Here is a 72,089-nt window from a genome sequence, read left to right as displayed (position 1 = left end):
TCAATTTCTTTCTATCTTATACAGTGACATTAGATATAATTAGAGGAGTGTGGCCATTAACGGTTTTTTTCTCTCTTGGCACACTTCAATGAGAGAACAGGCTCCCCCGATTTCTATTTCATCCTTAATTGCTTCTGAAATTACTTTGATGTGCGTACAACTTTATCTGCTTAGTATGACATGGAATCATATTCTTGCTCAATATATTGCTGCTTATTTTTGGACAAAGAGCACTGAAATTTTGCATACAGAGTTATTCATCTTGGCAAAAGAAGGAAAAAGAGGAGAAGGAAATCTGTAAAAATTCCCAGGGAATACATTTTTGCAGCATATATTTGTATGCAGCAGCATACAGCTGAACTACCATAATGAAACAACAAAATACCATAGTTCTAGTGATGGATATAAGTAGATAATTGAAGATCTGTGCCTCACTGTTCCTCAGAAGACTTCTTTTAAACTAAAAATGATTCATTAGGAATTATTTCAGTTACTGAAGCATGAAGCAGCAAGACCTATTTTGGGATATTAAACAACAGCTTTGATGGCTGTTACAGTGACTTGCAGGAGTCTTGCAGGTCATCGATATGCAGCTACACCTGAGTTTGCAGGTGACGACAAATCCCTGGACACAGTGCCAGGCTTTCAGTATTTTTGGTACAGAGGCTGTATTTGGGGGATTCAGGACTGATCCCAGGCGGGTTCATGGGTTGGACTTCCCTTTTGGCACTGTTACATCCCAATTTGGGAACAGGGAGGCTCATGAGGACCCGGTATCACTGCAGTGCCTGCAGTGCTCCTTTGTTTTGAAGGATTTCTTTCTACACATCTTTCCCGGTGAGTTGCTCTGCCTTAGAAATGCTTATATCTGTGCCAACTGTGTAATGCCCACAGGGGCGAGACCAGCATGGGAGTAATACCTAATTAAAACTGCAGTGAAGTAGGTCAGCTAATATTTCACAAACAGCAGCAAGAGCTCTAATTGTTCATAGTTCAGAGTTCCTGTATTTACTCTCAGCAACAACAAAAAAATGTATATCACCTAGAAATGTGATGAAAGCACAAACAGAAAACACATGCCACAGTGGGTTACAATTATAAATATTCATGGTATTCAGTGAGTGTCATTCTTTAACTCCTGCAGGTACATTCAGCAGTAGATTAACGTTGTTCCTTGCATCTTCTTGTAAGGCTGGGGAGGATTGGCCCAAGAGAGTTAACTATTGCCGAGTGAAAGAAGCAGATGAGAAAGTCCTTTCAGTCACACACAAAAAAAGCATAAGAATAATCTAAAGAAATGTAATCCTGCTCTTAGATGGCATAGTTGTTCATAGTATCATAGGAGTATTTCAAAATTTCTGAATTCAGAGCTTTAGACAAGTCTTCTGGGACTTACTGGTCTGAGAAGCTAGGTGACATGTAATCCTTTTCCCGGAGTTCCATCACCTTTTTTGCTTCCTTCTAGGATTGATGTAGCAAGAAAAGCTTATACTTGTGATGTGACAGAACTTCTAATTTCGGTCGGATCAAAGAAGTGCAGTGATGGACAAAAATTCATAATGAGTGTTAAAATGGTAATGTTTTTAAACTCTCAGAAAGTGTATGTGCTATGTAATTGTTTACTATGACTAACTAAATGAAGAAATGCCTGGAGGTTTTACAGAGCCAGATGACCCCATTATACTGTAGCTTTGGAAGCACTTAGCATCTGACCACGTCTAGCCCTGAGGTCTCACAGCTCAGCCAAAGTGGTAGCTGTGTGAGAAGCAGGATCCCTCAGCCAGAGCTGCTACTGTTAAGTCTCTGCTTCAGATTAGAGACCAAGGATTTTATGTGGGAAAAAGCCCTGAACTTTTGTTTTCATTTGTAAATATATATAAAAAAATCAATCTAGAACAAGACAGCACAAGTCTAGACATCAATTTTTATACAGCTCTATATGTATAAAGACAGAAGTTCAGTACAGTAGAGCAGAAGGTTTTTTCCCAGCAGAGCCTGCAAACAGCAGATGCTCATAACACACCCTCTTACACTGTCCAAACAGCAGTTGCCCAATTTACCAGAAGCACTTCTAGCCACATTGCTGCTTCTCTCCTTAAATATACTTCTTGAGATTGTGGGCCTTTAAACAGAGAGGTAAGCCATGCCAGGTCCCAAGGCAGAAGGTAGGAGGTTTACATCAATCTGGACTAACATCTTCCTTTTTAGCTAGGTAAATAGGTAGTTTTATTTATTATTTATTTTTTCTTTGCTGAGGTGTTGTTGTGATTTAACCCAGCAAGAAAGCCATACTGCCGTTTGCTCACACCCAACAGTGGGACAGAGGAGAGAACTGGAAAAATGGCAAGTCATGGGTTGAGATAGACAGCTTAGTAGAGCAGAAAATGAATGTAATATAACGATGATAAAAGAACATACAAAACAAGTGATGCATATTGAAGTTTCTCACCACCTGCTGACCCATGCCCAGCCTGTCCTGGTAGCGTTTCCTCCCAGCTCTTTGTGCATCCCCAGATCCTTGCTGGCAGGGCTATAGGAGAAGCTGGGAAGTCCCAGTGTAAGCACTATTACTGTAAGTAATAGTGTAAGTACTGTTCAGTAACAACTAAAACATCGTTGTGCTATCAAAACAACAGCACCATGCCAGCTACTTGGAAAGTAAGTTAACTCTCTCCCAGCTAAAACCAGGAGAGTTACTGCTTCATGTAATAGTTTCTTCTAGTATTTTAAAGGGTCTTCTCATGCATTTTCCTTGTAGGAGGTTTTTAAGACTCTTCAAATCAGATACTTTGTAGCATAATGATCTGTTGACTCCATTGAGTAATGTTTGGTGGCTGGCCTTAGATGTACTTCTAGAAACAGAAGAAGAGTTGCCTATGATAAATACAAGAAGACCAAGGTTTGATTCTTTTTCTACTTAGCAGTTTATTACTTGGCTTAAATAAAGCTGATAGACATAGAAAAATGTGTGACTCAAACCTCAGAACCATTATGTGTTGGAGTTTGCTGCATGCTCCAGGTGAAGGAGGTTTGCATTGTGCTACACTACACCTGACCCTATATTTGTTCTATTGATAGGGAAAGCCACACAGTGGAGATTGAAATTGCAAATAGGTGGTAGGAGGATGTGCTTTAAGTTAAAAGCACTCAAAACAGCCTGTGCTGGGTGTCAGTGGGAGAGCAGGTGGCAGGTAGGTGTAGTGTTCCTGTCTCCCTGCATAGGCTGTCTCTGTGGGATGCAGGTTATTGCACTGCTGATCTGGTGGTCTCGTCTCAGTGTCTGGTGGTGTCAGTGCTATTTTGTTAAATTAGGTGATGTAATGAAAACAAGTACAGTTTAGATCATCCATATGGTTATGTATGCAGGGGAGGAAGGCTTTAAAGTTAAATACTTGAAGGAAAAGGGATATGAGGAATGCAGGTGATTCCTTGTATTGCTTTTGTTTATGCAGAGCTCTGCATTGAAAGCTTCCCCAAGGAAAGAGTGGTTTTGCTAGAAACTTTGTAAGTCCCTTTTTGTGTCCCAGAGCAAGTCACAGCTTCAGTCCCTCTCTACTTGCCTAACATTTACTCTACAAAAATAAGGGTTCCTTAATAAAGGAGAGGGAAGCAGTGAACGTAGAAGCAGGCTGGACTACCTAGTGAAGCCGAGGCTAAAGCCTGTCGAGGCAACAAGTGATTGAGTTGCATTTGCTGTCAGAAAGCACAGACTGTTCCTTTGGGACCTGGTTTTATTGGCAGCAGTCCTCTACTAGTGAGGTACTGGCCTTCGCCCTTCTGCACATGTGGCAGGAAAGCATGGTTTCAATACCACAGAGAGCTTGCCAAAAAATGTGAATTAAGGAGCCTCAGTCAACTTGTCTTTCCTTAGAAGATCAAGCCTTTCAATGGACTTAACTTCAATTCCCTTGGACTTTGAGCATTTATCTTCACAATGATGGCTGCAATAAGCCTTCTACCGTGGCAGCAATGGGGTCTGAGCAGGTGTTAGCTCAGAGCACCCCCAACATGTTGGAACTTTAAATTGTTTGTATAAATACAGGAACAGTTCTTACAGGGTCTTGAGGCTGAAGTATTTATATTTAGATAAAGTGACCCACATGTAAAGTGAACAAGATTGAGCTATTTACCCACTAATGAGAAGAAATTGCCTCAGCCAATCAAGGTGTACTGGATATTGTGCACGTTTTGTAAATGAGATTAATGATTCAATTTGCAGTATAATGCTTCAGCAAGGAGAAAGTTATTTTGCTATACTAATTGTCACATGTGCCTTAAAACACCAACTGTGCAAAACTGAATTTCCCTGTGGTGCGCAACATGGCTGGCCCTTGTGTTTTTATTAATGCCATTGCTCCAGTTTCTTTGCTGCAGCTGTTCAGTTTAATCTTTGTGTTTAATGCTGTGGCAGAAAAAGTGGTGTTGGTTAAAAATCATTGTGTAATTTAATTGTCTCCCTTAGTGGAAGGACAAAAGTTTTGCTCTAACTTAAGCTGTCCAATCCTATTTTCCCACTGTATGAATAAATTTCTGACATTGTTTCTTTAGGCACGCAATTAACTTTTAATTATATTGAAATGATTAATCACTGCCCAAGCCCTTAATTTACTCAATAGTCCCTGTGCTTTTAATGGAACTTCAAAAAAAAAAAAAAAAAAAAAAAAAAAGTTATGTTGTTCCTAGCAGGTATGTTACTGTAAATGTGAGAAAATATTGTTAACAGCAGACCAACATCCATAGTGGATATAAAATAACTAAAGCATGTCAGCATTGCAAGGTTACACTGAAGTTCTGCCTCAACTTGTGTTACTCATTGTGTGATTCTCGCTGTGATGTTGGATGCAGTTGTCCTCATATTTTTCACGCTCTTTATACCATTCTAGCCCTGACGTCAGTGGAATTACTCAGAATTCACAATGGATTTAATAAGAGAATTGTATCTAAAACTACCATGATGGGATTTTCTTCCCAATGACAAATGGGAATTTTTTTTTTCCCCCTTAGACTTCAGTATGCAAATGTATTTGATGAGAAGCGTAATGTAGATTTGAATAGTTTGTTTGACTGTAAAACAATTTTTATAAATCTGCTTCTATGCTTCTTGCTTTGTTAAATGTGCTTCTGGTTTCAGCCAAAACGATTAACGGTTGCTGTATGTTTAGTTTCACCCATCCCATAGAGCTCTACCTGTTTATAGTGAGAAAGAACAGTGTTTTCCTCAGTAAAACACTGGAAGTAGGATACCGGCCCCACTGCCCTGGCGTGTATGCATGTTTCCAAAGTGGTCCATGAAAAATGTAAAGTAGTCACTTTTGCCACTGAAAGCTACAAAGCAACCCGTGGTGCAGAGCAGCCTCTTTGTTGCCCATTCTGAAAAACTCTGAAGTAGCGCTTCAGGTTCCTTACTGCAAGTTAGCATGCTTCTCAGCTTCATCCTCACCTCCCATGCTCAGCTTTGTGATAGCTGTAAAAATGATTAGTTTGTGCTCTGTTATATTTAGGTGACAGTCCTGGACAATAAACAGGGTGTTACTGAGTTCAGGGGCTTTCACCAAGCGTGATGAATAGTGTACAGATGGCCCTGAAGATGGTGCTTGGACAATTCCCATCTGTAGAATGGTTTATGATTGAAACTCAGGTGTAAGGATGTACCTTGCTCTACTCATTGCACCCATGTAAGATACAGATGAGGAGCAATACTTCTAGCCATCGTAGGGAACATGAAATTTGTAGATGCAGCACGGATTGAGGCATCAGCACAGACCAGTGCATGCCCTTCACAACCTCAGCATGATCTTCTGAAGCAAAGAGGTTAGCAGATTTCAGGATCTGATGAGCATTCTGACTATCTTCTTATGGGAAAGATTTCAGGCTGAAAGGTTTTTGCTTGTCAGAGTGTGAATATTTGTATTTTTTTGACCTAACAGCTCTCTGGTGGTGGAGGGAAGCATTTAGAATCTGAAAGTAATTATAGAAAACATAGTGAACACTGGCTATTTTGCATCATGTTCTGAAATCTGATTCAAAGCATTGAATAGGAAAATAGCTGATTTTCAGTCATATAAAAGAGATTAAGGATAGTTATATTAAAGAGATTTGGATAAAGTTCCCTCTAGTATTTTTCTTCACTGGCCACTTTCTCCTGTTTCCACGCCATAGTGTGTGAGGACTTGTATCCACAGATCAGCATCATGGGTTTTCGCTCCAACACCTCAAATTTATGCCTCTATAACAAGGAGATAGAGATAAAATGAGGTTCTTTGCAAAGTAAAAAATGTAGTTTTGGCTCTATCTCCCTATCATGAACGTCACCTGAAATAGCTGATTTTATTATCACATTTGCAGCTTAGAGAAGTCTAAGGGACACCTCATTGAGGTCTTCCAGTACTTAAGAAGAGCTTATAAATAGGAGGAAGATGTAGTTTTTACATGGGCAGATAGTGGTAGAACAAGGGGGAATGGCTTTAAACTGAAAGAAAGGAGATTTAGGTTACATGTTAGGAAGGAAATCTTCACTCAGAGGGTGGTGAGGCCCTGGCACTGCTGCCAACAGCTGTTGGTGCCCCATCCCTGGAGGTGCCCGAGGCCAGGTTGGATGGGCCCTGGGCAGCCTGAGCTGGTGGGGGGCAGCTCTGCCCATGGCAGGGCTTGGGGCTGAGTAGTCTTCAAGGAAGCTTCCAACCCAAGCCATTCTGTGATTCTATGCCTTCAGAAAGTAACCTACCAAAGCTAATCTTGTCTTAGTTTCAGCTGGGACAGAGTTGTTTTCCTTCATAGTGTCCGGTACGAGTCAGTCTTTTGGCTTTAGGAGAAAAACAGATTTTGATAACACACTGATGTTTCTAGTTGTGAAAAGTGTGTGAGTGAGCAGTGCTGTATGGAGCCAAGGATGTTTCAGCTTTCTCAGCTTTTGGTACTGTCCTGACAACAAGGGGACTAGGGGGCACAAGTTGTTGGGAGGGGACAGAACCAGGACAGCTGACCTAAACTGGTGAAAGGGATATTCCATACCATATGACATCACGTGGAGGGAGAAAACAAACAAACAAACAAACAACCTATAAAACTGAGGGGAGTTGGCTAGGGAAGGTAAGCTGCTCAGAGACTGGCTGGGCATTGTTTGGTGGGTTGGTAGGTGGTGAGCAGTTGCTTTGTGCATCACTTTGTGTATATGTTTGTGTATACACATACAGAGAAATAATGCTAATAATATAGATACACACACAAATAGATAACAATTGTATATTTATATCATTATTGTTATTTCTCTCTTCCTTTTCTATTTAGTAAACTGTTATATGTCAGTCCTCAAGTTCTACTTTCTTGTTCTCTCTCCCATCCCACTGGGAGGAGGAGGTCTGTGTGGTGTTTAGCTGCTTGCTGGGTTAAATTACAACAGTCTTGCAGTGCTGATGTGGGACTGAAACTCACAACCCTGGGATTAACACTCACATGCTCTTATATAAGTGCTACTAGAAGGTGCCAGATAATATAAATGATAAAAGCAATATAAGAACTGAGATACTAATTGAAAATTTGTATATTATTATTATTGTATGGGAAATCTCATGTCTCACTTTTTTTTTTTTTTTTTTAAGTGAAGGCTTGGCAACTGATTTTTTTTATTTGCATAGAAATATAGATGCATAACATGAACAAATATACCAGATTTGTGATTCTGCTAAATTCTCTAATCCTTGTATTCTTACTGGAGATTGATTACTAAGTGGGGAGAATAGGATGAATTGACAATCTCTTTGCCCTCCTCTTTGAATAATATTAGTTAAGCATATGTTATTCTTCCTATCAGACTTGCAGCTGTAGCTGTCAGGCATCTTTCTGTTAGTCTCTGCAGTTTGCTTTCTCATTTCCTGTATGTTTCTTAGCTGCTGGGTGGATGCTATTATGGCACATCCAACCTTTGTTATAAATAATTTATTCTGAAGGTTCAGTATGTTATAACGTACGTGAAATATCTTGCATTTATTTTTAATGCTCCTGCTTTGCTGAGAGCTTTCTACAGCCAAAGCTACCATCAGAGAGAACTGGCAGTCTTCACGTAGAGGAGAGAATTTTTAGACCATGTCATTGTATTTTTCTAGCTGTAAATGATACTTTTTTGCTGAAGAATGAAGCAAACAATTATTATTTACCCATTTTGAAGAAGCTGGTTTACATGATCTGAAAATGGCTGTTTGCATTGAATGTGAGGTATCTCTAAGCAACTCCAGTGCTGATAACATGCAACTCAAGTCCTGATCCCTTGTGGGAAATCAATGAGATTGGTGAAGTATCAAAGGGCAGTCACCAACTGTTAGATGCAAGCGGTAAAACTGTAAAAATATGTAGCTAGGAGTAGCAGTAGTAACCAGATGTTCCATCTAGAGCACAACCTGAGTGTAAGTCCAGTCCATGCAATGGAGGATGAGAATTTTTCATCCTATGGGAAAACATTGACCTCAACCACAGCACTGAGAATGGTCATAGTGATCTGCACAATCAAATGACAGATTGCTCCTTTTTTTCCCTTCATTTTTCCTTAAATATTTTAGCCATCACAGTGGACTGTTCTGACCTAAGTCTGAGAAATACGCAGGAATTATATTATAGACTTTCATTACATAATGGAGATAAGAAGAGGTGGGAAGCTGTTCCTTTTCTGAAGGATGGTTTGACAGTATTTGGTAGATCTTAAATTCTGGTTGACATACCATCTTTGAAATTATATTGATTTAGTACAAAAACTACTATAATTAAAAAAAAAAAAAAAAGAAAGAAAGCTTTCCTTCTGAGATTTACTAAACATGCTAATTGAATTAAAATTTACCTTGTCCACAGATAACACAGCAAATGGAGACCTGTGGAAGAGACATGGCCTGCAGTAGCTTTCCTTAGAAACTTGAGCCTGATGCTCTTTTGTGTTTCTGATGACATGCTGGGCAGTGGCATAGTGTTGTGATTTGGAAATTATCTGAAAAGAGGACTGGTAATAGGATAAATAATTTTTAAGAGAAATTGAAACAGGATGTGGAGAGGAATAAATAGAAGGATACAACAAGAATAGGAAGAAATGTTCCTTGCATAGCATTTTAGTATGTAGAAAGACTGAAGTTTTTTTTACCCTTTTAAGAAATTTGTATAATATGAGGCAAAGAAACTGGAACTGAACCACTGGCTGAAGCAGATGGTTTATTACAGACTTTTGAATTATTTGCATGCACAAGTCTCTTCAATGAAAATATTCAAAGGGGACTGCAAATCAGCCCTGTAACATGGGAAGTGATATGACAGCAACTATTACAAGGTGTATCACAGTTCAGTAGCTGGAAGGTGAAGTTGAATAATTCAATTTCTTTATAAGAGGGAGCTTTTCAACCACAGGGATGGAGAAGGAACAAAAGCAAAGGCCCTTAGGAGCAGAATAATTAAATGCTGAGGTAGTTTATGGGATGAGGGGGCTCTAGGAACCTTTCAGATTCATTACACAGTGTATTTCAGTCTATGCTCTCTCTGTGGATGAAAGATAAGGAACAATAAGGGATTTGGTTTTTTATTTTATTTTTTGCTTCAATCTCACCGTATTCACAACACTTTAGTTTTGAATTTGGGCAGTTAGCCCATTCAGTTAGTTACTTTAGTTACTGAATCTTGTGCTTCAGCAAGTTGCCTGCAGGTCTTCAAATTTCTTAACGCTTTTTATTTATTTCACCTCTTCTTTAACCACAAGGAGAGAGATGTAATCAGATCTGTGAGGAGACCAGAGCTCAAGCCTGGGTGGTTGTGAATGGATTTTGCTCTTGGTCCAGTCACTGTTTCATCATTCTTAGCTACTTGGCTGGTAAATACGAATGCTCAGGATCAAATTAATCAAGAGTTTTTTGGTTTCGTGAATGGACAGTGTTGTCCAGCAGATCAGACTGTATAATGTGATTATCTTTCCCATTCTTAGCATTAACAAGTGGTAGTATGGTCCCCTCCAAAGTTTGCTATGCTTGTGCTGTTAAATCATGTTGGCCTAAACTAACGCTTCCTGTGAAAGTGTTTGTACTGAGGAGTTCTATGGATGAATGAAGTTGCACCCAAATTGAAGGTGTTGCACTCGCTTAATTAGTTGAGAATTTGGTCTGCAGCATGACATCTAATGCAATGTTGAAAATGCTAATTTCCCAAAACAGTCAGTACTCTCACATCGTAACTGTATTCCCTTAAGAAGAAAAGTTCAGCTACTGTCATGTTTCCTTAAAAAAAAAAAAAAAAAAAAAAAAGTGAAAATGTTTTTATACATAGAGCATAAAATATATCTTCTATATCTGTTTCTGCCAATACTGTTCTTACTTTGGCTTGATGGATCCAGCAAGTTGAAGCTGGATTTTTTTCTTCTATGTTTCTGTAGATCAGTCTTGTTCATATTTCACTTGCTATAGTTTACTTGTTTCAATATCAACTTCAGTTAACTAACTCTAGGCTTGTGCTGCTGTGAGTGGAAACAGAATCAAGATTGCAGACTTGAGCTATACGTTCACTGATTTTTTTTATTTAAGTATTTGTAGCTGCTTACAAACAATTGAGGAAAAATTAACTGGAGAAGGATGTTTGAAAATATGGAATAACATTATTTTTTTTTTCTTTTTAAGTATTGTTTCTCAGAGATTGATCTTTTAATTTCGTACTTTCTTCCAAGGGCTGGGCATGGGAGACAATAAGTACACCATCACTAGCTGTAGCTTTCTCTGTAGAACATTGATGGTGGGTTTTTTTGTTTGTTTGTTTTTTAAAGTGCTGATTGCATCTATCACTTTTATTTATGGTCTGCGTGCTTCTCTGGAAGTGAATCAGTGCTTTCTAAATATGCTACATGACTGAGTTGCTACTTGGGAAACAATTTCCCTATGCCTACCCCATTTGTAGAAGTTCAGGCAAGCAGCAAATGTAACTAGCAGTGTAAGTCTGAAATGAACTATCCCGCTAGGCCTTTGCTTTCTTTGTATTTGCTATGCTTTACTTGCCCCTGGCAAGTTACAAATGAGAGGGTCTTTTTTGAGGGGAAAATGAGCTGCACACAACCTTATTAAAAAAGAAAAAAGAAAAAAAAAAGAAATGATAAATAATCTGGGTACGTAGTCCTTGCTATGTTGAATTAAATACATCCACAATACTGCATGAGCCATTTCTAGAATAGCCTGCACCTGAATTATTTTTTTTTCCTTTGTGCTGCAGTGACCTCACCGAATTCCAGGCTCCTGATTTCCTAAGACGTAAATTCCCTGCAGCTCTGTGCTACAAGTCATAGAATCATAGAATATACTGATTTGGAAGGGACTCTCAAGGACCATTGAGTCCAGCTCCAGGCACCACCCAAACTCTATATCTGAGAGTGGCGTCCAAACCCTCTTTGATCTCCAGCACTGGGGTTGTGCCCACTGCCTTAGGCAACCTGTTCCATGCCCACCTCTGGGGCAGAGCCTTTCCCTCACCCCCAGACCCTCCCCTGGCACAGCTCCATGCCATTCCCTTGGGCCCTGTTGCTGTCACAGAGCAGAGCTCAGCGCTGCCCTCTGCTCCCTATGAGAAGCTGCAACTGCCATGAGAGCTCCCCTCAGCTCCTCTGCTCTGGGCTGAGCAAACCCAGGGAGATATCTGCTGGCTTTCATTTGGGCACTATGATGTGGGACACCGGATGACATTTAGTACCTGCCAGTGAACAAACATAACCGAAAACTTCTTTGTCGCTGTGCAGTATAAAATTTCTTTAGCACTAATTTCTGGACAGCATAAAGTGGTATTAGCTTCACTGGTGCTGTGACCAATGAATTACCAGGATGACCATGGCAGCATGCAATGATAAATCCAGGTCAGTCCTGCAGGGCTTGCACTTATGGGTATCAAAACAATTATGGGTACCAAAGTGGTTATGTGCCACCCCAGACCATGACACAGCACAGTCCTTCTGGTTAGATGCTAGCTTATGACTGAGCTGCTGCACTTGAGTGAAGAACCTTGTAGGGGACAATCAGTATTCAACAAACGTGCCTGTATAGCAGGTGTTTGAAGTGCAGCAGTTGTGTGCACATCACTTCTCTTCCTGATTGTGCTTGCAAAGTGGGGTTTTTTTTTGTTGGTTTTTTTTTTTGAGTAATCTATGTATCTTGTGAAGGTAAGCCCCCTTGACATGGGAGGATTCTAGAGAAATCCCTGCAGAAGATTGAGTTTAAATTGGTAGAATTTACATGCAGGTAAAAATGGCATAGCCATCTGCACCCTTCTTCTATCAGTATCGCCTGGTCCTTGAAGTTTAGTGCCTGTTGCTGAGCACTGAGTTGCGATTGCTGGATTAATGTAGTTTTGAAACAGGAACTCCTGCACTGTTCCTACAAAGATGTGGTGTTTTTGCTTCCAGTGAGTGCTGTTCTCTGAAGTGGCAATACATGTGTGCTGATTGAACTTTTATTGGTCCTTTGCTCTGTTTGTATATCACCTTATGCTCCTGTGTAGAGTTGTGAAAGCTCAGTGGCACAATGAGGGGCAAAGCTCAGACTGGTACTAGTCCAAGTGTTGGCTTAAGTACGCTCCTGAGGTCCATCCCAGGTGTGTTACCATATGCCATGTGGCTGTATGTGTTTGGCTGTTACATCCTGCCTTGGAAGGTTGCATGCAGCGTCCTGGTAGCACACACAGCCTTTATCCTTAGCTCTGCATGGGGCAGGCACATGGCTCTGTGGTGTTCTAAAGCAGGCAGACCAGCCCTGAAACAGATCTTGGTCAAGGCAGCACACTATGTTTTGTCCCTCAGTTCACCAGCCATGGTATCTGTATCACAACTTGATGAACAGAGGTGCAGAACAACCCCGTGCCTCATTGTGTCCAGCACTGCCAGGCTGGAGAGGACAGAAACCTCAGGACTTTGCTTGTGTCCACTTGTCACATTTAACAGCATGTGGGCCAGGTGGTTTTTCTCCTCTATGGCCTTGTCAGCAAGCCTGTCGCACTGTCCTGAATCTGTTATGGCCTTTTTTTTTTTTTTTTTTTTTTTTTTTTCCTCTGACTGAGCACTCAGGCTGTTGCTGTTGCTATGCCTCTGTAAGAGCCCTGTGCTGATGTTGCAGCCAGTCCCCCTCTGGATGTGGTATCTGCTGCCTTTGTAGGTAGCAAGTTTTAATCATAATAATATCCCTTGTGATTCAAGTATTAAACCTTGGACTTTTCTGCACTACATTGTTAATCTTTTCTACCCTGTGCTGCTACTATGAACTGCTTGCTGTTCCTTGTTCTTCCCTTTCAGCCCTATTCAAGACCTCCTATGTTTTTCTGAAACTTCTCTCGTTGAAATGTTTGAAGTTTCTTCTCACCTAGGGAGACAGAAATGGGAATGGAGGATTTTGTCCCAACTCTTATTTCAGAGGGTCAGTACTGCAATGCTGTTGTACAAAAAATTTCAGATGTGAACCTCTGATTCCTTGTGGACAGAAGATCTCATTTGGGGTTTTCCCATTTCTGGTGAGTGTCTTAATGATCTGGGAGTTTTGATGCAGTGTTTCTTGGTTGTCATTCCTCACTACCACCCCCAGCTTGGTTTAATTTAGCCATGGAGCAAAAATTCTCAAAACTCCTGATGACTCATGAGCACCTGTAGACAGCTAGAAGTGTTGGATGAATTAGCACTGCCATCACTTGCTATTAGGTCCATGACCATCTGTGTGTAACACGCTACACCTGGAAAGAAGCAGAGTGACCTGAAGGGGCAGAGAGTTTAAGGAAGAGGAGCACAATAAACAAGTGATTTATGTCTGTCAGCCTTACGCTTCAGTAGTGCCAATGCCTCCCCAGCCCCTTAGTTACAGCAGGCTGTGCATAGCATCAAGCTTGAGGCAGTTGATGGAGATAGGAATCTTGAAGAGAGAGAGTATTTAACTTGTCTGTCTCAGTTATATCCTGCCCTGGAGTGTGAGGATGGAGGGGACCAACCACCTGACCCAGCTGAGTTCCTTGTGCTGGAAGCAGCGAGGCAGCAAGAGCTACCTACCTTTGCTACTGCTGGCTGGTTTACTCCTAAGGAAGGAATGAGAAACACATTATTTAAATACTCTTACATGGCTTTGTGTGCACTGGCATATATGTGGAGAGGCCAGGCATCCTGAGCTTTGAGGAAGAACGTAATAATCTAACTGAAGTAACTGCATATGTGCCAATAAGATCAGCAAATTGTTCAGTAAAACAAAAGCAAGTGAATGTAGAAGACTCACTGCTTTTATTAAATAATTTTTTTTTAAATGTAGCCCTTAAGCAGCCCATCTCATACATATGTCTCTGAAGCGTAACAGAGATAAGGCAATTCACATCCTGCCCTGGTTCATTGCATTAGGGGACCTTGAGAAGAGGAAATGGCATCTAGAAATGTGGAGCTCTCCAAAAGACAGACTTTCCCATTAATGTCAATGAAACGATTTCCAGTTTCACAATAAATCCCTTTGCATAATTCTTCCACTATTTATACATCTCATAAAGATTCATCCTGCATGGAACAAAAGGCAAAAGGGGGAAGGGGAGGAGGAAGCTCCAGGGAGGAGGGGGAATTAATAAGATTACATGTGGGCTGGGGAACTGACATTGAGTGTACCCTGTCCTAGAAAAGCAGTGGTTGAAGCCGCATCATATTTATTTCAGTAGTGCAGATGAGAGATGGTGCTTTGTATTACATTTCTAGACTTCATATCATGTTTTCTCCCTCTGCTGGCAGCTGGATACAGTGAAGTTGTAACTGACAGAGAACAACAAAACTCTCAAGGCTCAAGCATTTAGGAATCTCAAAACTATGGCATGTGCTAAAAATTAGGTCACATCATACTTTAGTCCAATTAGTCCTGGAAATGGCTGACAAGCATCCCTTGAACAGATCAGACTAATTCTTACAGAGGATTTAAAATACAGCAAAATCCAGACATCTTTTCTTCAGAGAGACGGCGGATTCTCCCTTGTTAGTGTAATAGTAAATAATCCCTATGGAGTCAAACTTGGGAGTTAGTTACCATTTCTAAAATGACTAACCTGAACCTGTTCTTTCAGAAAATGGCATTTCTTGGATTAGTATTACAGTGATTTTCTGTTCTAATAGAGCTTAGTGATTTCTGGAGCTTTCTCCTTGCTTTGTTTTACTCTTTTGAAAAGATTTCTATGATATATTGACTCGAGGAGACCTGACTGCTTAAGAGCAAACAAAAAAGCACTAATAAATAAAGATTATTTTTGTTCCAAGGAAATTTTATAGAACAATGAATTTCTAAATAAAATCATACAAATGTACTAGAAGCAAGCATTCAGTAATGCTACTGTCTGATAGGAAAAATAAACAGTACAGATTAGGTAGGAAAAACTAGCACGCAAAAAAAGATGATCTTAACTAAAGCACAAGTACTCCATTCTGCTCTGTAGGACTAGGATATTAATCTAGCAAATGGTGTTATTCTAATGACCAAAAACCATAAACTATAAATCTTAGGAATATATATTGACTTGGAATGATTACATATTCCCCGTAGGAAGTCAGAATTGGTACTATTGAATTAATAACATTAAGCCTCTTAACTGTTCTTTGAGATACTGTAGTAAATATAACAGCCATTTTATGTTTGAATAAACTGAGGCAGAAAGAAGTTTGTTCAGTGGTCTACGAGTACTGATTTTTAATCCTGCTTTTACTGATAGGTATTTTATTAAAAGCAGGTAGAGATTTTATTTTTTTTTCTTTTGAAGGAATGTATTTAGAGCAGTAGCTGATGAGGCTCAGAGAAGTAAACTGTATTTAGTAGGAATATAGCTGGGGGAAAATGCGGGCAGATGTCTCTGCTTAACTTGAATATTCCTTCACATCTGTGATGAGTAGCAGTGCTGGGAGGACAATTCTGCAGTCGGTTGTAAAATAGAACTGAATTAGCACTGCCACACCAAGCACAGGTGGGGCTCGGATGCCAGGGGGACTCTTTAGCTGTGTCACAACTCATTTTAAGGTGTCAATTAAAAGTACAGAAAGTGCATAAGCAAAGAAAGCTTTAAATTCTAGAAGTATTAGTAGTGCTTGGAATAGGAGCATCCTGGATTTTTTCGGACCTTCCCAATAGGGGTGGGTCATGATTGCTCTTGCCATCGTCTCATCATCTACCCAAACCTGAAATGGCTGAGTCAATGGGAGATGCCTCTTCAGCACAAGCTCATCTCTTTGCCAGTTGCAATTCTTTTGTGATGGTTACTCTTTTGCCCCTGAAGCAATACAATATCTTTTGTTTCTTAACTACCTGTCGTAGTTGGTTCCAGTGCTGTTGGTCCAGCTCCTTCACTTTTATCATCTGCTTTGCACTCAAAAGAGAGTGTCTGTTTTTATACTGCTGAACTGTATGTAAAAATATTCATGCAATAATTGATGGGAAAGGTTTCCATGGTATATTTAACACCTTTGTATTATTATGGCTATAGGTAACAATAATGAATTTCTGTCCACATTTCAATCTCCATCTGAGACCACAACATCCAAAATGGCACAGTTTGGGGAGCTCATAAAGTGCTGTCTTTCCTGTTCATAGTGCTGAAGTGGATATTTTAATTTTCTTTTTCTCTAGATTGTTCTTTTTTTATCTTAGTAATCCTCAATTTAAATGTCCATATAACTTAATTTGTTGAACTCTGCCATTTTTATAGCATGTATTGTCAATTTTCTCTGTCAGGAGAGATGTTTTAACCATATTTACAACAACAAAAAAAAAAAACCCACAGAAATGGGCCTCAGTCAGCTTTGAAATGTACAAAACATTTTGATGCGTGGATAGCAGTGTGAATTTGTAACTCTGACTTCTTCTTTGGGTGAAGATCTTAGCAGTTGCAGATGATGTCTCTGTTGACTTCAGAGATGTTGCTCACCTTTCACAGCAGAAGATAAAACCTCATAATGCAGCAGAGCCAAAGCCTGAGCACAGAATGCTGAATAGAGATCTGAACGTTGACCTCAATAGTACATCCCTGAAGTTGAGTGCTTCCTGAATCCTGTTATTGTCTGGTTCATTCCTGTAGCTCTTGTGGAGCATGTTGTGACAACCTGAATATTTTTCCATCTTTATCAAGCTGCTTGTGGAAAGGGTGCATTGAAGGAGCTCTGACAACAGTCTCTGATTTGAGTTTAGCAGTTAGTAACTGTTGTTACCGCCATCCCCAAATACTACCTTGCTGCTAACTCCTCTGATCTCCTCTGGATTTAGAAACTAAATGCTGAAGCATGTTTGAATAGTTTTTGTAGTGATGGGACTGCTTATGTTGGGTGCTAAAGGCCTCCAGCTTCTGTTGGCCTCTGTGAGATTTAGCATCTCAGCCTTTGTTAGCCTCGGGCCCTTAGAAAATATTTATTTTTCTTTCCATTACATTGTGATAGGGATTTAGATTTCCCTAGGGACTTTCTTTCTTCAGTTTTGTTGTGCTGGGTTGTTTTTTTTTGTTTTTGTTTTGTTTTGTTTTAATGTTTCTTTGTGTTTTTTTGTTTTTTTTTTGTCCCTTCTCTTTCTATTGAACTGTGTTGAAAACATATTGAGACTTCGTTCGTCACAAGGACCACACCCTCATTCCCTGCCCTATGATCAAATGTAATGTCACGTTGGCCAGCTGATTGTAAGAATTTCCTTTACCAAGAGCAAGTCAGCAAGCACAATATGTCCTGCAGCATCCTGTAATTTAGAAGGTGCATAAATGACAACGTATAGAAGATGTGTTAAGTATCGAGTTGCTGGCAGAGTCAAGAAGAAAACAGTCACACCTAATAGATATGTGTGTGTGATTAGTGTAGTCAGTATGTATATACCACTGAAAGTAAATAAACCTGTGCATACTATTGCTGAGCTTCTAACAGTGTTCCTTATTCCTCTCTTTTCCACATGCACGGTGTCATTCTTCTTCCCTTGATATTAATCTCACTGGAGCAAAGAGAACAGAAAATCTCGGTGTATGAAAGATTTGATTGACTGGGACAGGTAAGTACAGATATTTTTTTTTAACTTTTTCTTCCCCTTTTACTTCTGAATAAAATAAATAAGTACCAAAATCCTTATCTCCCTGAAAGTGCATACTAGTCATGTACTCAGACCTTGCACATATGCTCAAGTAGATGTTGTATAAATGAGAACACAATGTTGGCAACTGCCTAAGTGCTTAGTAGTTGGAGGGGTAAAAAAAATGTTGGAAGAAAGGCTGAAAATTATGGTTAAATGTTTCATTTTTGTCTACTTGCATCGCCATACATTTATTATATTCTCTTATGAATTATAGTACAATGCATGTTCATGCTGACCCAGCTATTCAACTATTGTATATGTCTGACAGCCTGGTCCTAATAGCTTTTTGCCCTATTAACATGTCACTGTGTGGAAAGACACATTAATGTGGTTCTAATGTATTCCAAATATATGGTCCTATTGAGAGTATTGGATATTTTAGCTGATGGGTTTCATGCAAACAACAAGTATATTTAACCTATGGAAATAGGAGAAAAAAGCGCCTCACAGGAAATGCTTACTTGCAAAGTAGAACTGTTGCTCTTCTCTATTTGGTGTCCACTGGTTGAGACTTAGAGGAAAGAGATTCCTTCTTTTAGTGTGCAGTAAGCACTGTGGCTTTATTCATGCACGTGGAATACACCTCACAAGTGACCTTGCAAAAAAGAAGGTACAACGAGAGAAAGGCAGCTAGAGAATATGGGAAGGGTGGAAGGAAAACAGCATGAGATTGTTCAAATATCCAACCTATGAGCAAATTGGAAAGTGACAGTAGTGGTCATCGCATGCAATTGCGTCAGCCATGAGGGGCTGCTCTCATGTTTTAACTCACTTGCATACCTCTTTGCTTCTTCTCCTTCCAACTCTAGCCTAGCATAGTTTTGCTTATGGTCCATACTCTACTGTCCGAATGTGTTTGTTATGTTATCAGCCTTCCTGCTGGGACCCTTGTCGGGTACATTTTGCTTGTGTGACACAGGGTGCCTGACTCAGGATGGCGCTTCAGCTCATGTGCAATGAAATCCAGGCAATGCCACGTTTCTTCAATACTGGATTTACTTGCTTTATTGGGAGTCAGGGAGATTTGAGAAATTGAGGTAATATACTACAGAGCATGCATTATTCCGCCAATATTTCTGCTTTTCCTATTTGTGCTTTTTCAGAGATCCATAAAACCTGCCCAATATTTGCAGTGAGCCAATGGGTTATTGATTCAAATTCTTCAACTTATTTTTGCAGAAATTTCTAAGCAACACTGAAGTTTTATCGAGGAAGCTTCTACCAAAAATAGGCTGTGGTTTGCACACTGCTTGTGAACATTTACTGGAAGATTGTATTGCAGCAGGTGGCAAAATACAACATGTGATATGGTTCCTGTCTTCTGTCGGAATGGATTATGAGTAACCAGCAAATTTGGGCATTTGGATTTGAAAAGAAGTTATCTGCTGAAATTCAAAGGTGTAAGTTGGTTAATGGGTTACATATATATATATATATATATATATATATATAGGAATATGAGCATTAACACAATGCTTTTTTCAAGTAGTATTTCCTGAGCAATGGCACAATGAAAATTTAAGTAATAACATTAAATTGAGTAAATGCAATGAGTTGTTTTCCAAGGCTAAACTGCACTTTTTTCTGGTAAGTGAAACAAAAGGAGGAGAAATTGTTTTTTTCAGATATGTGGAAAGAAAGGAAAATGAAATAATCCTATGATTTTTCCAAAATACATGTACATACAGTTTCTTGGAGTACTTGATTTTCAAGGAAAAACAAGGCAATTTGTGTTGCTCTGCCTCTCCAGATTACCATGGTGGAAGAGTAACTCAGGCTTTGCACTGGTTTTTTGCTGTGTTAGATTCAGCAACTTTGTAAAGTAATAACAGTAATAACAGCTTTTCCTGACTTTGTGCTTCTGTCGTATGCTACACATCCAAGCATGTTATATTACTTGTTCTGTCAATCTGCTAAGTCAGTTATTCAAAGATAAACTCATTTCAAAAGAAATCTGGATATTCTTGCCTATTTGGCATCTATGAGAAGCGAGTAAATGCTATGTTCAAATTAGAAGCAATTACGTTCTCTATTTCTGTCTTTACCCTTGATTATAGTCATTGCCAATCTTGGAATTTCAAATATTTTGTTAGGTTGCCTCTACACTGTTTCCACTCTCTCTGTAATATGGCCTTTTTACAAGTTAACATGGGAACAATGAAATTTTGCCTTGCTGCACGAAGGACGCTCCAGTTGCAGGTGTAAACAAGATGCTGTCCTGGGTAAAAGGTTGCTCCCTGTGGCTAGGTCCTCTCTGCCAGCAGAAGACAGAGGTGGGGAAAGACATCCATGGACAAAACCAGCTTCAACTGCCTGCCGCTGCCCATGGCACTGGAGGGAGGGCAAACATACAGATCTGAGAAGAGGAAAAAAATGCAAAATGTTCATGAGAAGGCAGTGTTTTAATGCTCAGAGGTGCTCTTAATGAACAGAAAAAAAGGGAGAGGCATCAAAAAAGGGTGCTGTTCTCACAGTCTCCAAACCACCAAATGTCATAAGCCAAAGCAAGAAAATAACCTATGTTTTATGATTTATAGTTTTTATCATTACTGCATCACCTGCATTCCTGGATTTTGAATTGCCCTGTGGAGCAGGAGGATAACGTCTCTCTCCAGTGACTGCACAAGGCAGCTAGATAGATCAGCCGCTCAAAGAAGGTGTTTTAGAAAGCTTGTCCAAAGCTAAAGGTTATCCTCATCCCCCAGCACACCTTCCTTTTATGCTATTCTCCATTATGACATTTTGGAACAGAAATATTTTGTCTGTTTTTTCCCTTAAGAAAGTTATATTTGCAGACTGCTGAACAGGAGAAAAAAATCTCTGCAAACTGATGCATTCTTTTTACCCTCATTATTTTTTCCTTGCTTTCACTTATTTTTATAGCTCTGCCTTTCTTCCTCCTCACCAGATTGTTTATACTTAAAAAGAAATAAGCCTTCTGCTTGTTGCATAGTCAGTTCTCTTTACATTTTTCTTAAGTTAACGTTGGTTTCTGTTGTCCTTTTCCATGTTTAGACATAACCAGGATAAATTTCAATGACAGCCTTTCCAACTGTTTCTAAATATTTCTCACTCTTCTTGCAGACAAATTTCCATATGCTGCAAAATTGAAATCAAAATTCCATAAGGCACTCACTCCATCCCTCCAGCCATCATCCCAAAAGCAAAGGGGTTCAGTTTGTTCAGGTGGAGCTCGCTTTCTCCGCCCCCAGTGCCAGCAAATCTGTTTGGTGTGGGAGAACGGTGGAGCGTGCCGCCCACAGCCACCTGCTCTGCCGGAGGGCCCGCAGCCTTGCCAGCACTGTGCCAAGGCACCAGCTCGGGGTGGGAGTCAGCAGGAGGCACGCATCAGCTGGGAAATGTGCTGCTCCGCTTCTCCCTTGCTCCTGGGTGACCTTTGCTGATGAAGGCAAAGACCAATTTGAAGGTGGGTTTTTCTTTGTTTTGTTGTTTTGTTTTGTTTTTAAATCACCCTCTTGGAAAATGATATCTTGTCTTTTGACTATTGACTTTTAGTCAAATATAAGCATATAGTCTCAGTTTCCTAGCTGGGCTGGTGATTATATGACTCAGATGGAGCACAACCACTTCCTTGATTAAACCAGTCAGCAGTGTGCACAACCACAATACTGGAATAATAGCATCTGTATTGGAAGTGTGACCATCTGGGAAGGAGCTTTCTTGGCTTCTAGTAAGACATCATTTTTATGCAGACATGGCCCTACATATGGTTTTGGCTGCTGCTTTTTACCCAACACTCTCAACCTGAAAACAAACAAAAAAAAAAACCTTTCAAATCTCACGTACAAAAAATGGAAGCCAGAGGCTCTTTTCTGCCCTGTAGTCACTTATTATTGGTAGATTACATATGGCTGTTCAGCTGTACTGCCTGCAGACACTGCAGCCTGGCTATAGCCTGGACTATGTTCTCTCTACAGGGTCTCTGTGGGAGAATGATGCGGGGGGTTTGAGCATACTGGAATTTGAGCGCTATGGACTGTGTACTAAGCCCCAGTTCTCCTGCAGCTATCTTAAAAAGCCTAGGTGATGCTCTCACCTTGCCTCTTGCACATTGTTCCTTCTTTCTTCCTGTAGACAATCAAAAGAACATCTACTTTCTGCTCTGTGAATTTTTCTACTGTATAGGAGCACAGCTGTACGTCCATGCTCTTTGGGAAAAATTGCATGTCTGGAGATGACTTGACACAGAGTCTTTTGACTTTCAGATTAGCCAGAGGCTTTTGGAACATCAGACAGCACTGGATACTGAGACTGATGATGAAGTCATCATCAGAGGAGCCTGAGGAACTAACTGCTGCTTTGCAAGTTTTTCTGCAGTGTTTCCCTGGTGTCTGAGGAATCCTGGGGTACAAGAAAAGAGGTGGGAGACCATGCAGTTGTCAAGAAACATCACTTTTTCCATGCGTATGTGGAAGTCCTATTCAATGTCTTTTTAATGAATGATCTAGATGCAGAAGTAGGAGTGGGGGAGAAGTAGTCAGTAATAACACTCTTTAGATGTACTTTCCTTGTTTTGTTTTGTTTTTTTTTCCCTACCCGTATTTCTTGGTTAGCTGAAAGAAAAGTGCCATGATTCAAAAATAATTTTGAATATTCCTTAAGACCTCCTTATACATTTATATTTAAAACAATATCAGAAGTAGTGAACAGACTACAGACTTCACCATAAAAGGTGCAGTACTTAAAGAATAACATGAATTTATATGAAGCCATAAAGATAATAACATAGAGGGGTTTGTAATTCCTCAGTCTCCCAATGATTACTAGTAATAATGCAATCATTTTGCAATGCCTTCTATTTTCATTACTTAAGTTGTCACATAAATAAGGTGTCAAAGTTTTAATACTTTGCCAACAGTATTCTCTGAATTACAGTAATGTAGTATACTACTTTGACCTTTTCAATATTGTGCGACGTGGTTGGCTGGTCTTTCTATTTATGGCCATGCTGAGTAGTGCGGTATGAGTGAGTGGATACCAGCTAACGAAAATACAGGATGCTGGGAAAGTCAAATGAAGGTACTATGTAAGAACATAATACAGTATTTCATAAAAAGTATAGCATTAAGTACTGAAATTCTGATAAATCATTCTTGTGACAAAAGGTATAATGAGATTAGAAATTGCAACAAAAAATTAATCCTTTCTAATGACATAGATTGTGCATAGGCGGGGAAATGGTGTGAATTTAACTTGACCTCATTATTACTCCTAAATTTTTAATCTCATTTTCCTCCTTAGATGCTTCACTTAAGAAGTCAGCAGTGTGTACGTGTGTGTGTGTGTGATTGGGGGAGATACACTCTATATTTGGGAAAAGTTACTTAATCTTTCAACTTCAGTGTACCAGGAAGAGTGAGTAATCCTCGGTGCAGAGGGAAACTTCTCCCTAAGATTCGGAAGAGTCTTTTCGTTCTTAATGAAGGTTCTGCAGAAGGAAGCCAAGGTTGACTGGCTCCATAAATCTTCCCCGTTCCAGTGGCCTCAGCCCTTACAAAGTCTGTTCCAGGCTGTGAGGAGAGATGCTTGCAGAATAATTAGAGCACAGAAGTCTACAGCCAGGATATAGATTACAGAGATGAGGTTTTGTTTGTACCAGAGCTATGGTTTGTACCAGAGCGTGCCTGCAGAGGACATAGGAGCTTTTCCTTAGCCAACCATTACCCTCTGGATTGTGACTTTTATATTCCCTTGCTCCATGAAGAGGATGGAATAGGTGGGGGAGATGAAGAAGATTATTATGTTGGAGCAGGTTATGTCTTTTCTTTCCCTATTTGCCATATTTGGTCAGATATGCTGTCTGGGTACTAAACGATTGCACTCAAGGCTCTGACAGTTTTAACTGTGATCATTTTTCCTGAGAGGATATAGGACTTAAGAACCTGCTTATTCCTATGTAACCAGAAACATGAGCACACGCAGAAACATCATTCCCAATGCTCAAATCACAGCTGAAGTAGCAGAGTCCCAACCTAAAAATCTTGTACGCTCTCTTGACACCTCACTAAGAAGGAAAAATAATGTAACAGTCAGGTTTCAAGCTGCCGTTAGGTCTGGATATGCAGTGATTTCTGTCTCATCCCTGTACTGGGAATATGCATGAGCAAGTACTGAGACATTTAGGAGCTCAAATTATCCTCTTCTCTTAGCAACTTCCTTCTTCCCACACCTCAAAACACTCTCACCAGTCTTTCCCTCTTTGTGATCCACCTCCAGTATCTGAGCAGCACTGTAGTTTCCATAATGCAAGTGATTTATTACAAATCTAATGTAGGCATCTGGCTGGAGAGGGAAGATGTTGGGAGAGCTTGCTTTTTTCTCCCATCCTCTGGCCCTAACACAGCCACTGGCATCAGGAGGCAGCCAACACCAAGGAGCTCAGTGCATTGCACAGGAACTCCAGGCTCCTGCCTCCACCACTCATTTGCCTCCAGCTATCAAGCTCGTTCCTGTTTTCAGTCTCTTTCCCGATCTCTGTCTCCCTGATGGCAACTTGTCTCACCCATTATCTTCCACTCTCCTTGATTCTCTCTTTACCCAGCTGTTAATCTCAAATGCTCCCATGTCTTCCGTATCAGTCCTGTCCATCTGTTTTGTTACTGATGACAATTTTCTTCTTCTCCTCCCCATGACACCAGTCCAGACAAAATCTAAGCACAGCACAAGATGAGATCTCCCCTTCCAAGTCACTGTACCCACTGCTGGCCTCGACATACAAAAGATTTAATACGGTTGACCTGGTGCTATTTCTTCCAACAGCAGCAATATTTAACGTAAACACCACCACCTTTTATATTTCAAATCCTTTCATCACAGCCTGACATGAATAACTTGAATGTTTTCGAGGCATCACTTATAATTTCTTCTAATCTGGGCAAAACTCTGTGTGAGCACGGTGTTACATTTGTATTCTATACTCAGCACAGCTAATTAACTTGAGGCAGAAAGTGGCATAGAACAATTCTATCCAAATGATCAAGCTTTGGCAAAGTCATTAGCTGCTGAAAGCATGTTTAAAATGGAAAGTATTGGGCACCCTTACTGTTATGTAGAAATAACAGTAATGCCCATAGAAAACAGTGTGTTGGTATGGCTGGAAACAGCATTTGAGAAGACACATGACTGTTGGACAAGAAAACATGTTGCTCACTGAAAATTACCACCTTTGCACAGTTCTGTGTGTCCTCGAGGATTTCTCTTTCTCTCTAGTTTCTAGAAGCTTCTTTAGTTTCCATTGTGAGAGGTGGAAATTGGTAACAGAAAATATGCTTTTTTCTTTGTTTACAGATATATTTGGATTTTAAAAAATGACTCCACGGTAGCATTATGACTGGTTAAGCATGTGCATTTCTAAATTTATTGTAGCAAAATAGAATTCAGTTAGAAATGAACTAATGTCAATGGGTTAAAAATAATGAAGTTCAGATTTGAACCGTTTGCAAAATCCTTAGAAGATGGAAAGGTCTGTTACTCTGCAGGGCTTCTGAAATACTAAGCAAAATTCAACACTGGCACTGGCATGCAACAATGATCTGGTGGCTTAAAAGCAATGAGCCTGCTATTCTCTGTTCTGAAAAGTCATATAACAGTCAATTTATAAAATCCCTTTAGTTTGTCAGATTTACTGCCTTAATGTGGCTTGACTCTTGACTACAGCATAGAATTGGTACATTAAAAAAAAAAAAAAAAAAAAGTTATTGAAGTGAAGTCCTTGCAGATTTGTCATCATATAGTGTCACATGCCTGCAGAGAGCAGTGGAAATTAATGCAATGACCCAAACTCATTTCATGGCAGTGACATGTCACCTTGAGCAGTTGGAAGAGGTCTGGAAGCATCATCTGACACTCTCATCCCCAACACCTGTGGAAGCTCCTCCAACCTCTCCCATACAACATAAATAAGGCACAACTCAGTTGATATTGCAGAGTCTTCTGCACTCCATCTCAGAGATGCTGATAACCTGGTCACTTACCCAAGTTCACTTAGTGGGTAAGTATTCTGAATTTAAACAGCTTTAGGGAAAACATAAGCTTTGGAAGAGACAGCTCGGCAACTTAAATGTGATTCAGCAATTTGTAAAAGCTCAGTTTTACCAAAGATTACATCCACTGTTAAAAAGTGTTAACTTGAATAGGCAGGGACTGGTGATAAACACATTACCTGCACCCTGGAGGAACAGCATTGTGTTGCCAGGTGGAAATAAGGTCATGCCACATTGTTGAATCTGGATTTGGATCCAAATCCCAACAGATGTTCTGGTGTTTATACTAAATGTTGCAACACTTTCCAAATCACATTTAAAGTGGTCTCTACAAAACGCAGTTTGACAAACTGCCTATCTTCTGGGGTAAGGGTTTGGGACAATTTAAATTAAAAGAAGCAAAACACTGAATGCATCCGAAATTACATTTTGTGCCTTGTAAAACTTGCTGCAGTGAGGCATTCTTCTCAGAAGGCCTTTTTGCACCTATTCTTCGAAGAACACATCTTTCACAATGTGGGTACTGTTATTGATGTAAACCTTTGGGCTGTGAGCCAAATTGGTGTAGTTACCACATGGGTGCTCCTGTTGTCATAATGTACCTTCGTACTCCATCTTCCTACTGGAAGCAGATGCTGTGGGGATGGGTGAGTTTTAGGAAACTGCTGAACCCTAACGAGCTGAATGCAGGGCTGGTCCATGGCAGCTGTTCTGTGTAAAAACTTTTGTGCATCTTTTCCAGGTACTTGTGATGTCTCCTCACCTATGGGGGGGGGGGGTCTCAATGCTACATCAAAGAAGCGATAAGTTACTTCAGCTCTGTAAGACTGTTATGGTGAGAAAATGCATCTTTTGTCCTTGTTCTTATTTTGTTTCTCTTTTAGTTTTGTTTGTTTTTTCTGTTTCTCTAAATCAGCAGGATTAAATAGAACTTGAGCCTGAAAATCAGCCATTTCCATCAAAAAGGTTTCCATAGCACCTCAGAGTTTTGGCTTTTATGTGTGGATGTTCTGTAGGATGGTGTAGACTGGAGCTCCTGCAGAATGGAGCTCGTTTGCTACTAGGCAGTGTTCAGCTGGGAAGCTTACTGTATGCTTGTAGATGGAAAAGGAACACGAGCTATTGGAAATACCATTTGTTGAGGTGTTGCAGTAACTTAAAGCAAAACTCCCTTTTAGGTCATGGCTTATCCTTTTTCATTTCCGTGCTTTTATACTCAGCAGTCACAAAGAAATTGGATCTTTTCCATGAAATGCAAACACTTGATAGAGTAAGAATTAGAACAGAAGTTAATTTACTTCTGAAAAAATTAATTTCTTCTGAAATTTTTCAACTACCCACAGTATTAAAATTTCCAAATAAGTATTTTTTTGCTTTCCTCCTGCTTAAAAACCTGCTTTACCATTTGTAAATGAATAAAAAGGATCAGTGTGGGCAGCAATGTGCTAATAAAATGAAACTAGTTAAACCACCATTCTATTTTTCCATTCTTTCCCTTGTTATGCTGTTTTGTACTCAGGTGATATACTGTTGGAAAAAGTTGAAACAATCTTCAAGTGATTTGAAATTTGCATCTCTCGTGGAAAACAATAGACTGATTATAACATTATTTACAGAAAAGAAATCAGTGCTGAGATTTAAGAAAAGTATACCGAACTTCCCTTACTTGTTTCTCTAGCATTTTTTCCAGCAGTTGTACAATTGCACAAATCTGAAAAGCAAAAAGAAGGAATTGCATCCCTACAGCCAGTGGCATCAGAAGTGAAGCCTCAGCAGAGCAAGTTCTCATGTGAATATTATAAAGGTACCATTTTTGCCCATAGTTTGATCAACCTCAGCCATAGTTTGCAGAGGCACTTCCTGCAGTTGGGGCATGGAGCCCTCACGTCAGAACTTGGTCTCAGTGGGCACAAAGGCTCATTGGAGTAGATGTGTCTTTGAAGTGCATATCCTGTAGTGCCGACTGTCCTACTCTGCAGTCACATTGTCTCTTCTGCTACCAAGAGGTTTTATTTCTTCCACAAATATTTGAGGCTCACTCTAACAAGAAGTCAGCTCAACAGGAGCACATGTTAAATAAAGCAGAAGTGTGAAGAAACCTCATAAAATACTGTGTCTGCTATATATTATGTTCCAAAACATTAAAGACTCCACAGGAATGGGAGTTCACAGCATGCACAGTGGTGTTCTGTGTTTGGGGACTTTTTTGTTGGTCTCGTGTTATTTTTCTGTTGGAAGTTACTCTGAACCTCTGAGTACAATGAATTATTAAGCAAAACCTTGAGCAGAGACACTTATGCACTGAATTTCAAGACTATTTTGATCGTTGCATTTATTTGCATTGCTTATTAATGCAGTTAATAAGCTAACGATAATACAAATAATTCTGATTATGAATTTACATTCAGTAAATGATTTCCTCCCCCACTCTTCTATCAGCAGCTCTGATTTGTTCTTTATCACTGTGCTCTTGTCTGCAGCCAGTGCACAATGAGCTGGATTGAGGGGTTATTGCTGTCTGTTCTTTACCTACCTGCCCTAATACAGGGTCACGCAGGCAGACCACCACTGTGGGCAGCCGGTGCTCACTGGGCAGAAATTAATGTAAAAATGTGCATTATGGCTGAGAAAGGATGCCATGCACACCACACCTTCCCTCAGGACCCTTTCCAGGTATGGGCAACTGCATCTCATAGCATTTCCACGTTCATGCTGTGCTCCCTCTGTGCTAACCAGTGCATGAGGTGTGGAGGGAGTTACGCAATTGCAAGGCAGCAGTGAGGTTCCTGTTTTGTTTTCAGTGGGATGAGCTCCTGTTGTGTCTCTCCAATACTATGTACTTTGTGTTTTTGTTGTTGTTTGTTTGTTTATTGCTAGTTGGAAAGAACCATAACAAAATATAAACTGCAGGAACATCTAGTTCCGAGATTTGTCTTTCTGCCCTAGAGGTCAGTAGTCGGGCGTATGATAGACTCTTAACTGCATGGTTAAAAATGTTCCTTGCTTGACTTCTTTGTGTCAAAATTGTCAGTGGCAGCAGGAATGCGATACGCATCTACAGCTTTCCAATATAAATTGTCTCAACTTCAATTTGAGCTTTTAGTTTGACTTTCTGTGAGCTCCGGTTTGAAGTTAAAATAAAGATTTTTGAAAATCCCCCAGAACACAGATCCTTCGCCTTCCTGGGTGCTTACTCTGCTTGGCCATTTTCACATTGAAGATCTCGATTTAGCTCATAATTTACCCTCTCTGTAACACCATCAGTACCTCTTATTCTTTCACTATGCAACTATGCAATGCTGAGAAGTCTGTCTCTGTCTGTCAACTCTCTTGGTAAGCATTAAAAATGCTTTTTCCTTTCTTCTTCCTTTTTTTTTTTTTTTTTTTTAAACTGGATTTGGTCACTTCCTCAAGCCCTTTCATTCCTGAGGCCAAAGAATAGCCTCACCAAATCCAAATCAAACCTTTCCTCATGCCCTTCTGTGAGTAAGCCTGAATGTTAGCCAGGGGAAAAAACTGAAAGGCCATTTTCTGTGATTTTTTTTCCATGTCCTCCTGCTGTGACTAAGCTCAAAGTGGAGATGGTTAATGAGCAGAAGTCAAAGGCTTTGAGAGCTTTCCAATTCTCCCCTTCTTTCTCACTTTTCTCCAGGCTTTCAAACCAGACTGTTGCTGCTAGCCATACCAAAAGAACTGCTTCCCAGTCAAGAAGAGCTGGAGCTCTGCTAATGCAGCTGTACTTAAGAAGGAGCCCTCATGCCGAGGAGGATGGATGCTCTCCTGGTGAGTCAGACTGATTGCAGTCATCCTATTCTCTTGCTCATGATACATGTTGACCACAGACATGACAAGAGCTGCTGCCAGCTCCTTCTCCTTGCCATGCCAACAAAGTAGAGTTTTACCCTCTCCTGCAGATAATGAATATACTTACATATCTTTTAAACCAGATACCTTGATAGGTACTGTTTATCAGAACTGAAGACTCAGCTTGAGTAATTTGCCCAAATTCCATAGTGTCAGAGTACAGATCCTTGTTTTACTTTCCACGTTACTATTTCCATTCTGTTGGATTTTGATGGCCACCGTGAGTTGTGAACACAGCTGAAGTTCATGGGTGTACTGTCTGTCATTTCATGTGAAAAAGTGAAAAAGAAATGTAATTCAGACTAGGCACTGAGCACACAAAGAGAAGCTGCTGTAGTAGCCGGTAATTAGTTAGCCTGGCAACCTTGAGCAAAAATTGAAACTTTATGGCCCAGTAGTCATACTGTGAGTTAGTACAAACACAAAAGCTAGGGCATAGATTTGATACTGCTGCATGGACTTCACGGGCAGAAAGCAGTCAAGAAAGACGCAACTGACCGAGACAAGGCTAGGAGAAATGAGCTCTGGGAGGATGCAAAGGCAGCATACCTCCAGGCATTAGGCTCACTAGAAGAAATCTGGAGACTGTAGGCAGACAACTTGTTTCTCCTTTTCTTTCTCTCAGGAACACAATTTTGTGTGTGTTCTTTATAAATAAACACAGTTGTACCAAAGGAATGGTAAACTTTCTGAATTTCTTAATGGAGTATTGTGGCAATGCGTGGAATATTTGCTGTATTTTCCAGACTGAATAAAATACATCTGTTTTTCCAGACTGAGTTAAACACACCTGTTTTTATGCAATAATCTTTATCTGTTCAACTTTGAAGTGAGCCAGAACCTCACTCCAAATCTCATCACAGCCTTATAGGATTTTGGGTAACAGAACAGATTGCTTTGCTACTTTATATGGAGAGACTGTTGGCAGTGGGGCCACAAAGGGTTGAACACTACAGTGTGGAGATCCAGCTGGTATCCAGGATAGATAAGCAAGCTTTAAGAGAGAGCACATGCCCTGGTGCTTCATCACCATTCAGTGTGCTGATCTAAGCTGTCAAACACATGTTTCCAGGGCTTGATTTTTGCTCTTAATAAATTTTTGTGGTGAATCTGTACTTGAAGTCTAGCCTTAGTACACTTCCTGAATATACTCAGTATTTGTGCTCTACGGAGTAGATGATTCTCTCCTTAAGGCATGAAATGAGGTATTTTCCCATTTGAATTGGAAAAAAAGGTGCCTATTTCCAGTTTTGTCCATTTTTCAAATCTGTTCGTTTGGCTGTCCTCTTGATCTGGAGTATGCATTGTGCCTCTGTGTACTTCCATGCTTTTCCTGTGCTTGCTCTTTCAAGAATCATTGTGTCTTCTATTGTATTTGCTTCAAAGTCTGCGAACTGTTTCCTCAGTGAGAATTATAGGTCATCGGGACAGCAGTAGCTGGCCTAAGTATATTATTATTTATTATTTATATCTTACACAGTGCCAAAAAGTATATCAGGTACACTGAGTCTGCTCTATGGCACAGTGAAATCAATAGGAAATGATCCTTAATTAATTGGGCTTCTCTTCATAATGTAATTCAGCGTTTCCACAGAGAATTAACTCATCAGCTTCTCTCACTAAGTAAACATCACAATAAATAATATGAACTGTTGCTTTCACAATGTTTTGTTTCCCTGCAACTCAAAAGGAGCTTTTGCTTAAAGTTTAAAACTTTTATGGAGCTATGCCTCTGGGCATTTTAGACATAAGATGAATAAAAAATGATCTAGGGTTTTATTTAGAAAACCATTCCTGTGCATATACTGGCTTGTCATTCTGAAATGAAATTTTCATACAAGCTATCAGCCCAAGGGACCAAGTGGGATCTTCAGATTTAAGAATTAATAAGTATTCTGCCACTCAGCGGATCCCTGAGCGCTATTTCCACACCAAAATCTTTGACTACGGTCCCTGAGTACTTTGATTATTCTTATGCTTACTGTGAGTTAGTGCTATGTGTTTTTAAATATTACCAGTTGCAATATGCAATTAATCCAGTACAATTAGGAAACTTCACGGACCACAGAAAGCTAATTCTAACTTCAAATACCAATAAAGGCACAGATCACAGTGAAGCTTACAGCTTAAGCTGCTGTCCAGCACAAGAAATACAGCTTCCTCAGTGTCAGATCTCTCAACAATGTGCATCCTTCACAAGTCATGTGCTCTTCTCAGGCTGCCAGGTGGGAATACCACCAAACCAGTCCCAGCTTCTTACAGGCATTCAAGCCTTCCAGATCCAGCGTGACCCCACAAGGCTCTCTGTTTACACTGTATCTGAGATGCACAGTTTCCTTTCCTTTGTCTGTCCCCTTTCCCCCAGTCCTGTCTTTCCATCTGCAACAATTAGTTTGGATCATGAAGGATAACAAAGGTGGGGAAGAGACCAGAACAGAATCTCAGAGCAGCCTTTGGACACTGGCTGCCACCCGTGAGCACCATCTAGCTGGCTCCTAGCACAACAGCACGGGAGGCTGAGCAAGTACATCTCCTAAAGCTCAGCAAAGCTTTCCAAGCTACAGCTTGGGGATGTAAGATATATAAGTACTGCAAAGCATCCAGGAGAATTCCTACATGCTATTTGTCACAAAAGCACATCTGGTTGTTTCACTGTGCACTGATGTGGCAAAAAAAAAAAATCTTCCTCAATGGGATTTCTACAAGAACCAAGCGTCCTAGTCTAAGAATCGGGGTTTTTTTTAAGCCTTTGTGCTCTACAGATACCAATAGTATTACATCCTATTTCTTTTCAGCTAATCAATTCTCCGTAAACACAGTGCTGTGCTGAGGGAGAAGCACTGAACTGAAGCGTGAAAACCCCCTTTTTCCTGGATACTCTGTGTGATTCCTCATCTGTGAGACGGGATTGATGACTTATTTATCTCGTTTTTCTTCAAAAGCATTCTGTAAAGATGACTCAGATACTTCTTGTATAGTCATTTGAAATGGAAAATTCTGTTGCATTCAGAATTAGAAAAGGTTTTCACTCCCATCTGAAGAACCACATCTCCCTGGTTTTGTGCATTTCTGTTTTTGTTGTTTTCCACATTTAAAATTTTCCCACCTGGTATAAGAATTCTCACTAAAGAATTTTCCTGAAGTGCTGACAGCCTTGAATTATAGAAGCTCTGCATGCTGTTGGCCTTAGCATTGTACTGATACATAGGAAGGCTGCTTTATGTTGTAGAAAAAGCGATATCAGAGTTCCACTGGACTGAAAGCAAGTGTAAAATGATGAAATTATATCTACAATTTGTCTTCCTGTTTAAGTGGGTATCGGTTTATTCTGTTTGTTTTTTTTTTTTTTAATATCCATGTCTTGTGGTTTCATCTTTTCTCAGGAAAAAGATAAGATACTGGCTTTCCTTGCACGTGTATCACGTGGCTGCATTCAGTGCGAAGGAGCTTTGTGAGGAAACACGCTGCATGGAAACAAAGGGAACCTGGTCAGAAGGTTTACATTTGTTTTGTTTGTTTTTTTTTTATGTATGAAGAACAAATTCCAGTCTAAGTGATACTAAAATGAATTAGAAATTCAGCTCATGAATACTCATATTTCAAATTAACAAAAAGACTGGGTAGCGTAGCGTACATGTCTGCTACTAAATATATATTTATTTATAAAGTATTCTCCTGGTCATGTCTGACAGTGCTGCATAAGGTACTTTGTGCATAGCACTGGCTGTCTCACAAATCACACTCTGGGTGTCACCAGTCTGGTGGCTGGGCACACTGCTGGTGAATTTAGGGCTTGTCTGATGCCTGCAGTCTGCCCTGGGGACTTACCGTATTCTCTGTCCTATTCAAATCCATTTGGCTAGTAGTGCTGTTTCTGGGGGTTGCTTTAGCTGAGGTAGCTGTGGCTCTCTGCCAGTGGTTTGAAATTATTTTTGTGGTTGTCTCCTTGTACTGAACAGTATAGGAAAGCTGTAAGAATTGGGTGTGAGTCACAAGACCCATTCACTTCACTACATTTCTTTACATAGATGTTATTTAATTTAATCCATGTAGAGAGATTCTTCAAAGATAAGAAGCACAAGGGTTGGCAGCATGGGCAGATAGGCATCATTTATTATCTTCTCTCCTCTAACATGTTAGTGAAGCTGGCTTCTCAACAATTGGGTAACTCCTGCCGTTAGCAAGAGTGTGGTTTTCCAGCCTACAGGAGTACTGCAGGGCTGTCAAGGAAAGCTAGAGAGAATTATTCAATTTTTTTTTTAAAGTAAACAAATGACAACTTGTGGATATATTCATTGTGGAATTGATGACTTGTTTCTTTGATAAAAAGTGGATTGTGTTTCTTCCTTCACCATTTTTCCCAAATGCCTAGCTTAAAAATGAATTCTTTCATATCCAGCCATCCCTTAAGTTTCTTTTAAGCAGGACTGGTTTAAGCATAAAGGTTGTGTGAAAGCCTGCGTATGATTCTCATACTGGGAGACTCATGTTTTCTATATTCTGGAATGCATTTCCCAAGCACCTCAACTGCAGTGCTACATTTTTCCGTGCAACGGAAAGAAGCAGTGGTCCTTTATAAAGTGTTCTGCCTTTGATGACTGAGAATAAACCACAAGAAGCTGTTGTAATTCAAGTGTAAGTGTACCTGAAGATATAAACAAATGCCTCCACACTTAAGACAGAAGCTATTCCATATTGATTTTTTCCTGCTTCCCTTGACCAATGTTGAAACTCCAAAGAAGGGCTTGGATTCCATCGGGGGATAGTGCAGGAGAACAGCATTTCTCTCTCTACATTTGGCCCTTGACCAACCTCATGTTTTCTCTTGGTAATGGTGTCTTCTTCTTCTCCCAGCCAGTGGGTGGAGAAATTTATTGATATTGGTTGAGTTAGTTGGGTAAAGATGACTAGGGACATATATATTCCTTGCTCCTCGGGGAACAGTCTGCTAAAGACTTTGTAAAATATGAAACCTATGTGAATTTGTTCCTTTTAATTGTAATCTATATTGTGTTTTTGAGTACCGTCTAGTAAAATGGTGCATAATCTTTAATGAATACAAGACTTGAAGGTCTCCTTTGGATTTAAATTTGGAGTATTTGCATAAATTTAGCTCCATAAAATTATTTTATTGGCAAATCAAAATGCACACACAGATGTACCTTTCAGAGTTTAATTCTGTAAACAAGGCATCATATTCTGCCCTCAGTGAAGCTGGCATAACTCTATGGTAACATCAATAACATCAATAGATTTTCTTGAAATTTATATTTCAGTAACTGAGTGCAGCCTAAAGACTCCAGAGCAAGAAGCATGTAATTATTCATCTGCCCAGCAAGTGCAGTCGACTCAGAAAATTTACAGCTACAGTACAAATTTTGCGCCAATCAATTTTTAGTCTGTTTTAACATTCATGTGGTTTCATCCCTATCTCATTCCTTTGTTAGTTAAATAAGATATTTTTTTTTTCTTGCTTGCACACCAGGGAGCTCACAGAGTCCTGCTTTTTCCAGATATAAAATCTTAGTGTTATTTTTATACTGACAAAGCACCATCAATTTAGTTTAGTAAGAGATTATGTACAGAGTGCAATGGCCTAATCAGAGTCTCAAGGGCTTTGAAATATTAAGCTTCATTTCTGTTGCATGTTATTTCCTGTTATCTACTTTTTCAATGAAAACCTGTTCAGTAAAAGGAACACCTTATAAATGGCTTAACTGCTTTAAGATTACTACAAAAAATGTCAGCTGCTAAATAGTACATTGTGACTGTCAGTCAACGGCGAGTGAACATATACATGTATCCCATGAGGGCCAGTCTGAAAGTAATGCCTCCCATTTTATTATGTCGGCCCATGATGTCAGAGGTGGTGGTGTGGCAGAAGAGGTTGAATCTTTCCACCAGTGTTCCATTACATTTTGTTGCTGTGTGACAGATGGCAGCAGGGGGGCAGTCTGACAGAATGGCGTCTGACACAGAAGCAAGTATGGAGCAAAGGGGTTGAATTGGACTCCTCCACGCAGAAAAGGCATCTGTTGACGTTCATCAACACTTGCTGAATGTCTATGAAGGTGCAGCAGTGGATGTGAGCATAGTGATGTGGTGGGTGATGCTTTTCAGCTGTGGCGACAGTGACAGCATCACTTGCACTCGTGCAGATTTGTGTGAGCATGGCATGCAGGCTCTTGCTTATCACTGATGAAAATGCACAGCTAATGATGGTGACTGTGTTGAAAAATAGTGTTTTGTAGCTGAGAATTTGCTCTATCAAATAGTATTTTTGTGCTCTTCATACGTGTTCTAGTTTTCATGGCGATAAAGAGGAGGCATTACTTTCAGTACATTACCCTAGCCCTAATATTCAGTGAGTAGTTACTGTCCTTTGTGCACTGCAGAGAGTTTTCTGTTGTTTGAGCAGCACATGCCAGAGTCTGGAGCTGAGTTACCTATACCCCTATTCAATCATTTGGGAGCTCTGGCTGTCCAATGTTATCTGACCTTCAATTTTTCTTTCAAACAGCACATGCTGGGACTTATATTTTTAATTTCTTTCTGTCACTGAAACATTTATACTGCTCCAAACTTTAAATTTCAAATAATATATATAGCTAAAAGTAAAATCATAAAATAAAACCACCTTGGAAACTCTAGGATGAAATCCTTAGAGCCTTTTGTTAAAATATATAGTGGCTTCCACCAGCTAATGAAAACATGTTTAAAAAAGCTGCTAAGAATCCTAGCTGGGATAAATATAATGGCCTCATCTTCTGAAATATAATGTTGATACAGAACTATTATATGTACAGTGCATTAGCACATCCAGAACTAATGGTGACCTTTGCTTTAAGCAGCACTTGTGGAATTGGAAATAACATTTCTCTCTGGAAACAGATTGCTTTTAACTAGGGAGGAAGGGTATTTGGGCAGAGGAAGGCAGAGCCAACCTTCACCATGCCAGGGCAGGCCTTAGAATAGGCAACAGATCCAGAATTGTATCCACAATAATTATTCTCCTCATGATTTGCTCGTATTTTTCATCACTTTTTTTTTTTTTTTTTTTTTAAGGATGAAAAGGTATGATCAGACATCCAGAATTTAGAGCTGTCATCTCTGGTGCATCTTTGCATTCCGTGATCCTCTTCCCACTCTTGATTTGAGCTGGCAGAGGGGCCTAAACCTGCCTTCAGAGTCAGTCTCCAGTATTTCCCACCCTGAGCACTGTAGCACTCGCTGGAGAGTAACAGTACTAAAAGCACTTTCTCAGGGGATTTTGCTATTTGTCTTTCACTTTTGGGATAAGACCACAGATTGGACACATCCGACTAGTGCCAGCACAAAGTTCCCAAAGCTCCTCCTTTCCGGCAATATACGATCTGTCCCTACCTGTCCCCATTAAACTAAGGAGAAATGGTTGAGAACAAAGACTTCAGCATGGGAACTGCATTGTCTTAAAGCATGCTTCTCTTGCTGATGTTTCCAGATGCCTTGGGCTGAGGGCTCCTTGCTTGTCTTGTTCCTACTGCTCTTGCTGGGCATCAAAATTGATTTTCAGACAGTTACATTTCTTATTTGGAATAGAACCGTATTTCCCTCCCCTGTGTTAATTAACCTGTGGCATCAGCAGCAGTCAGCAGCAGGGAGTGACTGTGCCAGGAGTGCAAAGACTGTGCCCTGAGAGGAGACACAGTGCTGTGCTGGAGTTATGCTGAGTATCCCAAGGGACAACAAGCTTTGTTGACCATTAGCATCCTGCACACCTTTGGCTTAAAAAAAAATGAATAATGTGGAGGGAAGAAGAGAAAAAGAAATAACATTTCACTGCAGCGTTTCAGCTGTGGTTTGAGGGTGTGCTTTCAATTTCAGAAAGAGAAAATAAAGTGTAAAAATGAACTGGACAAAGCAGGTGTATCGCTTGTTATAGGAATGTGTATACATGCTATTATTTCTCACGGCATGTGTGCTCGCCATTTGAAAAGTTTTAAGGATAATGTAAAAAATGAGATGACAGCTGCTGAAGGCATTTTACGATTAACTAGCGTAATTGCACCTTCACAACGAGGAAAGTTCTGAAACAACTTGATATTTTCTGACCTTAGGGTGGCAAAGGTGATGTGTTCAGTCTCTGAAAGAGGCATTTACTTCTTTGTTCTGTAACTGTACCTTTATTCCTTCTCCACCTGCCAGCTTATTGGCACTGGCAGAGTATCTGGAGGGAGTAGCTGCTCTGCTTTGTGAAGATAAGGTTGCAACGTGGCAGATGAGGAGCAGGGCAAGGGGAATTGAGACAGGAGGGGGAGGCAGTGGGCACAAACAAAGGGAGGAAAGCCCAGTACCTGCTTTTCCAATGTTTCCTCCTGTTTGCAAACTGATTAAAAGCTGAGCTGGTTTCTTTGCTGAGGTGAGGCATGGAGCAAAGGGGGACTCTACTGACTGTGTTAAGAAGCGCCTTGTTAGGCCATAGGAGTTTAGATGTCATTATTCTTCCAGGAGGAGCCTTTTGATCATTGTGAGGAGGTGAAAGCTGATGTTCCCAAATTCCCTTCTGTGTTGCTTGTTTTCTCTTTCAAACAAAAAGCTCTTCATTTCCAAAGAATGCCCATGTGCCCTCTTGACATATAATTATACTTCTTGCTTGCATACAGCAGCAAGGCTTGGGTTTGTGCCACCATGCTTTTCCCTTGGGCTTCAGCAACTTCTGGGTGTTGCATGTAGAGATAAAGCAGCTTTTAGATTGCAGTTACATGGCCATAGATCCTACTGAGGACAATAACTACTCTGCATTGGTAGGTTTTGGAAGGAATATAGTTATGGCAGTCCTGCTTTTGTAGTAACTTTAATCGGTGTACATCAATGCCTCATTTCTCTGCAAATAGAATTAATTAGTATTTAAAGCATTCTGTAATTATTAGACCTGGACTTCTGGTAGCCAGAAAATTTCCATAGAGAGCATGCATAAATGTATCTGGCTTCTAAGTTGTATATGGTTGTCCTCAGAAAGAGCATTGTGGAAATAGCTCTGCTGACAAGAGTTCCTGGTCTGCTCCCTATATGTTCTGGTCAGAAAGGAACGTGTCTCTGGGTGTTCTCAGAAAGTAGAAGATAAATATCCTATTGGACTACAATAATGATGAAACGTTGAACGTTCCTTAGTATAGTACTGGGGAAAAATATCAATTTTAAAGATGAAACCAACTTTCTGTCCTTCCATTTTTTGGAACACTGAAATAGTTTTGTTTTTAAAGTATGGCTATCTGGCTTACTAATAAGTATTAAACAGCACTAAAAGCAAAATTATTTTGGAATAATTCAGAAACTCTTTGAACTTCCTGCAGTCCTTGTAGGATATTAGGCAGTGGAAACTGGGTAGTAGCTGTATAACAGCAGCACGATATGTTTTATCATTATTACATTCTCCTTACTGTTCTGGATAAAGTTCTACAGTCTGTGGATCACTATATGATCATACTTTGTATGAGCATCAACCAGATGCAACCATGTCTTATTCTAATACTTACACAGCTTGAGGACAAGTAACTGAAAAAAGCAATAAGAAGGTATAATTTCGAGCTGATTATTCAGATTGCCCACTAAAGAAAATCCATTTTATTCTAAACTCAAGGTTTGGACTAAAGGATACAGGACTGAAGCTCAAACTACGAAATGTTGATGCAAGGTAAGTAGATTCCAGCATCACTTCTGGCTGCTGTGAAATGAACTGCTCTGAAGGGCTCTGTGTTTGGATAAGGAGTGTAACAATTGGTGATCTGGCAATCCAAAGGATAGTGAATAAAATGTTATACCAACAGAAATGGACAGTCTAAGACAAAGCTTTGCACTTATCTCGTGCTATATCCTGATTTTGGTTTTATGATGTGTATGAGTATCTTTACAGCTATGCTGCAGAGATATTTAATCACAGACAGCAATGTTATTTTCTAAGATTAAAGATGTTTCTAAATCCTTTGTAAAGCACCTTTGAGAAAAGGCATCAATGAATTTTATGAATAGCAAATATGTGAATCTACAATACTTCGCTATAAATTACAATGCCATTATAGTATGGGTGACTTTTAACAAAGCGTAAGAGAAATCTGAAGACTATTTTATTTTTAATCTTCAATTAAAATATTAATGATCGTTTTCATTATTGCAGCTCCTTCCTCATTATGAAAAATGGAAATTATTTCAAATCGTTTCAAGTCAAGTTATTCAAATTTCACATAAAAAGGAAAAAGCATTGACTCCAACTGTGGACTGAATGACCACAGACAATTTTCATACAAGTATAGCCCTAGCCAGGATTCTAAATTTGGCTTCACAGATTTAATTAAAATGTGCAGACTTCCTTTTACAACGAGTTGATGGGGGCCAGAATCCTAGTGTACAGCTCATCATGAAAATGAGGATTGGTATGATAGTGAACACGTTTTATGGAATGCTCATTTATTTTGTTATAATAAGCCCTCCCCAAAATGTGCACTGTATACTTCATCACGTAGATACAAGAAGGGGGATAGGAAAAAAAGCCTGGCTTTTATTCCCTAGGTGTTCTCATTGCTTTCAGAGGAATGCTAGTAAATGATACTCAAGAATCTCATGAATAAATAGGGTGGATAGGACTGGTAAACCATTTTTTGGCTGATTGATACTGCAAATGGTTTCTGCTTTCCATCCTTATGACCATTGCTCACTTGTTTAATTTCAACTTTCATTCTTTCCAGCTCTCTTATACCCAGCCCATCCCTCTGCACCTTTGATGACTCTGCCCCTCCAGGAGTTATCCATCCTAGCATAGTCCTGGTTTCTCTGCCTTCTGAACCACCACTCCTGACTCCACGGATCCACCTCTTCCCATTTGTTGCTCTCAATGTCCCCTCTGTGTTTTTTCTTTGCCCCGCAGAATGTGCAGAATGGTTCCCTGTGCACAGCACAGCTGATCCCTGGAAGGCTGGAGCTGAACCGGCTTGGAGCACACCAGGATGGGGTGATGCAATGAAGTGAGCACTGCCTCCTGTCCTCAGCAGGACAATTTGCCTTGCTCCTCTAGGGAAGAGAAAGCTTGCAGGGGAGTGTCTGCAGGTTTTCTGCTTCTAACACTTCTCTCACCTGGAAGTGGTAAGCAGCACAAAGCACTTAGTAAAAGGGTGGCTGTTTTGTGTGTATTTCTCCCACTTATACTTTCAGGGCACCTGAGTATTTGCTATGCTTAAATTTATTTATTTATTTTTAAATGTATCTTTGTGAAGTCTATTATTTATTTACTGAACAGAAACATTTAGCAGCGGGCAAAAACAGCAACAGACTTCAAGTAACCTGCTCACCAGTAAGGCAAGATTCACAATCTGTTCCTAGCAACCCGCAGTTATGGTAAGTATTGCATTACAGCCCTGTATGACAGCTGTGTATAACTGGCAGTGTCTGCTGCAGGCACCATTGGCAGCATGGAATGAGTCAGAGGAGCACACCGTATACCCTGCAAACCCTTGTGCAAAAATTCCAGCATTACATCTTCCTCTCCTGAGAAGAGAGAGTTTACTGGCTGAAGCTGTGCTGAATTATGGAAGAGAAAATCAAGTGCTATAATTGTGGGTGTTTATCACAGTTACAGATTTTTTTTTTCCTTCTATTCATAGAAATTTGATCTGAACAGGGTAAATCTGTGTCTGCAATACAAATGAGATCATCTGCAAGCCAAGTAAATGGAAGGGACATTTTTTTATTGTTTTGTTTTATAACACTCATTTTGAGGAACTAGTCTTTATTTGATGTTTTTCTCATATGCTTTCATGTTAAAGTAAACAGTGTATAATAATTCTCCAATTAAAGCATGGTTGGGGTTTTTTTTGTTTTGTTTTTGTTTTGAGGAGGAAAATAAGTTAGAAAAGCTTGACTGAACACTAGTTATGGTAGTAGAATTGCAGACAGGGAAAACAGCAAAGGCTGTTGTAACTTCAATTAATGTCGATTATGTCAACAATAACATAAGGAGTCCCTGCAGTTTATTTAATATTTAGTCATGTTAGAGCAAGAAAAGTTATTTCCAGCAAATCCTAATACCTCTGTGTGACTCTTTCAAAGAGCTAGACCTTTCTTATCACTACGTTCTTCAGTGAGGGAAGCTCTTAAAGAGGAAATAGCAGGTACAGGCTGAGATGGCTGTGGATCCATGGGCAAATAAGCAATAAACCAAAACCAAGGATATTTAGGAAAGGACCATGCTGAGGTGTGATGTACCCAGGTGCTCAAGGCCAGGTTGGATGAGCCCTAGGCAGCCTGAGCTGATGGGGGCAGCCCTGCCCACAGCTGGGGTTGGAGCTGGATAGGCTTTTAGGTCCCTTCCAATACAAACTGTTCTATCATTCTAACGACTCTATATTCCACTGACAAATGAGGCAAGAGTCATCTTCCTGGCTCTGCACACATGCACTTAAAGCGTTCCAGGGGAACCTGCTCGTCCCCTACTGCTGCTTTGTTTGGAGAAGGGCATCTGTGTCTTGTAGATGATGTTTCACAGTTCCTAGACCCTTGTATGGGAAATCGCAAGAGGCACTGGTTGCCTGTACATCCAGCTAAACTGGGTCAGTTGTCTCTTAACAAGAATAGTGTTACCATACTGCCTAGGTTCAAAAGTGCCTGTGCTGGTCCTTTTAGCTTTGGGGTTTGCAATGACAGGAGCTTCTTCTAGGAATTGAGAGCTGATGTATATGATGTATATGAACACTATTAGAGCAAAAGCTCAAATGCATGCTCTCTATGGAAATTTTCTGGCTACCAGAAGTCCAGATCCTGGTGGTGCCTAGACATGAGTTTAGCACATAAGAATCACAAAATCACCAAGGTTGGAAAAGACCTACAAGATCATCCAGTCCAACTATCCACCAATCACCAATAGTTCTCGCTAAACCATATCCCTTAACACAACATCCAAACGTTCCTTGAACACCTCCAGGGTCGGTGACTCCACCACCTCCCTGGGCAGCCCATTCCAGCACCTGACCACTCTTTCAGAGAAGTAGTATTTCCTAGCATCCAGCCTGAATCTCCCCTGGTGCAGCTTGAAGACTAGCTTCCCTTTAGTCTTATCACTAGTTACATGAGAGAAGAGGCCGACCCCCAGGACAACAGGACAAGGGTGGTGGAAAGCACATGGGACCATTTCTTCAACTCTCCAAACCGCTTATGCATTCTGCTTTTTCTTCCATATATGAGACTGTAAATAACATCATTTGTAATCATGTAAACTTCATCTTCTGGGAATGGAAAAACAGTTCCCAGCTGGGTATGAACTTGCAAAGCCATCAAGTGGAAACTCAGCATGGGCTCAGCTTCTTAACAAAGCTAGCTTTGTCAATACAGAGAAAATGTACACAGGCAAGAGCTTCTTTAAAAACTCCCTTTGCTGGGTAGTAGCTTAAACCTAAAATGTTGCTGGATAGCCTGAAGCTTACTTGTCTGTCTCCTTCTGGAGCTCACTATCCAGAGTTGGCCTTCTCCATTAAGGAGAAATAGGTGTTTTACTGTCACACCCAAAATAGGTTGCTGGGGACCAGTAGGAAACCAGCAGGGCTTCATTAACGCTGTCAGTGTCTGCAGCATCAGGGAGGTATTCTGTCTAGTCAGGACCCTTGAATCTCCTCCCAGAAAATCAACACTTAGAAAAACATTCTGAAATAGGCAACCCCACGGTACATTTCTCCTCGTGAGACAGCTACCTAGATGAGCTGATGGTGGTAGCAGCCAGGCCATGAACAAGAAAACAATAAAAGTTTAATGGGACCAGAGAGGGATGAAAACAGCATAATTCTAATCACTAGGCAACGCTGTGAGAGGAGAAGGCAGCCCGTGATTTTCTGAACCCTGCTATTTCCATTGCTTGTGCATTTACATTGGTGAACAAAAACAGGCCTCATTCTATCATCTGGGTATATCATGATCTTCACCATGTCCTATAGCTGCAGTGTCAGTGAAGTGCAGGCTACATGCTGCATTTCTTCTTTTCAAATAAACAGTATGTCTGTTTCCTCTGTGTTCACTGCATCATAAATAGTGATGCAGCTGTTTGTGCCTCAGGTTTAGGAGAGCAGTCACAGGAGTGCACATCTGCCCCCTCACTGCCCCTTTGCACCAAAGGAGCTGCTGGCTGCTCTGCTCAGGGCTCAGCCTCTGCTTCTATGGGAAACTCCTGTCTTGGTTATTGAGTTTGTTTCCTTCTTTCACTGACAGTGAATAGCCAAAATGTTTTATTCTGTAATTTCCAAACTGTTTGAATCCTTGTTGTTTTTTTTCTGTTGGTGAATCATATTTTTCTTTTTTCAGCTTTTGTATTAGTGGCTACAATGCCTTGTTCAAAGGATGCTAGAGGAGGAAGTCTAAAGCAGAAATCATACTGAAAACGTGGGGAAAACCTGATACTTCGTCTAGTAGGATGTGAGCCAGAAGCCATTTTCTCTTTAACTTTCAGGAAAAATGCCCTTCATATACATAAGAAAACTTTAACTTATTCAATATTGTTTGCTGCAGAATGCCCCTCATGAATTGATCCATGATGCTGTGCTTTTGTTATAAATCATAGCCAGACTGGGAACATGGAACTGTGATATACAGCGCTATTCAAATCACACTCGCTTTCCTCTAAGGAGCTTGTTTGTTATGGAGACTTGAGAGTTATAAATAGGACCACAGAAAGTGGGCTTCATTGCAAAATATTGCAGAAAATATTTTCTCAGTGGGGAAGAATCTTTCCAAAGAGCCTTTTGATTTTCCTGCTCCGGTACATACTTCTGCTACTCTCTGCCTTCGGTTTGTAAGGCTGAACCAGGGCAGCAAGACTCGGTTCTTTAGAATGTGCTGCTCCTTTCCCCCACTGTGTCACAGACCCTAGTGCGGCATTTCCATTTGTTCATCCACGTAATAACGAATTTCTCTTAACCTAGATTTTAATTTGAGGGCCAGCACAGGACAAGGGCTGCCTCTGACAACGTAAAACAGCTTGGAAAGTGTTTTAAGCTCCATCAGCCCAGAAGCAGAAGAGAAATCTAGTTGTGACTAGTTGGATTCCTCAAAGTGTTTTTCTTTCTTTTTTTCTCCAGGTCCTGTGTTGTGACTATGGAAGGCAAAATCTTCCCCCTGTCTTGCAGTCCCTGTCTTCCCTGCTGCTACTGGAGCCACAGAGAAGGAAGGAAGAAAGGAATATAGTTTCACTGCCCCAGTGAAAATGAGAGAGTTGGCATTGCATGAGTGCATGAAATAATTTAACAGCAAACTCAGATACATGCCAGCTTCCCTGTGTATGTAGCTCACCTGAATTTATTATGATTCGTTTTCTAGGAGTGGGTAAGGAATAGAGAATCAGTTGGCTCCATTCTGGTCCTGACAGTGCCACTAGTTCACTGAGTGACCCTCAGATTATTACTTCATCTCTCAGTGGCAGCATCTTTCTTTTTTGACCATGGTAAATCTCCTCCCCACAGAGTCTCTTGCTTTGCATAAGTATTGGTATATAACGTCTAGAAGGAGAGTCAACCCTCAACAAGGGTAGATAATGGCAGGACAAGGGGAAATGCTTTTGAGGGAGAGAAGATTTAGGTTGAATACTGGGGGAAGTTCTTTACTATGAGAGTGATGAAGTGCTGGAAAAGGCTGCCCAGAGAGGCTGTGGATGTCCCATCCTTGGAGGTGTTCAAGGTCAGATGGATGGGGCTCTGGGCAGCCTGGTCTAGTATTAAATGGGGAGGTTGGTAGCCCTGCACGCAGCAGGGGGTTTGGAGCTTGATAATCCTCGAGGCTCCTTCCAACCCAAGCCATTCTATGATTCTATGATCCTAATTCTAGTATTTCTAGCAGTAAAACTACTATTGAATGCAAATCTTTGTCATTATATTACTACAGATGGATCATTCACACCATTGTCTTGCTGAGATTTCAAAATTTTGTGTGTGAGTCAGTAAATAGGAGCAGTGAGGTACTAGAAGTATTCTAGATCATCTGGAGGGAGATGTGAAGTAAGTAACCATAAATCATGCAACAATAAAATCTTAATTTTTAATGCTTTTCCTTTTCCTGCTTTTGTGATGGATTTTATTCCTTCCCCTTAAAGTTCTAGCGGCAATTTGCTGTTACACACGTCCTCCATCAAGAGAACATACTTTGTTGCTATAGCAATTCTTTCTCACTGATATTTTATTGCACTTAGATGCTGGTGGCAAAAAAAAAAAAAAAAAAAAAAAAAAAAAAAAAAAAAAAAACCACCAACAAAAATCAGCATTGTTCCCCTCACAAATGGTCAGCCTCTGTGATCTCTTATTTCTGAGCAACTTTTAACTGTATTCGCAGCAATCTATATTCTGGTAAATGCTTTGTGCTAGGCACCATCTAGAAAGGTTTATCATTGCTCTCTAAGTGGCATGCTGCACACAGCAGGACACGCTGCAGCACAGTGTCTGACATAGCAGATATAGATTACTGTTAAGATAAATTCATCCTTTTTCATTTGAACCAGCTTCCAATTTGAAGACTTGATATCACCTTGTCAACCAAAGGGGATGTTATTAAGCAATGGAAGAGTTATCAAAGGTTTCCTCAAAGTTCTTTTTAAGACACTTTCTACATGAGCCAAGATATACACTTATTGGTGGTGAATGTAGGGCTCATCAAAAGTGCTAGGCTAAAATCCCTGTAGCCGTAAGGAATACCGAACAGAAGCTTCAAGTGTTTTTCTACTCCACCAAAACCAAATGCCTAAACTGCCTGATAATTAGGCAAGAAAAGGTCATTAATTCTGTCTTCAGCTATCTGCAGGCAGGTTCTCTCTCCTGCTCAGGACACTGGGATGCCATTGGCAGCTGCCTGGGGGCAACCATCTCGACCCTTGTTCCCCAACTCAGCCCAGAACCTGGAGGACAAGGAAGAGACCATACTTCTGCCTGGATAACATTGGACACCATTGAATCTCAGGACAGGTTTGACAACAGTGGGATCTCCACCTTTATCCTAGGGCTCTCACCACAAGCTCTATAGTTTAGACAGAGATGTGGGGTTACATCCAGAAGACAGGATGTGGTGAGCAGGGTGGTGTGTGGCTCCCAGTTTGTGGTAGCATCCATCAATGAGGACGGCAGAGAATGGACCTGCAGGCTTGTTGCCACGAAGAAGCTGCTGTTGTTGCTCTGCATCCCCATAATGCACAGGGCCATTTCCATCCTGAGCCTGCTGGTCCCTCTTTATGTAGGCGCAATGGTGCAGGGAGATCCAGAGTTTCGAAAGGCTTTTCCTGCCTTGAAGTGTTTTTGCATTTGTCTCAAGAACAGCTCTCTTCTTCCACCTCTCTCAGTCCCAATGGTAGTGTCATTTCTATGGGTAAGGCACTACCTTGAAATAGTAGTCTTCATCACAGTGAGGCACACAGCCAGCCAGCACATCCCAAGGGATAGGTGAACATAATATAAGTATCAGTGGGAGAGATCTTTGCTGTGCCCTTAATTGCCTCAGTGGGCAGAACTTTATTCTCTTTTCATGGGTCCATATGTTACTCTGAGATTCATATAGGGCTGGCTGTGTCTGCTACTTCTCAACCACTGCATTGCTGCAGGGAAACATTTCTATCAGCAGGGCTGGAAGAGCAACTCTCGCCAGGACTGGCACAGCCCCTCGCCTCCTTCTCTGTGTCTGCTTCACAGCTCCTCAAGGAGACACAAATGAAAAAAGAGCTATTTCACAGTCCAGTGAGCGTGAGACTTGGTGCAGCCTGAGGGTGAGGCACAGGGGCGTGATGCGGAAGGGAGCGTGCAAGGTCAGCTGCTGCCAGACAGCAAGGATGGAGCCCTGAAGGACAGGCTTTGCTGCCTGGCCTGCGCCCTGCTCTGGCTGCACACAGCTCTGCCTCAGCAGGCTGCCTGCAGCTGAGGGCTAATGGGTTTGTGGGGGACCAGGGCCATGAGCAGTAGGTGTTCATGTCAAAAGTGCAAAGGGAATTTGGATGGATTTAGTAGCCTTGGAATGGAGCCCTTGGTGCTGGTGCTGCTTCCATGAGGGCACCCACTGTGCTTTCAGGACTGCACTAAGACCTACTCGTTCATCGCATTTGTAAGCATCAGACAGTGAAGCAAAACAAAATCCAGGATTTGGGGTAGATCTGAATTGTGTCTGCATGCAACCAGTTACCATTAGCCAGGCCCATCAATGTGTCCAAATTCCACTTATCTTTTTTTCATCTGAGATTATAAATCTTTTGTTTTGTCAACATACTTAACATATAGGGCTGAGAAGAGAATCCACAAACAATCCTCACTTGGCTTAATTTCTGTTTGTAGCATAAATAGGTGTGTGTTATGTCCTTATTACAAAAGCCCCTATTGTTTAGGTGCTTGCAAATTTGGCCAATGCATTGAGGCTGAAATTTTGCATGCTTGGAGTCAATCCATAGGCAGAGCATCTGGTTGCTGGAAGTAGAATGTACTCGGGAGTCTTTGAGTTGTTTGTGCTTCAATGCCATGTATTCCCCCCAAAACACAACATGTTGTTGTTTATCCTTGTAGTAACTTAACAATGGGTGAGCTGAGTCATTTAAACTGTCTCATTTTATAAATCTCGCAAAGATTTACAAATAGAAAAAGAAAGAAAGGTTTGGTTTTGAAATTAGCTATTCTAAAACAACACATATTATTCCAGATTTTTTTTTTTCCTTGGATATATACACTGAGGTGTTTGACTCAGTGATTTAAAACACCTGGGCTTTTTCAGAGAGCCTATGCATTGATTGGAAATTGCAAGAGTTATTGCTGTTACCTAGCTAGTAGCCATGCAACTCCTAGGGAGACCTTTTCCCCAAGAAAACAGTTTTCTTTGGTGTGAAGTTCCCTGTTGTGGAATTTATTTATTTATTCTTTTGTCTCTAGTCAGTTTTTCTGGCTTTTTCAGTTTATCTAAGGCTGGTCATTAAAGCCTTGAGGGCAAGGTTTTTAACTAAGCTGCAGCTTGCTCAAACATTTACAGCTGGTAAAAGACTTGAATTTGATTTGTTACATTTTATTGTTTGTAAGAGTGGATTGTGCTCTCCTATCAGAAGAGCTCCACTAAATGAGGAAGGCAGTAGTGAAGGGTGTTCATTCTGCTCACCAGCATGTGGTGAAAGGAACAAGTGAGGACTGAAATCTGCATCACTTCTGCTCTGATTTGCTTTCACAAACATGTCTGCTTGCAGAGTGTGGTGCCCCTTGAGCGTTACCCTGTTCTTCACACAACATAAGTAAATGTAACTGCTCCTATTGTATGGAGAGATTGAAGCTCACCTAAGATTAAAGGGGAATAAGGGAATGAGAAGAATGGGAGATGAGATTTTAACCCTTTGTGAAGAATTGCTGTGATTTTTTTCAAGTAAATTCTAGTTGAAATCTGTAGGAAATAAATATATATATATATAAAAAAGATAATTACCATATTAAATATGTTTATAAGCTCCCCTCAAGTACTGGAAGGCCACAATGAGGTCTCCTTGGAGCTTTCTCTTCTCTAAAGCTAAACAAGCCCAACTCCCTCAACTTTCCTTTGAAGGAGAAGTGCTCCAGCCCTCTGAACATCTTTGTGGCCCTCCTCTGGGCCCCATTCCAACAGCTCCACATTTTACTTATGCTGGGTGCCCCAGGCCTGGATGCAGTACTTCAGGTAAGGCAGCAGGAGGGCAGAGCAGAGGGGGAGAATCCTTTCACCCTGCTGGCTTCCCCTCTTTGGATGTAGCCCAAGATACAGCTGGCAAATTTCCACGAACTTCTTTATCATGAATTTTCATGGCAATTTAACTAAACAAATGATATTTGCAAAGCCAACTCAAAAGCTCTACTGTCTTCATTTCCTACATTTCTTGTAACATCATTTATGCAGCTGATTACAGATTCCTTTGCAATTATACGTATGACTAATCAAAATCCGGGAATAATAGTGATGATAATTTTGTAGTTTCAGGATATAAAATCTGTAGTCAATAGCTGCCCCAATGACTGCACCTGCAAAGATCTCTCTATCTCTTTCTTCTTTAGTGCACTACTCGTAAAATGAATAATAATGATTGCCTCCCTCCGAATGTGTTAACGTCAGTGATCTTACATGTGGCAATGAGGAGCACGCACATTGCTTAGCTGTGTTTAGGATCATGCCATCTAATTGACTTTGCTCACTGCTGCACTCCTAAAGCACCCCCTCGGCTCAAGGGCTTTCCACTCTGATGCTGTGCTAAGTGCAAAGATTTGTTGCCAGGGCTGTTTTCCCACATGCAAGTCCCGTGGCTTTGTTCACACCAAGAGAAATCACCATCCAAGGAATCTTTCGGCTTGCAATCTGTCATCAGCTGTGCTGAGGGAGAAGACAAAGTGTGGTCCAGTGACTCAGGTATTTAAAAATACAAGTAATGTGGTGTTTGCCATCCGTTGGCTAAAAGGGACAAGTAACAGAGTTCAAAGGGGTTGTATAGCTCACCAAAAGCATTAAGAAAAACTTCTTAATAAAACTGCAAAACAGCAACATCAAATGCCCAGCTGCTAATGGGTTTCATAGTAGGTAATGCAGAGGTGCTAAAACGATCTTAATGCCTAAGTAATTAACAGTATTTTAAAAATAACTAATAGTGAGCTATGACTTCTGCTGTAGCAGCTTTATTATTATATGTGTTTTTTGCTGTGTAGTCCTTTTAGTGTGAAACACCTTTAAATTTAGCTCACTGGAAGAGTTGTGAAGGAGTAAAGGAGTCAGAAGATATAAAATATCCACTAGTTTACTGAATGCACAGCTCCTTTTATAAATGGCAGTGCATTACGAACAATGGTCTATTATCAGCTGCTTGAAGTAACTTACACGCAGCAGTTTTGCAGGCTCTGTTCTAGAAACAATAGCCGTATATCTCCAAACCCTGGTGTAACTTCTGTGGGAGAGGCAAGGAAAAATAATAAAGTGTTTCTTCTTATAGCATAGAAAAGCCTGATACAACAGATATGTTCAGAGTGCTTTGAAATGATGTTTGTATAATAGGAGGCTATGAGAGAGGATACAAAATGCAAACCAGATAAGTTCTGTATTCTCAACAAACAGTATTAGCTGGACATTTAGGATGTAGCTCCTTAAAACCACATTTCTATCTTTAAGTCCTATGAAGAAGGAAAGGCAAGTGGGAAGTGCATTTTCAAGTGTGGAAACGATATGTAAAGTGAAATCGGGGCTGCTGCACTTAAACCATTATATGTTAAACTTTCAAGTGCACCAACACGATAAAATTTAGTAAACACGATGCAGTAAGAGATGGCCATAGTTACTCCAGGCTATTGTATGTGTTGCTGGGGGGTCGTATACTGTGCTGACATTATGCACCACCATTTTCCATAGGAACATGAATACCTGGTGCTGCAGCACAATAGGATTGAAATGGATTACCTTTCTCAGTTCAAATGTTTTTCTTGTTTTCTGGGGATTTGAAGCACGGTTTGTCTTGCTTTGATTTTTGTGAGAGCTTTGGGGCTTTTGTCTCACCTGGTGGAGTGAGGTGTAGCAAGACTTCATTTTTGGTTATATACCTTATGTTTTCAGAGAATGTATTGCAGAAAGAAAAATACTGTTTTATGAAGACCTCCCATTCCGCAGGTGCAGCACACAAACTGAGAGGTTCCCCTGCTTTCAGGGGTTTAGACCAATTCCTGTTTCTTTTATGGGAGCTTCAAAAACTGCTTTAGGAAATTTGTGATCTGACTTCATAGAGTTATTGGATTATTTGGGTAGAAAGGGACCTCAAAGATCACTTTGTTACAACCTCCCCAGCCATAAGCAGGGCTGCTCCCCATCAGATCAGGCTGCCCAGGGCTTTACCCAACCTGGGCCACCAACCCACAGCTCTGAGCAACAGTGCCAGGGCCTTACTGCCCTCTGAGTAAGGAATTTCTTCCTAGTATCTAATCTAAATCTCTCCTCTCTTAATTTAAAACCATTATCGCTTGTCCTATCACTACGCTCCCTGATAAAGAGTCCTTCTCCATCTTTCCTGTAACCAGGAAGGCTAAGATGTCCTTGAAACCCTGTGTTCTCTAGGCTTTTCTGATCCTCAAGGCCACAAATTATTTAGCTGGGTAGTCATGACTTTGCATGGCTCACATGCAAGTGTGTGTCTTGCACTTCCTGTATTTATCAAACACAAGATATTAGGAGTCTTGTGAGATTCTGTGTAGCTAAAGCAGCTTCAGTACGTGTGACTTTGAAAACCACTAATACAGGACAGTAGAATCTTTGCATCCCCATCTCCTCCATTTATCTATGACAGATATTCTATGAGATCTATGACTCAAATTTTTTTTTTAAAAGCTACCTACTCCATTCTTGCCACCTGGAAATCCCCTTTTCCATGGTTACTCAGTGCCTAGCCATTATAATCTTCTCCAACTCTTGGCCCAAACAATATGTAATAGTGAAATATCCCAGTGAGCATCTGGAAGTCCACGCAAAACAGGCTTGTCTTCCCTTTACATCTTTTCATAACGTGGAATTGAGATGAACATAAATTAGATTCTAAATTGACTCTCATATCTGTTGTAGTATTATCTTCTACAATCAACTTCTGAGAATTTCTTGTTCTAAACAAGCTCGTTAGATTTACAAATACATCTTCAAATATAGATGATAAATCCCAGAAGCAATGCTAGCAGTATTCAGATTCCCAAAGGCAAAAATAGAGGAGAGTGAGAAAAGCGAGAAAGAAAATTGAAAGACATTGGAGTGATGCCTGTGAAAATTTAGTTGGCCTGAAGCTGGGGCATGTATTGGAAAATATGTGGCTTAAGCAATCAGTATTCTACTTCAGGGGATGAAATGAAACTTTTGCTCTGAAACTAATGTGTGAAAATGTTTCCTTATGTCAAATCTCACTTAGCATGTAAATTAGGGGGAAAAAAAGAGAGAGAGGAGAGGGAGATCTGCTTACAATGATTTTGTTTGACTCTTCTACGATCACTCTTTATTGCTACCTTCATGGAGAACTATTGTTATATCTTTGCTGTCCCTCTCAATGAAGATTGTGGGTACACCTTTATACCTCCATTTTTCTGTACCTGAAGACAAGAGGCAGAATACAACCTTACACTCTTTCAATTAAACTCACTTTGCCTTTCCCCTCCCCTAAACAATGACTTCCCATACCTGGCAAGTCACAGGCCAGAACTGGCAGTGATGGAGCTCAGAAGTAACTGGATGCAGGCAGGTTTTTCAGTGCAGCACCACCGCTGCTTGCCTCACACAAACCGGGCAGGGGTTCTAGGTGGGCTGTGATGTCCCAGCAAGACATTTCTTCTCACATTGCCTAGCATAACCCAAAGACTGCTTTTGGTTGTGCTACAGGCCCATTTTATCCCTCTGGAGGAAAGTAGTATAGGAGGAAGGGGCCTATTTGCCACCTTTATCTGCCCAAAATTTTCTGATTGCAAAACCAATAAACTCCAAAGTTTTGTTTTATTTTATTTTATTTTATTTTATTTTATTTTATTTTATTTTATTTTCAGACATTTTATATTTCCAGAGAGGTTAAATTTTCAACAGAAACAATTCGGTTTGACTACCACTGTTTTCAGGCACTGCTGTGAGATATCAAAGTTTTCCTTTCAGTGGAAAGTTTCTAATGGCTGTGCTCATGTTGGAAGAGATTGGTACTTGTGACCAAGCAGTCCCAGAAGAGATGAGGCAATAGAAATTAATGCTAATATGAGAAATCTGTGTCTAATTGATTTTCATGAAAGCAAAGCTTGTTGCAAAGGTGCAATATATTCAAGGCGAGATTGGATCAGGCCCTGGGCAACCTGATGTACCCATGTGTGGCCCTGTTAATTGCAGGGGAATTGGACTAGATAACCTCTAAAGGCCCCTTCCAACTCTTATACTCTCAAAGTATAAACTTTGATTCTGTCATTCTAATTATTTTGTATTTTTTCCCTCCTATTTCCTTCACAACTTCCCTGAAATGAAACCGTGTGGTGCATTTTGGAGATCAGTATGTGCCAGTTTGCAACATGTCTATCAAATGGACCAGTGCATCAAGCACTCCAAGCCAGAGAAGGAGGAGAGAGTTACTGCCCTCGCAGTACAAGCTAAGCCATCTCCTCGAAGCAGCATGCTTTCATCTCTCAACAGAGCTAGAGCTGCTGTTCAGCTGCCCACCCTGGCCAAGCTGTTAGAGTCCCATGTCCTCTTTTGTTCAATGCTGCATTCTCCAGGGACGAACTGCATTGGTCTTCAAGGAGTGCAGATTATTCCTCCTGCTTTCATGCCTTCTGTTTAATGTTGACTCTGTGAAAGGGTTTTGTTCTGAATACTTTGAGTATGTTGAGGCTTCTGTGCTCTGGGTTTTCGTACTGACAGCTAGAACTTGTCACCATGGCTGAGCTATGTTCGAAGCAACATGCAAGCATGACAATGCCCAGAAACCTTTCATCCAGAGCTGCCGTGTAAACTTTGAACAGAATGTACACTCATGGCTCAAGGAAGAATGCATGTGTGAATGAATTCAGCCAAACAATAAGGCCACAGCAGTGATGTATTTTTCCCACTTCATCAGCAAGCCAGTGAATATGTAAAGTTTCTATGGCTTTCACCAGGCCATTGTTGGACCTGATATCCTGGGATGAACTTTGGATTCTCCATCCAGGAAACTTAGCTTGCTGTGCTTTCTTTTCCTTGCCTATGAGTTGGCACACGCATCTCAGACAGGCTGACTCTTGTGACTGATGAAGGGTTTCAGATGCTTTTTGACATTAGGTGTCATGCTGTGACTGGAGCTGTGCAAAATAGGTCCTGCTACAGTAGTTTGACAGATGCAGCAAATCTTGCTGTCAGTTTGCTGGGTTGTGTGCCGCATCCTTGCATATGCCTTGGCACTGAGGAATGTCCCCTTGCTCTTGATAATCCTGTCAACAGTTTTGCAAAACGCGGGGGTTGATAATGTCAGTGCTCTTACTTGGCTTCCTGGCAAACTAGGGGTTAATCTGAGGTTTTTGAGGGCAGACTGCCTTCTGAGAGGACTAGAAGAGGTTGGAGATTCACCTCTATATCACATAATTAAAATATATATATATATATAAAAGTGAAAGAGCTCCATGAATTTCTTTGCTCCTGTATTTTGCTTTCAGTGCAAGTTCTAGGTGTTACACTGTGTAGCAGAAATGCTGAGTCATGGCCTGAACCATTCATTGAGCACCTGGTGGGAAGGCAGGGCCAACCCAGGGGAGCACAGGTGCATGCAATGATGCAATGCAGCTGGGTGACCAGAGGGGGTGGAGCCAAGATCAACCCCCTTCCCAGACCTCATTTAAGGGCTAGCAGCGGAGGTGAGGGGTTCTCTTGCTGGAGATATCTGCCTACCTGAAGTCTTCTGAGGTAAGAAACTTTTTTTTTTTTCTTTGTTTCTGTGGCTGCTGCATTTGGGTTTCTTCTCATTTGTTGTAGCTGAAGACTTTTGTTACCCTGCTATTGTTGTGTTACTTTCCATCCCGTTGTAGCGTTATGTGCTGTTAATAAGGTAAAGAGCAAATGATTTAAGATGGTCTCACATATCTGCCTTTCATCCTGCATTCTCCTGATGCACTGGAGTGAGCAATCACTAACCTAAGTGGTTGATGTCCTGCCTGGTTAACTGCATGGTTTTTGCTAGGGCAGATGATAGCTTTACCCTAAGGGAAATGATGTGAAAACAAGCAAAGAGAAATGTAGGGTTGTGGTGGCCCTAATTCTACCTGCTACTCAAAATATCAGCACAACTAGAGGTACTTTTGATTGCTACCACTTGCCTGCTGGCCTGCTTGGGACACACCTGGGCCTCTTTAAATTTTTTGAGGGAAGACAAAAGAGTCTCAGCTACTACTTTCTCAGTGCAGGTATTTTCTGATGACTGCAGTTTGTTGCAACAGTTTTCTGGTAGGTGCAAAGTCAAGCTTCTCTTTCTATTTACTAAGATACAAAGTCCTGTTTTGGTCTCCTGGGACTTGGTTTCTGGCAATTAGGTTAGCCAGCTGCAAGACCGCTGCATGCTACTGTAAGAATTACTTTTGTAATTTGTAAATGTTCTTTTAAGCTGTGGTTTCTTTGTTGGGCTTTGTCCCAAGGTGCTTATTTACAGTGAAAAGACTTAATTGTGTGTCTGGAGATTATGTGCTTGCTCTGGCAAATATGCAAGGTTGTAACTTTCTACTGGTCCCATGTTAGGAATTCAGGTCTGTGAGATGCCACATGCTTGTTCTAGCATTTTCTTCATGCTTTATCTGCTTTATTACACTTGTTCTGTGTCTGTACTGGATTGTTGTATAATAAAGACCATAAACTCTGTAGGGAAATCATAATCTCTTTCAAGACCATCAGCACAGAGCCTCAGGTGTGTGCCCCATATTCTCAGCTGAAGTCGTTATGTTTTCCACTAACAATAAGAGCAAGCCTCTGCTTTCTTTGTGGGTGGGTTATTGTACTGGGTCCATTTACAGCTTGTTAATGAGCAGTGATTAAGAGGTCCTCTGCCATCTTCTCCTCCAGTTTCATTACTGGGCTCCTGCTCTTGTGCCTACACCCAATTCACCACAGATTACTTAAAGAATACCCTCTTCCCTACTGAGTTGTTCTAGTATGCTACGTTTAAAAAAAAAAAAAAGTGCTGGTGTTTGGATCTTTTTACTGTTATTATGATTATTTTCCCCCCACTCCACAGTGCTTTCTGGGCTGGCTTCTCACAGTGCTGCAGTGGCACAGGTGCAGAAGCATAAAAATCAGAGGGGAGATGGGCAGAAGAGCAGGAGTGCCTTGAAAGGATATGAGGTGAGTGAGCTTCAGGAAGCTCCAGGAACTAGTTGGCGAGGTTCCCCAGCAAACTGCTTTTGAAGGTAATGGGGTCCATCAGTGCTGACCTCTTAAGAGTACAGGCACTTCCAAACTGTCTGAAGTTCCCATGTGGATAGGAGCAGAAGATAGGCTTGGCTGAGCTGTGGTCTTCTTCTAGAGCTTAGGAGGAGAAAGAAGGTGTGATTACTGGAAGCAATGTCATATGATATTGGAGGTCAACAGTAATGTTGTTCACCATTGTAGGGAGAAAATTCATGCAGCCAAAACTCAATTAGAGTTGAAGCTGGTCAGTATTTTAGGGGATGATAAAAAGGGATTTTCTTAAAAGAAATATGTTAATAGCAAAAGGAGGATCAGACTTAATGTTGAGCTGTTATTTGTTGAGAATGGTCACCTCACAAACTGGGATGCAGATGAAGTAGAGATGTTTAATGCATTCTTCACATCTGTCTTCCCCACCAATAATGGGCTCTGCAACCCCTGGAGCTCTGAGTTGAGGAACATGACTGTGTTAACAATAAAACCCCAGCCAATTTTGAAATTATGCATCTAACTGGAGAAACAGATCTTGCATGTAAGTCTGAGGAGCCAAATAGGATTCATCCCAGGGTACTCAAAGAGCTGGCTGATGTCATCACAAGGCCTCTGTTAATTATTTTTCAATTGTTTTATGAATCCGGAGAGGTCCCAATTGACCAGAAACTGACAAATATTGTCTCAGCTTCCAAAAAGAGCAAGTAAGAAGGCCCTGGTAATTACAGACCTGTCAGTCTCACTTCTTCAGTGCCTGGCAAAATTATGGAGAACATTATTCTGTGAATTACTGAAAAATACTCAAAATATGATGCAGTCACTAGTCACAGCCAACATGGGTTCATGAGGGAAAAGTCCTGTTTAACAAATTTAATTTCTTTTTATGACAAGGTTTTCCACCTAGCTGACCAAGGGGAGTCACTTCATGTTTTCTTTTTTGAATTTCAGCAATGCTTTTCTTACTGTTTCTTCCAGTATCCTTCTGGACAAAATGCCCAGCATAGAAAACAAAAACATGGTACAATAGGTGAACAATTGGCTGATGAGTAAGGCTCAAAGAACCAACCTTGTAGGTGCATACAGGCTTGGGGATGAGAGGCTGGAGAGCAGCCCTATGGAAGGGGATATGGGGACCCTGGAGCAGGCTGAGCACAAGCCTGCAGTGTGCCCTGGCAGCTGCTAGTGAAGTCACACCACACAGTGAGTGACTTATCAAGGTGAAAGCAATATACTGTGCTGAGACTTTATGCAGTAGCAGGAGATGCTTTTATTCTTTTGCTAGAAAACCATCCAGGCAGTCTATTAGAGTTGTAGTATTTAACTGCAGTGCGTATATCATACTACACTGTTTGCAGTGCAGGAATGTTAGTGACAATAACATTATTGCTTGATGTAAACCTAGAGGGAAAGTTCAGGAGTCCTGTTGAACTCAAAGAGGTTGCATAGTGGCTCCCTACCACTTTTTTTTTTGTGAAAGAATAACTCTCTTCATGAATGAAATGAGGATATTACTTTGGATCTGCATAATTTATTCCATAAGGTATTTATCTTATTAAGAGTTCTGAGAAGTTAACGTTAGAATCTCTCGACTTTGTTCAAGTTCTGTATTCTAACTTTTTTAAAAAAAACTTATTTGATTTTTCTATTGGCAGATAGATCCGTGTCTAAATAGCTGCTAGCATGTACTTTTGAGAGAAATGATAATTTCAACTATAAGAAAACGTGTGTTTTTTTTGTGTTCTTCCCCTGAATCTCGTTTGCTGCTTATTGGTAACTTGAAAGTCTCTGTAGTAGAATAGTGAGGGAAGAAAAAATGGATCAGTAGAATTGGCCTTAAATTATGTTTAGAAAAAAATTATACTAGGAAAGATTATTTTTACTTTTTACTCCTTGCTGAGAAACTTTAGCAAAATAAAACATGGATTTTTGCCTCCAAGATCTAGATTTCTTAAGTCCTATATCTAAAAATCCACTCCGATGTCTTAGTAGTAAGACATGTGCAAGTGTATTATTTTTGGCTGGAAGGTGCCTCACTGGAAGCCTAGTTTATACTATAAATACTTATCAGTATGGTTTTCTAGCCAACCATTCCACAGTATACGAAGTGTATATTAAAACAAGATTCCTTTTGTTGGGAAAATGTGAAAATGCTGTTGCAACTTGAATGTGGCATTTTTTGCTTTTTTTTTTTAACCTAAGTTTACACTTATCTTTGAGTAGAGAGCTGACCTCAGTTTCAAGTTGATGTACGTAGGTTTGTGGGCAGATATCTCTAAAAGAAATCATTTTATGGTAATGTGCATCAGGTATTAAGTCTAAGCCTCAACTCTGAGTGTTGGCTTGGTAAGTTACCTGGTACACAGACAAACAGATGCAAGCTGCATCTGGAGCCATTGCTGCAGAATACAGGGCTTTGATGCAAACTTCCCATCCTGCCATTGTTCAAGAGAAGCTGCTTCTGCTGGGGACCAGAAGTTCTGTGTTGCGTCTTCCAGATGATACCAAATTGTGCTTGCTACAAGCACAGCTGTTAGCAGAGAAGATGGGCCTTGTGTAGTCTTGATTGCAGAACATAAAATAGCTTTGGGGGGTTTAGTGGGCTTTCATGACCTGAGAAAAAGGTCCCTGTCATGTGAGCTTAGGATCCTGAAAGTCTTAAGGGGAGCAAAATTAATATCCTCTGTTTGCATTGTAAACCTAGTCTTTCTTCCTCCCATCCAATCTGATCCCTGCTAGCTAGCCAGGCAGCTACCTGCTGCTGCTTCTAGTCAGCTCATGCTGTGATGATTGTTGGCTTAGCAGGATACACATTAAGTGGCACTAAAAATAAATAGGAAATTGGGCTTTCTGGTCTTTGTTGTTTTATTTTCCTCCTATAAATGAAAGAAATTGTTAAGATCTGAGAACTGTTGTTAAAGCAGAGACAAAACCAAGAAGCACCTAGACTGAAAATACCCCCTGAAAGCAGCACTGCACAGGAGGAGGTGATGTTCTTGGTAGGTGCTGTGGTGCAGGCATCTCCAAAGGAGCCTTTGCACTCCTGCAAGGAGCTCCACGGGGCAGTGGCACTTCTTGATGCTGCGCCCACGATGCCATGACAAAATTGCTTTGAAATGTTGCGTAAGTGCTTTCAGAAATAACATCTTCTGACTGAGGTATCTAAAAGCCTAAGGTGGGGTTAGCACAGAATTTAATTTTAAGTGACCCATTTGCAAGAGGCAAATGAGACCATCTGAACTCCTTCCTTTTTTTTTACCCAAATGTTGTGGCTGTGTAACAGTCGTGCCAGACTGGATGTTGACAGTATTTAACAAAATTTGTCTGTACTAAAATTAATACTGTACTTTATGTACTATATTTATATCTATCTATCCTCTTTCATGTCAAATAAGTTCTGGTGCGTGGGATGCTTAATAAGATTAGATAAAATATAAGTTTAACTCTGTGATGTCTTTTGCTTCCTGCAGGTAGGGAAGGTTGGGTTTATTTTGGTATCAGCCTGTTCTGATATACTTTATTCTTTTTTTTTTCCCAGTGTTCTGTTGGATTGTCTTGTTCCAAAACTATAGCATGAAAACTTCAAAAATCTTTGTGTGTTTTACATGCAGTGCAGCTATACAAAGATGAATATTGTGAGGGCTGTCTACGGCAGAGGTTCTTCTAGAGCTGCTTCTTAATGCAAAACTCTAATTACAAAGCTTACTATAAAATTAAAAATGTGGAAGCAGCATTTTGGAAGTTAGAGCTATTCTTCTTTTAATTAATGGATTTAAACCTAAGGAAAAAAAATCTTAAATTCATGTAATACCTTTTGGCAGTTATTCTCTATTGGTGTATGGGAAAGGATAATGAAAGGTTTCAGTAGGACACAGAGGAGTAGATCCAAATTAAACTTTCTGAATCCCAGTGGTCCAATGTATCTGCAGTCTAAAAGGAGCTTAGCTCCATGTGGGACACAGGCTGAGGATCACATCTCCGTCTTGCACCTGTGCCAAATGCACAACAGGATGAACCTCCTGAGCTGGTAAAATGCCGTGCTTTGCTGCAGAGTCTCTGCTTGTACGGAACCCTTCCCAAGAGAAGGAAACAGGCACTTAGAGACCTGTTGTGGTTACTGACCAAAAGTCATTTTCCTCTGTCCTTGGTAGGAGCCAGCTGAACTTTCCCTTGTCAGGTGGCATAAACCATGATATCCCTTTGGTGCTCCCATCAATTGCAGAGGGAAGATAGTGAGATGATTTAAACTTATCCTAAATGTACCTGGTAATAGCTTTGCCTTTTCCTCTTTTTGGAGGGGGGACAAATGGTAAATCCTCTTGAGTATATTTATACATATATTTATGCATGTTATTGCCGAAGACTTCAGGTTTGTGTGTGGCAAAGCAGGAGGGTTGAAGTTAACTCTTTGATATCTAAGAATCTGCTCTTTGAAAGCTGATAAAAACAAGGACCAAAATTTGAGTGGCTGTCTAGCTTTACTTGCTTGAGATAGAGTTCTGATTACAAGTTTTGCTAAAGTAAAACCACATCTCATCTGCCTACCTTTGTAATTGCTGAGCATGATGGGAGGTGCTCAGTTGCTGTAAATAATTTTGGCTCTGATGTCAAGACAGCTGCAACAATTAACATCAGCTGAAGGCTTGTCTATAGCTAAGTACAACCAATAGGTATTACAGCATGATTTACAAAGGATCTCACAGCATAAACCCCATATGTTTTATAGATGCTGAAAATGAGAGGAGACCGTCTGACAAGTAGAGGCATATTTTGTAGCATTTTATATGGATGAAATTGCCCAGTTAGAGGTTTGCTGTGATATGCAGCACCACATGATTCAGGCACGTAATACTCCAAGTAGTCAGTTTATCACAACCTATCATCTTAATTTTGCTAATTTGACGCTGTTTCCTAACAACATGGTCACAGACAATTCTGCATTGTCTGCTACTCACCATGTTCTGCAAGCCTGTAGGAAGGGCTTGAAAGAAAGGGGGTTTTCATTGCCGAGCATTGGGGAAAACTGGGGAAGGGAAGAGGTAGAAAAAATAATGGATTTGAGTTCCATTAGCATTACTCATAATTCATTTAATTTTTGAATGCAGCAATAGTGAAATACCATTGCTTTTGTGGTGTGAGTAAATGATAGCAAACTTCAACAAAATATGCATTGTATAAGGGTTGATTCTTCAGGACCTCATTGTTGAAGGGCTGCATAATGAGTCGAAATGGGAATGGGAGTCAGTGAGGACACAGGAGAAATATATTCCTACTTGAAACTCATGTAACCACCTGAAACATCTATCTGGGCAGTTCCTTTGGAAGCATAAGATAATTGAGGAGATACTATTAGGAACATCTGTTGACTTCTCTTGTGGGGCATCCACAAGTCAGTGTAGTGATAGATAGTGGTCAGAAGGCAGCAAGTCAACTCTCCAGAACAGCCAAGGCTGGGTGTCCTGCTCACCCCTTGAGCAGTGCTTTTGCCATTAGGTAGTCCCTAGTAACACACTGTGACATGGCCAAAGAAAAGAGGAAGGTATAATTAAGCTGTCCCTTGGTAGATAATGATGATCTCAGTATTTAACAGAAAATTATATAAGTAGAAATCACCTTAATTGGGATGATCTTAGTTGGTTATTTTCATCATTAAAAGTTACTGAAGACAGCTGAAGAGCCAAAGGCGATTGTTTAGTCTATTATCTTCTTGTTGCCAAACATTACCTAACTGATGCTACGTTATTTTTTCTCCTTGAAAAACACTTCATTTTTATGCAAAATTAGCACTTGCTAGTAATACCTCTTAAATGCGCCCTGGGATATTTTAAGTATTTCCAGGTAACTGCATAAAAACCAGTGCCAACGTACTTTTGCAAGCTTCAGAAGTTGAAGTGCATAGCAGCCCCAGCTCCTCCTTGCAGAAATTGATGCTGCTGCCAGTCTTTTGATGATATATGCTGGTACCTGCACCAGGCTTTCTATATTGTGCAATATGTAGGAATGCCTGTATGCTATGTAAAAACATAAATGGGCTTACAAGGTAGTGAAATGTATACACAATTGAGGGTGGTAGCATCCAGTTCCCTGTTTACAAGGGTATCTTTACTGAGGTGGAGGTGTATTTGCGGTTCCTTTTATATCTGAGGTTTCAGCTGTAAGTATGCAGAAAGATCTATGGCTAAATAACTTGGGGAAAGAAAGTCTTCATTTTAATTATAAAACAACTGGTGTTTCATGATTGGGTGTGAGCTCTTAGCAGAGAAGTGAGAGGAGCCATGGTAAGATGAGTAGCCCTGAGGCAATAATTCTTGAGGCATGTCACTAAGAAATAGCTCCCTGCTCTGGACATATGCAAGGAAACTGTGGTGACCTGCAATATTGGAGCAATATTATTTTTTCAGCAGCATGTAATTTATATTTAATCTTCTCATATTGCCTTGCTTGCAATTTACTTCCTCAAAAGCAGAGGTTTGCTGACACATCTCTGCTTTCCAGCTCAAGACTTGGACAAAAAAAGCCTTGTTTTTTAGAGTAGATTCCATTCACAGGTCTGCTCTTCAAGATGGGCTGATGGTATTGTTGAGGACTGTGGAATAAATCATTAGAGAATAGAATCAATCCGTAGTTGACGTTGGGGTGTTTTAGCTGGCTGGGTCTCTGCTCGCTGAGCCCAGAGTGAGGGACAACACCAAGCGATCCAATGTATGCCTTCCAGGACGTATTTAAGTCTACTTGCAGTAGTTGATACACAAGCTTCCCAAATGTGCATCTAAATCCCAGAAGTTTCAAGTATACATGCATAGTAAAAAGGTTACATGTCATTGCGTGTTTTCAAGAAATTGCATATAAGTTGTAGTTTTAGGTATTTTCTATCAGAAATAACTAATGTTTTCTCTTGCATTTAAGGACAGCTTATACATCATGATAAAAAGAAACCACACTGAGGTTGCATTGCTGGAATCAGTTCTGGCATTTTCTTGATTCTGAGACACTGTCTATTCGTATGCTGGGGAGGCTTGTTTTGGTGTATTTCCTTCTTTGTTGTCTATTTCTTTTTTTTTTTTGCTTACTATTTTGTCTGCTTGCTTGCTTTGTTTTTGGTGAGGTTTCTGAAAACACAATATATCTTGTGGCAATGGTTTTCCTTCCTATGGGTTACGTTACTGTGGGAGATTTACGGCACTAAGCTGTTGTGTGAGCTACCAAAATGGAAGGGACCTGTGGCAGGATGTCATAGATGTCAGTGAGCCCCTGGATCAGGATGGAGTATCGACTTCACTGATTTTCTGTTGCCAAAAAATAAATCCTTCTTGTAACTTCAGCCTCCTGCAGCACTTTGCAGTCTTAGGTGACAGCAGGAAAGGCTGTCTGCTTATTCTTGTTATCTTTCTCTGTCCATAGATACCAGAATCTCTTGTACTATTAGACAGTCTACCAGACTCAGCTTAACTCTTATGTCCCACCACCTTCCTGCATTTTTTGTTCAGCTTTCTTTTGTGCTTGAATACTTTTTCAGATTGGGAAAATGATATCTAAGCTCAGAGTTCAGAGTGGCAGAGCTCAGTTTTGACAAAGCAGGTAAGGGGACGTATGTGATCTGTTAGGATGAAACTAGGTGGAAAAGAAACTTGGTAAAAATCATTTAAAAATGGAAAGAAATGAAACTGTGTGAGAACAACTACATGGTGCTTAGCTGCCTGCCAGATTGAACCACAACACATGGTCTGTCAGCATCCGACTTTGACATCTGTTGTTTAATAAGTAAATTTGTTGTTCTATTCTCAGAATTAATAATTTAGATTTTTAAAAATGTGGAGAAGGACGATGTGGGGAATACTTTTCCTCTAAGACCCAAATATGTGAACTTACACTAAAAGCAAGGGGCTGGTATGAGATTCCTCTGTTATCCAAATGCCACTTCTTATGTTATGCTTTTAAAAGTATAGTAGCATCAGTATTGCTGGTGTGGATAAAATCTAACCTCCATATTGCTCAGCTGTGAAACTCACGTGGCACCAGAAAGGGCAGTTGATCCTTTCTCACTTCGAATCTCCCAGTCGTAGCCTGAAAGGATTTTCAAACAAAAACAAATGAATTCAAGGCTAATTTGCAAAGATCAGGGAGCTCTCTTCTCAGTGAAATGTATGCAGTGAAGGAACAAGAATCAACAGAAGGGGGGAAATAATAAGAGGGCAACTTCGCTTGCATCATCATAGCAGTAGCTTCTCTGGGTGAGCCCATAGCACTAAATACCGAAGTTCCACGGCCTGCAGTTTGCCCCCTTGTCCAAACAACGCACTGAAATAAAATAATAACTCTGCCTGTGGATGATACAAGTTAAACAACATTTATGTGCCAGCAGTCTTTGTAAAGAGCAGTCATCCAAATGCAGGAGTAAAGTGAAAAGAAAATTAAATAGCTGGAGTATTTGGAGAGCACCATGGAGGCAGAACAGCTAAAGATAATTAAATTACATACAAATAAATTAGTTGCCATAATGGCCAGATTAGGAAATAACACAAAGAAGTATAATCCTTCCAAATATTTGAGTAGAGCACCAGAACTGGAACTTAACTGACATATGAGGGGAGGAGATTTATAGCTTTTGCTTAAATTTACAAGCACCTACGAGTATTTAATTTTTCCTGTCACAAAGCAAACACAACTTATCCTCCCTGAACCTAGCTGAAATCCTAAATTCTTTTCTGTAGAGATTTAAGTAGGTTTTAATTGATATCTTTGGCTGAAAGTGTTAGACCTGGTGGTGACTGGGTCTGCTTTGTGCTTGGGATAAATTTAAATTAAAAAGTAAAAATAATAAACACAATGAACGTATGGGGGGAGGATTTCTTTGCTCATCCAAACACTTGTGGACTAGAATGGCTGCTGCTTGCACAGTTCAAGTAATAATGAAGTTTTGTACAACATGAGCTCTAGCTGTGGCCTAATTTTACTACTTGAAAATATTGCAGAGAAAGATAAACAGCAAAAAGATATGTTAGCACTTCTGAGTTTGTCAGGATGAATTGGCAGCTATAATTTCATCTGCCCCTAGTTGTTCATTGGTGCCCTTCCAGCAGGGCTTTGGAGGAATGGAGCCACGTAGTCGGTGGCAGAACCTCCTTTGTGACCATTGTGTGTCCCTGCCACCGAGGCCTGTAGCAAGATCTGAAGGCAGTGATTACACCCACGGTGCTGGTGTTATCCTCAGTTGGTCCTGTTGAAATAGAAAGCTTAAACCAGAGCAAGGACATACAGTGCAGGCCAGGAGCTGCAATGTCACACCTATCCAACATGCATTGTGTATCACTCCGAAGGTACAGCTGTGCACCTCAGATGCATATGGCTGTCAAAAAAAAAAAGCTGATCCTGTTTCTTTGTGCAGTCCCAATTTGTGGACTGGCAATGTTTTTTGTTGTTGTTGTTGCTTGTTTATTTCTTTGAAGCCGTGGTGATCTTTTTCTGACTGTCAGCATCTCTGCTCTACAATCAGAAGGTCTTTTGAGGGCAGAGCATGCAGATAGCTCTGTCACTTGTGGTGACTGTGCTTTTGGTTTGAGAGGGAAACAAATGATTATTTTCAATGGAAAGTCTGTGTGTTAAATTTTCACTGGGGGGGGAGGAAGGAAGGAAGTATCAGGTAGTAATTGATGTATGAGGGAAAAATCCATATGCTAATAAACAGAGTAAGAACAGCAGGGTGGATAAGATTGATTGGTTTTCTTAGGTCCAAATTTTGTCTTTGGCAGTATTAATGTGGATGCCATTTATTCATCAGTGTAATTTGTTTACAAAGATATGTATTCTTACTTGCTTTATTCTTGGCTTAGAATTTGAGGGTCACTAATCATATACTGAAGCTGCTGATGTTTGTTTTTCAGGGATTATCTCAAAAGGAAAAAAAAAAACAAGTTTACCTTGGTTTTACATAGTGACTGTGAATGTAACAATTCAGAATGGTGGAGTTGTACAAATGATGAGCTCAGCTTTCTTAGCCATTCATACTCTTCCTGCATCATAGGAGCACTGTAGAACTGTTCATGATTTTGTCTGCTTTGTGTTACCCTTGTATCTTGTAATGAAGTGAGTGAGAATACATGAGCTGCCCTGTGTTCAGCATGCAAATAATTTTGATGGCTAAGGGCAGTGGAGAACCTGAATGTTCTGAATTTATTTTTTTAGGAATCTTTTAAGTAACATATTTAGTCACACAGTTGGGCAGTCAGCACCTCCCACAGATATGAAATTATCTGCAGCTTCCGAGATGAGGAGAAATTCATTTTTCACTTCTTTCATGGTTTGTATTTATTCAAACAGTTAACGTTCCTCTCCTCATTAAAATTGCTGGCTTGTTAAAAGATCTAGCTTTAAAAAAAGGAATGGGGGGGGGCTGGAAAAAAAAAAATTCAAAATATCTTCTACTGCCAAAAAAAAAAAGGTGTGAAAACAATCTCAACAGCCAGTTGAGGCACTGGCTGTAATGGCACCTTCATTAGGAAGTGTCAGCACAAATGATTTTAGTGGGTTGTGTCCAGCCTCAGAGCTTGGAATTCATTTGATTTCATGCTGCCTACTAGTATGTTAAGGAAACGTTGGTGTGTTAATATGTATCTCCCAGAAAGGCATTTTGTGATGCATTGGTGTAATATGCTGGTCATTTTTAGGCTTCCAGTTCTTCCATGCGTAGGCGTGGCTTCAAGGTCACCAGCAGCATAGTGTGACTTTCTGCCTATTGTGTTACTACTGCATTCTCTGTTTCTGCTCTGCTGTTTACTTCTTTTGACCACAATCCTGGCAGATGGGCTGCAACAAGTGAGTCAGAGCTGCTGCATAAGCTGCAAGGTGGTAAACCTTGTCTACTAAAAATGTTCCCAAGCCAGAAGTCTTTTCCTGTTCCTGTCCTCAAAAATCATGAAAAGCATGTATTTAAAAAAAAAAAATCCTAGGACTACACAGATATTGGGTTGTGATCTTTTTCTTTTCTAGAATGCACATAGTTTACAGTTTCAGGCATATCTATAATCTCTAGGGAAATAAACATAATTAAAAGGAAAGATAAGCTTGTACGAGTGGGTGGTAGTGTAATATTCTCAGGCTTATGGCCTTAAGAAGAAACAGTAAATAGCATATGAAACTCCATAAAGTGCTAAGCGTTGGCAGTTTTGTTCTTTAAGGGTTATGTACTGACCTAAAGAAGTGAGACTCTTATTTAATAGGGTAGACAATATCTCCACAAAAAGGTGTTAGGTGTGAGCAGAGCACTGTCAGCCTCGTGTTCAGGATAATTAAAGCTTGCTGCTAGAAAACGTGTGATGATAAATTTTCAGCAGTGAATTGCGTTGATTATTTGCAGTGGTTGTAAAATACCAGCTTTTCTTTTTTTTTTTTTTCAGAAGCAGCATGGAATAAATGATATTTTTCTTCAATTGCATGAACTGTGCCCCCTTACTCCTCCCACAGGGTAGTAGATAAATCAGAGTTAAATATACACAGTTGAAATGCTCTATTTGAGAACCTGCTATGCCAATAAATCAATATTTACTTGCTGTTTATGCCATGTATAAGTGGCCCATTCACAGATGTTGAATAAGTTTCTCAGAGGAAACGGCTCAATACGCTTAAGACCTTAGCAGCAATGACTAAAGTACTATTCCAATAGCATCACTTAAGTAGGAACAATTTTACAGAATAGCGTGGGCTTCATATAAGGTTTTCTTTCAGCTGATGCTCTTAGTCTTCAAATGTGTGCTCCTGCTGAATTAACAGCCTTCCAGAATATCTGAGGTTATTCCCTTCAAGCAAATATTTCTGTTGCTAAATTTTGGGTATCTAACTAACTTGAAATGCCAATAGTTTGTATTTTATTTTAAACTAGCAGGCTTTTTTTTTTTTTTTTTTGCTCTATTGCAAACCTTGCCTGTTTCTTTCACCAAGCAATACAAAGGGAAGTTAAAGCACACAATTTGGCCATGTGCTTATAAATTCATGAAATGTGGGATTTCTTGCTGAGAAAAACAGCTGAATGATTGCTGTTTTATCTAGTAAAACAAATGCCCTTCCCAACAGAGATGATAATTCCTACTGAACTGAATGGTTATAGATTTTTCCACTAAATATCTAATTTTCAAGAGAGCTCAGATCCTACTTCAGTATCTAAATGAAGCTCTGGCAATACCTGGCCACCAGCTGCTGTTCCCAAGGATTAGATGCCCAAATAAAAACATTTTGTTTTTCCCTTTGTGTCTAAATTTGTATCTTTAGGTACTGAGCTAATTCTGATTTACATTTGAATGAATAATGGAAAATAGCACTTGTAGAATTGCTAAAAAGTCTGGTGCTAATTAAAGTGAAATGGCAGCTTTTTAGCACTGCCATTTTAAAAAAGAAAGTATCTTCAATTAGCCCAGTAAATCCTGATTTAGGCACCCTTCTTTAAATCAGGTGTGTATAGTCACAGATGGAGGCACAGCATTTGTTCACACCATACCCATTTTAGATTATCAGCACATAAAAGCTAACACAACTAAAACAAGTTATCACTAAATAATGAGCTATTTCCACTCAATTGCTGCAGAACTGCTGTGCTGGGAAGTGGACGTTAGGAGGAGCAGAGGAAGCCTGTGCACTGGCTGTGTTGTATTATTAAGTAAATGATAAAGAAATCATCTGAAAAACTAAGTGCTGGTGCGCTAGCTTTTTGATGGAGATGTGTTCTCTTTACTGAAGGGATAAGAGCTTCCTGAGAAGTAAGGGTGTAAACTGATCAAATCTGGGATATTGAAAGAGCCAGAGGTGAAGGGTTGTAACTGAGCACCTGCCAAGACACATGTTGTTAGTATGTAGAGATACAGAACTTCTCTTGTGTGTATTTAGACTCTTCATTGAAGAGAAACACGTGAAAATGAGAGTGCATAGGGATAGCATATACAATTACAAATATTAAAAATGTTGATGAGGATTTTTGTTAACTGCTTTCCCTGGTGCAGAAATAAGAGGGGAAGCTGTGAAACCAAATCAATGCTAGCAGTGAGCAGAAGGGTGTAAGTCTTTCAGTTGGGGACCTACCAGCACGCAGCAGGAGGCTTCAGGTTGCTGCATGTTCTCATGTCAGCACCTCGTGAGGGGATGTTTGCTTGACGTTGGGGTATGCCTGTGGTGGTTTGTGATGGGATGTGTGTAGCTTGGAGGCATCATCGAAGAAAACTCACCGAAGCACATTTGTTTGATATAATCTGTATAATAGCATGCAGCTAGTGAGCACAAAGATGGTTTCGGCTTTCTCATACAGAAAGGCAGCTGGATTTAGGGAGTAGGCCACCCACAGCCAGGAGAAAAATACTTGAGCCTTCAGTAATTTCCTTTCACAGGCTTTAGGAGGTGAGAATGGTACTGTGGCAGCACACGCCTGGGAAGGACGCTCAATTTCATACACCTCACCCTCTCCCACAGCCCACTTTGAAACTGAAGCCTCTGCAAATGAAACTTCTTTTCTGTTACTTCGGCACAAGCTGCCTGTTTTCTGTTTTCAGGGGAGTTTCACCGGGAGGAAGGGAAAAAAGTTATTTTCCCCTTGTCTCTGCTACACTGATGATTTTTGTACTTGTCGTTTCCTGAAATATCTATGTTAATTTTGGAGCTATTGAAGAGCGCGGTGTAAATGCAGCTTTATAACCTTTAACCACAATGCAACACCCTCCTCTCCGTAATCTCCGCCTCCTGTACCTATTCTTGAAAGCTGCCTGGAGCAATGTTTCTGCCTCATAAATCTGAGCCTTTTAGGTAACATTGTCTACAGCTGAAGCAGTCCCTCTGATTTTTCTGATAACGTCTGTTTGTACTTCTGGTAAGCAGTTTTATTTGTGGGTGGTTACAGTCATAGTAAAAATCCAAATGGTGACAAAATGAGAGGCAATGTCAGAATTTCTACTTGTTTTGCTTTTACCCTTAACCTCAAGCCAAGCATCCTGTCAATTATTTTTTCAGTACACTCCAAATACAGACCACAAAGATGGCTTTGTTCCATCCAAAGTCCCACACCATCAATTAGTACAGGAGGACGTGTTCCTTGATAGCATTTGAATCCAAGCAAACCTAAAATGAGCAATCTTTTATGAACAATGATTTGTCTGTGGAGAAACTGAGTCTGCACCTGTGTGGAAAACAACCAATAGTTTTTCATGTGCAAAATTCTTAAATGTAGCAATTAGACTAGCCAGATTGTGAGCGGGTGCGGTTTATTGGTGGATGCTTTTATTATACCTTATTTGCAGAAAATGAATCATCTGATTTAGACATGGCTTTTCAGGGACCAGTGTATGCTGACGAACTAAAAGTGCAGAATTGAATTGGTCATCTGAAAGACAGGAAAGAGACCCCTTAGAATACAGCTGGATCAGTAATATTGCAAATACTGCTTTTTTTGGCAGGCAATCAAGAAAAAAGTTATATTTCAGAACTTAGAACTCTTTCTAGCTGCTTAACTCCTGGTTTGTTCATGCATTAACTCTGTGAGGCGTATGTTTTTAACGCATCTGAAAATAAGGCTGCTTACATTGCCTATGTCCAGCTTGCTGTTCACCAGTAACCCCAGCTCCTTTTGTGAAATCCAGATCAAATTGGAGACTAAGGCTCAATAGTGCCTGACTGCTTAAAGAATACCTTCAGAGTTTTGTTGGCACGGAACAGCCTGCTTTTCAGGACAGATGTGTTCTCCATAGACAAGGAGAGAGAATAGGAATGATCCCTTGCCATTAATATGTTTATGGCAGCAGTGAAGTCATGCAAGCATGCTGAGGGGATTCTGTCTGTGAGGTACTGTGAAGTAAATCTGCCATGCTGTACATACTGTATAATTACATGAGCACAGTATTTCCTACTGTCTCCAGGGAAAAAAAGTTGTTTTTTTGTTTAAAGCTACACTTTTGAAATATTGATACTACAGTTAGTTGATGTCCCTTTCAAGCCTTGTATCTTGGTACTGATGGCTCATAACTTTGTCTTTTAGCTAATCATTGTGCTGAATAAGCTATTGCTTAGAACTATGGCATTCACTTCCCTAAATGCCAAATACTTTGTTTTATGTCAGTGGTTGTGCAGTGCAAATGCTTTCAGAACAAGTGTATCTGTGTTCCCTAGTTAAGGATGTTTTGGCTGTGAATATGATGATAAGAATTATAACAAAAGGGAAGGTGCTCCTCATTCAGATCCTTAAAGCTCATTTTGAGGCAAGAACAGTGGGTGTCTGCTCATGTAGAGATGACATCATTCCAAC

The 72,089-nt window shown here is 40.4% G+C and overlaps 2 long non-coding RNA genes across 2 annotated transcripts; both read left to right on the top strand.

Annotated features, from left to right (window-relative positions):
- The first annotated feature begins 1,463 nt into the window (after positions 1 to 1,463).
- LOC146544863 (uncharacterized) lies at positions 1,464 to 26,480 on the top strand. Its single transcript, XR_014881750.1, has 6 exons — positions 1,464 to 1,574; positions 17,952 to 18,002; positions 19,263 to 19,483; positions 21,168 to 21,510; positions 22,310 to 22,464; positions 25,900 to 26,480. It is a non-coding gene; the product is annotated as an uncharacterized LOC146544863 (long non-coding RNA).
- A 1,263-nt stretch (positions 26,481 to 27,743) lies between these two features.
- LOC104909551 (uncharacterized) lies at positions 27,744 to 46,207 on the top strand. The gene is made up of 7 exons (XR_004158782.2): positions 27,744 to 27,890; positions 29,739 to 29,869; positions 33,334 to 33,438; positions 39,570 to 39,623; positions 40,851 to 41,535; positions 44,267 to 44,377; positions 45,040 to 46,207. It is a non-coding gene; the product is annotated as an uncharacterized LOC104909551 (long non-coding RNA).
- Positions 46,208 to 72,089: the final 25,882 nt, after the last annotated feature.

This window comes from Meleagris gallopavo, chromosome 2 (assembly GCF_905368555.1).
Source record: "Meleagris gallopavo chromosome 2, MGAL_WU_HG_1.1, whole genome shotgun sequence".
NCBI lineage: Eukaryota > Metazoa > Chordata > Aves > Galliformes > Phasianidae > Meleagris > Meleagris gallopavo.
Note: the sequence above shows the minus strand (reverse complement) of the source record. Positions and strands in the feature narration are given on the sequence as shown.